The following is a 72,089-nucleotide window of genomic DNA, read 5'->3' as shown; positions in this document are numbered from 1 at the left end:
TAAATTTCAGATAAAATAAACACGATGCATTCATAGCTACAGATTATCCAACTGAAACATTTCTAAGGTTATGCTACGCATTTAATAATTTGCAAAAGTTTAATATGTCAATCTTTTGCTATAATTTGGGTTAGGTTTATGTGAGCATCTATTAGATTATGGGGAATCTATTATCTGTTGTAACTCTGCATAATATTTTCAAGTCTATCATCTTATATTCAAAAACAAAGTTTTTCATCATGCTGAAACATAGCCTTTATCTTTGAAACCATATTCAAAATATAAAATGACTTGGAAATGCTCAGCAGGTCAGGAAGCATCTGTGGAGAGGGAGAAATAGAATTAACCTGTCAGGTCATTAATTTGTTATCTTTACCAGGGAATCAACATTTAGTGATGTCACTAACAGTTTAACCCAAGTTCCTTTCACATCCTGAAAGATAGTAATTATTTTTTAGTTCAAATATTTCTTCAATATGTTTCTGGAATGTATGAACAAACAGCAGAAAAACAAAGGAGACAGTGAGGTCTGCAGATGCTGGAGATCAGAGTCGAGAGTGTGGTGCTCGAAAAGTACAGCAGGTCAGGCAGCATCCGAGGAGCAGGAGAGTCGATGCTCCAGGCCGAAGCCCTTCATTAGGAATGAGGCTGGGAACCTCGGGGGTGGGACTAGGGAGAAGGTAGCTGGGAGTGCAATACTTGGATGGAGGTGGGGGTAAAGGTGATAGGTCAGAGAGGAGGATGGAGCGGATAGGTGGAAAGCAAGATTGACAGGTGGGACAGGTCATGCTGAGCTGGAAGGTTGGAACTGGAGTAAGGTGGGGGGAGGGGAAATGACAAAACTGGTGGTCCACATTGACGCTCTGGGGTTGAAGGATTCTGAGGCGGAAGATAAGGCGTTCTTCCTCCAGGCATTGAGTGGTGAGAGAGTGGCGATGGAGGAGGCCCAGGAGCTGCATGTCCTCAACAGAGTGGGAGGGGGAGTTGAAATGTTCAGCTATGGGCCAGTGCGGTTGGTTGGTACAGGTGTCCCATATATGTTCTCTAAAGTGCTCTGCAAGAAGGCGTCCAGTCTCCCCAATGTAGAGGAGACCGCATTGGGAGCAACGGACACAATAAATGATGTATGGAAGTGCAGGTGAAACTTTGATGGATGTGGAAGGCTCCTTTAGGGCCTGGGATGGAGGTGAGGGGGAGGTGTGGGCGCAGGTTTTGCAATTTCTGCGGTGGCAAAGAAAGGTGCCAGGAGGAGAGGGTGGCTTGTTAGGAGCGTGGACTTGACCAGGTGGTCGCAGATGGAACAGTCTTTGCAGAAAGCAGATAAGGGTGGGGAGGGAAATATACCCCTGGTGGCGGGGTCCATTTGTAGGGCTAGGTTTATGGGAGCATCTATTAGATTATGGGAAATCCATTATCTGTTGTAACTCTGCATAATATTTTCAAGTCTATCATCTGATATTCAAAAACAAACTCTTCCAAAAAAAACTATCAAGCCACTATCTCATTGCTCTGTGCAGGTGTTTTCTGTGCATAAATTAGCTGCTGTTTTTCCCTGTGTTATAACAAGACTATTTTTAACGTGCTTTTAACTGGCTTTAATGTTTAGGAATGACCCGAGGTTCTGAAAACACTATGGAAACGCAAAGTCATTATTTCCTTTTAAAATCGTCAAAATACATTTCCTACATTTTCCTTGTTGCAACCAATGATATGATTTGTGTGTTTCCCTTTTTGCAGAAATGTACTAGACCATCAGCAAAGTAGAGATAACTTTCACGTGTTGGTGACTCCTTGTGTAAATTTTGCTCAGATTTGAATGTATAGATTTCTCCATGATATAATAATTGTTGCTGACATTGCTCAAAAACATTAGAAAGTCTCGTGTTTTTTTTTGTAGAAAAAATGTTTGGTAAAGATTGTCAAGGGCCTTGAAGAATACAAAAAACATTTATTGTTTGTGAATCAATGGATTCAAGACGAAACACAGCAAGTGGATTTACTGCTGGTCAGCACGAAAAACCTGGCTGATTTGCTCATTTTCAAGGTAATTACTGTTTAGAGAGCATGATCTATTATTAAGCCAGTTAGAATAACAAATACGTAACTAGAAATCAGTAGATCAAGACAAATCACATTTCTACAGCAAATTATCTAATGTTTGTAGCTAACATTCATGCAAGAATTGTAATCAGTGTAAATAATAGATAAGAATATCAAAGTTATCATTTGATTCTGTTTGAAATTATACATGGACAAATATATCCTGTAGTTAACAGCTTCATTAATGCATAGCAGATTGGAAATTTGCTCATAAAACGTGCTCTTTGGTCTTAAAAATTCTTACGCGGCTAAATTTGATTAAGCAGTCAAGTAAATAGATATCACATAGGAGATGGGCTCCAAAGTGTTAAATTCAGCAGCCGGCATTCACAAAGACTACTGTCTGGAAAATGGTAGACCTGCTTTTGTGTAAACTTATTTAAATGGACAGAAAAGCAGGCATTGATGGATCACAATTTTCCAGCTAATGCCCCCTCTGTAAATATCATTCCCTGCCAAGAGTGCTCATTTGTAGAATTAGCTGTCAGGTCTCAAAAGTAAATACTTTAAACTGGAAAATCTGTTTTTCCAATTTTGTTTTTGCAAGTAACACAAGTCGAGAATCATTTCTATGGAATTGACCTACTTACTGAATACTACTCCACACTGAAACATGTAGGCAAGCAATCAAAAATAATCCCTTACATAGACAATATTTTTTTCAACTGGTTCATTGTTTTAATCATAGCTAGTAAAAACTTAGGATACTGACTTAAGACAATCATTGAATTCCAAAGGTTTGCCCTCAAACTTTGCAGAGATCCAAAATCTAAGGCTCAGCCTATAGAAAAAAATGCAATCTGTACTTGAATAAATTACAGCAAAGGTTTTAGTACTAGCCTTATTAACATCCTTTGACTGTGTGTCATTATGAGTATTAATAAGCATTAAATAATCAGCAATGTAATTCAAGCCAGCACCATATTCTTAGACTAGCAACTAAATTGATGCTGTTTATCTCTGTTTTCTAGAACAAAGTTCAAGAAAATATTACTCACCAGTACAAAGAGGTTATCAGTCCAGAGGAGCTTCCTAAAAGTGTCTGGGACAAGCAATTGAAGATTCACATGATCCTTAGAAACTTTGCACTCTTCATGGAAAGTACTATTCGAGCCATTCGATTCATGAATTGAATCCCTACAGTTGGTCCATTATGACAGCAATAGTAAAATTGTATGAACGTTTTAGTTCATAGGAGTTTTTGGATGAGATCTGCTTTTATAGTAGATGACAATGTTGTTCGATATTCAGAACCAAAAGTTTTAGTTAAGTTCTGTGAAACTGAAAATCGCAATACAGTTTGTTATTTATAATATTTAAAATTAATACTTATTTATTTACAATGACTGTGAATCTAAAGTTCTTGAAGTATAATGGTATTTGAGCACTTTTGCTCTTAAATGTAACAAATTCATGGATCCTTGTACTGTGATAACTGCTGCTGGTGTCACACTAAAACTTGATATGGCATCCAAAATGAAATCCCTAAGTAGAGTTTTTCTGAATATTTAAAATAAGTTATTATGCAATATTTAAAACTTGTGTGGTTCAAATGAATAATAAAATAATTCAAAGTAAATATATTTTATATGCTTTACACTTGACACTGTGGGAACAACAGAATAAAAGAGATATTTTGATTATCCTTTCCACTTGTCTGCCATTCATTCTACTTTTATATTGCTTATTAAAAATGATAATGTACAAGGAGAATACAAAGTAGTATCAACAACAGAAAGTATTCTGTTAATAACTTAAATGTTTGGAATCAGTGCCTTTTTATGGATTGGTGGGAAACTTATATAAAACATTCTTTTAAGAAATGTACTTTGCCAGTGATTTCATGGTACAATAAGTGAGAATACGCAGTTCATTTCAGCTCAAACTAAGGGACAAAAAGATTTTCTCTCCCTGCTGACAATAATGGTCAGTCATGGTTTACATCAGCCCATTGCACAGGGTTATCCTCAACACAAGACAGAGCGACATTAAATTTGGCAATTTTACACAAATACCAAAGGTTGCTAATGTGGAAAGTTAAAAAAAACCCTCCTGATTCAAGGAGTTTGAAGTTTGAAGACCTGTGAAGCAGAAATTTGTACCTGTGATATAAGAAATTGATGTTGACATTAGGGAATAATAAAGATAAGTTCTGTATTTGTCTAATTCTTAATTGACTTGTTTTAATGAACACAAAGACCTCATTCAAAAAGAAACCAAAGAAGTGGCTTAATATATTGTTGGAGTATCTATTAGCAGTAATGAAGATAATATTGTAAGATCATTAAATCCAAAAAATAATTTTTTATCATATAGCTAAGAATTTAGATTCTCTATATATGAAATACTGATTGTGCAAATATAATAACATGGAAGCAATGGGCAGTACTTTTCCATAGAAGCATCAGCGAGGGCTAACAGCATTCACTTTCATTTATGTGGATTTCAGACAACACAAATTGCAGATTTCACACATGCACAGTTTAATATGGAAATTTGAAGGTTGCCATGCTCGTCCAAAAGCTGAAGAAAATCAATAATGAACACAGCACTGAAATGGCATAATGCTACTATTGCTTGTATATGGTCAAAACACAAAACAAAAAGTTAGAAATTACTATTTAAATATAAGTATTCTTAACAACGTGGCAAGCCTTAATTATAATCAAATACATCTCTGACACTGAAAATCAACTTTTACAAAGGGTGGAGTGTAATACTTCCTGATTTTATTGATGGACGATTAAAAAAAATTTATATTTCATTTCTGTATCTTTATTTCTTGCTATTAATGCATTTTGTCTTCTCTATTTCACTTATAGCCCCCAATTGACATGGAATTCAAACAAAGTTGATGAAGTGTGGTGCTGGAAAAGGCACAGCAGGTCAGGCAGCATCCGAAGAGTGTTTTGGGCAGGACTTCTCTTCAAGACTGGAGAGGGAAAAGGGGATTGAGAGATAAATATGGGGTGTGGGGGATGGGGCTAGGACAAAGGTAAGTGGGATGGCGATAGATGGGCGAAGGTAGGAGGTGATGGTGATATGCTTACAATTCTAGTCCAAAACATTTAGTATAGATGGGCTTTCATGATTAGATAGGAGTTTCTGAACAATCTAGAGTGTGCTAATCGTGACATTAGCAACCAGTTTTAGTTAATCAGTTGATTTCAGAATGTGATTTATTTCTTAACAATGTGCATTCATATGCAGGGACACATTCTCTGCAAATAAAGGTATATGTTCAAATGTTATACCTTTTATGAATACACAGGCACTTGGGAGCCTCATTGCTTTCTCCATGGCAATGGTTCATCCAATTAGATTTGGCCTGCCAACCAATTGTAGCCATTTCTTCTCTTGAAGAACTGCTGTGATTGTTTGAAATTTGGCATTTTAGTGTTCGCCTTGATAAGTGCAAGATTAAACATTTGGGCAACACATCTCGCTTTGCAACAGTACTCAGGTTCATGCAGCAACGCGAATGCGTTTGCCACTAACATGCTGTCCTCAAGCCAGAAAGATGTTCTGTCTTTTGCACAAATGAGTGATGTGGTGTATGAATTTCAATGCCAGTGCGTTGCTGGGTAGTAGACCATACGTCCCGAAGATTGGCAGATCATATCAAACGCCACACTCCCTTTGGCTGTTCACAACAGGCAATGTATTGACTATTCCAAATCAAATGCAAATTTTAAAATATGGGTGTCCAACATTGCATGTGATTCTGTGATTGGTTAACGTTTGCTAATCATGAATATGCAAAAAGATTAGCTGACAACAAATTTAGGATTGTCAGTTTGGCTCAGTGTGGGACACTTGGCCATTCTGGAAGCTCCTTACATTGATACATGGGATTATGCTCTTTGTATACACAAATAACATGCATATGAATTGAATATATTTAAATCAGCAAAAGAAGTGACAGTCATTCACTGGCTCATTTCTCAGAACATCTTGACCAGAGTTAACAAGCCTGGTTTAATATGTAAACAAAGTTTGGCTGTTAACTGTTAGTCATCATCTAACTACTGGATACTCCATGATAACACTTCTATTAATCGGAATCCACTTGTCTATCAACCAGCACCTGACTCTCAAAGTATAAATGTTGTTTGTTCTTTCCTTTGGTATTTCTTGTAAATTATTCTGATGAGCTCAAGACAAAATGCTTTGAGAAAATGATTTCTTTCAGCAGTACTCAAATTCTATACTACCAAACAAGTATTCAGGTTCTGTAAGCTACCCATGAGATGGTTTCTTGAAATTGTGCCACTGGATCTTTAAATTTTACTTAACAAGCAGATAGATCAGTTTCATAATACATCCAGTAGCTGGTAGTTACTCTACTCAGTTTCTGTATCATGTTCATGAAATCTGTATAAATTGTCCACGGCCCCAAATCAGTCTAATTCCTCAAGAGGACCTAATATTAAATTCTGGGTAAATGTTTTTCTGAAAGGAATTGTCACAGTACATTTTTAACTCATTGTTTTCGAAAATTTAGATTGCTCAATGATAAGAATTTTTTTTAAAATGGTGAATACGACTAGAAACCACAGGCTGCATCTATTGCAATGTTTTTTATGCATTTTTGCTTTTTGGAAAGTACTAAGTATTAGCAATAATGCAAAAAATTCTTGATTTTTCAAACCACTACTTACACTATTTAAATATGAATCACTGAGTCAAAGCAATAATACAAACTATCAATTAACATCGGAATTAAGTTTCAGCATGAAATACATCCTTCCTACTTAGAGACGTAGATTGTTCGACAGCATTGGCATAGAAACTGCGGACAGCAACAAAGCTGGGCTCATTGCTGAACGTGTTTCAAATCATAAACTAACAGTGCATTCTCTGAGGCTACAGGATAAATTGACAACATTTGGCAAACCAAAGCCATTAAACACAGTGCAATCCCAGCTAAGAGGCCAGATTGCATAGTACATAAACATCTTAGTTGTGCTCCATAGATGCAAGCTGTGAAATTGCTTTCAGCAAATGATCTCTGTCCTCCAAACCAACAACAAAATGCAAAGTAATATCTAGTTTGCATGTTTATAGTAAATAACTCAATGTCTGGGAGTGTTCACTGGCCCAACATTTGCATCTAGGCCTTCTACTGTCTACCTCCCATACCTTGGAATTCTCTCTCCAACTCCCTTTCCTCCTATAAGACTGCTCATAAAACCAACATTTCTTAGCTTAGTGTCAGTGATTTATCCTCCTTTGGCTCAATGCCCATGCTTGTATTACAGCTGCATGAAATACTTTGGGACTTTCTCCAATTTTAATGGTGCTTCTGAATAATAACAGGGTAGTAATAGTAGGGGATTTTATCTTTCCAAAATTAGACTGGGACTGCCATAGTGTTAAGGGATTGGATGGAGAGGAATTTGGTAAGTGTGTACAAGAAAAGTTTCTTATTTATTATGTGGATATACCTACTAGAGAACGAACAAAACGTGACCTACTCTTGCGAAATAAGGCAGGGCAAGTGACTGGGGTGTTGATGGGGAGCACTTTAGGTCAAGTGATCATAATTCTATTAGTTTTAAAATAGTTATGGAAAAGGATAGACCTGGTCTAAAAGTCAGAGTTCTAAATTAGAGGAAGGCCAATTTTGAGGTATTCAGCAAAAACTTTCGAAAGTTGCTTGGGGGGTGGATGTTCCCAGGTAAAGTGACGGCTGGAAAGTGAAAAGCCTTCAAAAATGAGATAACGAGTGTCCAGAGACAGTATATCCCTGTTACGGTGAAGGGCAAGGTGGGCAGGTATTGGGAATGCTGGATGCCTAGAGAGGTTGAGGTCCTGGTAGAGAAATAGGAGGTGGCATATGTCAGGTATAAACAGCAGGGATTGAGTGAATCCTTAGAGGAGTATAAGGGTAGTAGAAGCATACTTGAGAGAAATCAGGAGGGGAAAAAGGTGAGATGAGATAGCTTTCGCAAATAGGGTTAAAGAGAATCCAAAGGGATTTTACAAATACATTAGGGACAAAAGTGTAACTAGGGAGAGAATAGGGCCCCTCAAAGATTAGCAAGGCTGCTTGTGAGTGGAACTGCAGGCAATGGATGATACTAACCATGCATTTTGCATCAGTGTTTACTGTGGAGAAGGATATGGAAGCTAGAGAACTTTGGGAGATAGATGGTGATGTCTTGAAATGAGGAAATTATTGGAAAAGATCCTCAGGGACAATTTAGAAGCAAATGGACTTATTAGCATTAGACAGCATGGTTTTGTGTAGGAGAGATTATGCCTCACTAGCTTGATCAAGTTTTTTGAGGTGATGAAAATGATTGATGAGGGAAAAGCAGTTGATGATGCCTACATGGACTTCAGTAAGGCCTTTGACAAGGTCCCTCGTGGCAGACTGCAGAAAAGATAAAGTCACATGATGTTGGGGTGAGCTGGTAGGATGGATACTGAACTGGTTTACTCAGAGGAGACAAAAGGTGGTGGTGAAAGGATGTTTTTCAGAATGAAGGGCTGTGACTGTGGTGTTCCACAGGGATCAGTGCTGTTCTAGATCGACATAAATAATTTGGAGGAAAATGTAGCTGGTCTAATTAGTAAGTTTGCAGAAGACCCAAAGATCAATGAAGTTGCTGATAGTGAGGAAGACTGTCAGAGGATATAGCAGGATATAGATCAGTTGGAGGCATGGATAGAAAAAATGGCTGATGGAGTTTAAAAAAGATAAGTGCGGGTGATGCATTTTAGAAGGTTCAATACAGGTGGAAATTATAGTGAAAGGCAGAATCCTTAGGACTATTGATATGCAGAGGGATCTGAGCGTGCAGGTCCACAGATCACTGAAAGTGGCAGCTCAGGTATTTAAGGTAATAAGAAAGGCTTATGGCATGCTTGCCTTCATTGGAAGAGGCATTGATTATAAGGATAGACAAGTTATGCTGCAGCTTTATAGAACTTTAGTCAGACCACACTTGGAATATTGTGTACAGTTCTGGTCACCACACTAACAGAAGGATGTGGCTGCTTTGGAGAGGATGCAGAAAAGGTTTACCAGGATGTTGCCTGGTATGGGGGGTTTTAGCTATGGATAGACTGGGTTTGTTTTCATTGGAATGCAGCAGGTTGAGAGGGCAACCTAATAGAAGTTCATAAGATTGTGAATGGCATAGAGAGAGTGGTAAGTATGAGGCTTTTTCCCAGGGTGGAGGGGTCAATTACTAAGGGACACAGGTTTGAGTTGCATGTGGCGGGGGTGGGGGAGGAGAGTTTAAAAAAGATGTGCGAAGCAAGTTTTTCACACAAAGGGTGGTGAGTGCCTGGAATGTGTTGCCAGAGGAGGTAGTGGAAGCAGACACAACAGCAGCATTCAAGAAGCACCTGGACAAGTACAGTAATAGTAAGGGAATAGAGGGTTATGGGTCCTGTAAGACAGTAATAGTATGTACAGTAAAAATATGACAGTACAGACTTGTGCGTGCTGAAGGGCCTGCTCCTGTGCTATATTGTTCTTTGAAAAGTGTTCATATTACAGACAAGGAAGTATAGGACATCTTAAATCGCAAGGTGGATAAATCCTTGGGACTGGATTTGGTATATTCTAGAACTTTGTGGGAAGCTAGGGAAATGATTTCTGGGCCCATTGCTGAGATATTTGTAACATCAATAGCCACAGGTGACTTGCTGAAAGAAAGCAGGTTGGCTAACATGGTGCCATTATTTATTAAAGTGGTAAGGAAAAGCTAGGGAACTATAGACAGTGAGCAAGTCATTGCAGTGGATTCTGAGGGACAGATTTACACTTATTTGGAAAGGCAAGCACTGATTAGGGATACACAACATGGATTTGTGTGTGGGAAATTGTATCTAACTTAATTGAGTTTTTTGAAGAAATGACAAAGAGGATTCATGAGGGCAGAGCAGTGGATGTTGTCTGTATGGACTTCAACAAAGTGCTCAACAAGGTTTCACATGGTAGACTGATTAACAAGATTAGTTCACATGGAATGCAGGGAGAACTAGCCATTTAGATGCAAAATTGGCCAGAACATAGGAGACAGAGAGTGGCAGTTGATAGTCATTTCAGATTGGAGGCCTATGACCAGCACTGCGTGACAGAGATCGTTGCTGGTCCACTGTTATTTGTCATCTATATAAAATATTTGGATGTGTATATGGGAGGTATGGTTAGCAAATTTGCAGAAGATACCAAACTTGGTGATGCAGTGGACAGCAAAAGTGGCTACCTCCGAGTACAATGGGTCATTGATAACATGGGCCGAGAGGTGACAGATGGGAGTTTAATCTAGATAAACATGAGGTGCTGCATTATGTTAAGACAAATCAGGGCAGGATAAGGGTATTCCTGGGGAGTGTTCCCAAAGGACCTTGGAGTGCAAGTTCATAGTTCCTTGGAAGTGGAGTCCATGGGTAGATAGGGTAGCGAAGGTGGCATTTGGTATGCTTGTCTTTATTGGTCAATGCATTGAGTATAGGATTTTGAATGCCACACTGCGGCTGTACAGGACAGTAGTGAGGCCACTTTTGGAATACTTCCTTCCTATAGCAAGAAAAGCAGAATTGAACGATGGTGCTAAACTTGAAAGGGTTCAGAAAAGATTTACAAGGATTTTGCCAGGGTTGGAGGGTTTGAGCTATAAGGAGAGAATGAATAGGCTGGGGCTATTTTCTGTGGATCGTCAGAGACTAAGGTATGACCTTATAAAGTTTTATAAAATCATGAGGTGTATGGATAGGGTGAACAGCCAAGGTCTTTTCCCCAGGATAGGGTAGTCCAGAACTAGACGGCATAGGTTTAAGACGAGTAGAAAATAGAAAAATACAGCGCTGTACAGGCCCTTTGGCCCTCGATGCTGTGCCGATCCAAGCCCACCTAACCTATACTAGCCCACTATCCTCCATATGCCTATCCAATGCCCGTTTAAATGCCCATAAAGAGGGAGAGTCCACCACTGCTACTGGCAGGGAATTCCATGAACTCACGACTCGCTGAGTAAAGAATCTACCCCTAACATCTGTCCTATACCTACCACCCCTTAATTTAAGGCTATGCCCCCTCGTAATAGCTGACTCCATACATGGAAAAAGGTTCTCATGGTCAACCCTATCTAAACCCCTAATCATCTTGTACACCTCTTTTCTCCAATGAAAACAGCCCCAAGTGCCTCAGCCTTTCCTCATACGATCTTCCTCCCATACCAGGCAACATCCTGATAAACCTCCTCTGCACCCATTCCAGTACCTCCACATCCTTCCTATAGTATGGCGACCAAAACTGCACACAATACTTCAGATGCGGCCGCACCAGAGTCTTATACAACTGCAACATGACCTCAGGACTCCGGAACTCAATTCCTCTACCAATAAAAGCCAGTACGCCATATGCCTTCTTCACAGCACCATTTACGTGGGTGGCAACTTCCAGAGATCTGTGTACATGGACACCAAGATCCCTCTGCGCATCCACACTACCAAGTATCCGACCATTAGCCCAGTACCCCATCTTCTTGTTACTCTTACCAAAGTGAATCACCTCACACTTAACTACATTAAACTCCATTTGCCACCTTTCTGCCCAGCTCTGCAGCTTACCTATATCCTGCTGTAACCTGCCACATCCTTCCTCACTGTCAACAACTCCACCAACTTTCGTATCATCCGCAAACTTGCTCACCCAATCTTCTAGCCCCTCCTCCAGGTCATTTATAAAAATGACAAACAGCAATGGTCCCAAAACAGATCCTTGTGGAACACCGCTAGTAACTGCACTCCAAGATGAACATTTACCATCAACTACTACCCTCTGTCTTCTTCCAGCCAGCCAATTCCTAATCCAAACTTCCAACTCACCCTCAATGCCATACCTCCGTATTTTTTGCAGTAGCCTACCATGGGGAACCTTATCAAACGCCTTACTAAAATCCATATACACCACATGTACCGCTTTACCCTCGTCCACCTCCTTAAAGAATTCACTGAGGTTTGTGAGGCACGACCTGCCCTTCACAAAACCATGCTGACTATCCTTGATCACATTATTCCTATCCAGATGTTCATAAATCCTATCCCTTACCATTCTCTCTAAGACTTTGCCCACAACAGAAGTGAGACTGACCGGCCTATAGTTACTAGGGTTATCCCTACTCCCCTTCTTGAACCTGCTATCCTCCAGTCTTCTGGCACTATTCCTGTAGACAACAAGGACATAAAAATCAAGGCCAATGGCTCTGCAATCTCCTCCCTTGCTTCCTAGGATAAATGCCATCAGGCCCAGGGAACTTATCTATTTTCACCCTTTCCAGAATTTCCAACACGTCTTCCCTACATACCTCAAAGCCGTCCATTCTAATTAATTGTGACTCAATATTCACATCGGCAACAATGTCCTGTTCCTGAGTGAATACTGACGAAAAGTATTCATTCAGTGTCTACCCAATCTCTTCAGCCTCCACACGCAACTTCCCACTACTATCCTTGACTGGACCTATTCCTACCCTAGTCATTCCTCTAGAAAAGGGAAAGATTTAAAAAGGGGGAACCTAAGGGGCAATTTTTTTACTGCGGAGGCTGCTGTGTGTATGGAATGAACTGCCAGAGGAAGTGGAGGAGGCTGGTACAATTACAACATTTTAAAGGTGTCTGGATGGGTAAATGAATAGGAACAGTTTGGAGGAATATGGACCAAAGCTGGCAAATGGAACTAGATCAATCTCTGATATCTGGTCGGCATGGCTGAGTCAGACCGAAGGGTCTATTCCCATGCTGTACATCTGTATGACTAATAATATTTATACTATTTGCAGTCTCTGCCCATTTATGAAATGCCAAGTTTGCCAATTGAGAAAGAAGAATCTCCTGACAAGGTTTTCATTTTTCTCTGGACTCTTGCACATCCCCAGTTTTAATCACTTTACATTTGCCTTTAGGCCACCGGGTACAAAGCTCTCGATTTCCCTCCCTAACTCCTCTGCATTTCTATGAATGTTTTGAAAAACCTTGGTTTTCAGCCAAAGGTTTTGTACATTATCCTTGTATCTTCTTACCTGGCTCAGTGTTAAACATGGTTTAAAAGTATTCCTTTAAAGTCTCTTGGAATGTTTAAGCAGTTTAAGGGCTCTAGTTAAAACCAAGGTGTTGGAATTATGGACATCTCCTAATTATTGTGTATGCCAGCAGTATGGAACAATTAATTGCTATGACTAAAACTCAACATCACCCTTGAAAAGGAGAAGGAGCTACATGGAAACCCAGGGTTTAGCTTGCTGTTGAGCTGCTGGATAACTGATTGGGATGGAGAGTGAAGCATAGAATTATATAATCCCTACAAGTAGGCTATTCAATCTGAGTCCACACCAAACCTCCAGAGTATCCCAAAGAGACCCAGCCCCCTACCCTATCCTTGTAACCCTGCAATTCTCCATGGCTAAACCACCCAGTCTATACAATACTTGGACACAATGGATAACTTAGCATGGCCAAGCCACCTAACTTGCACATCTTTGGAATAGGACAGGAAACTGGAACACCCGGAGGAAACCCATGCAGACACGGTGAGAATGTACAAACTCCACACAGTCGCCAGAGGGTGGAATCGAACCCAGGTCCCAAGCAGAGGGAGCAATGAGTGAAAAGAAGCCAACACATCTCAAAACTGCCATTCCCTCCTTAAATGCTTTTTTCCTTGTGACTGGAACCTGGAAGTCATTGTATAAATGATTTTGAGGGGGGAATACTCAACAATGACACAGAATAACTGTGATGCAAGGATCTCTTATGCCACGCCAGGTAGCTGTGTAGGAGATGGAAAAGAGGAATTTCAAGGCCAGGTGGCCCATTCAACCTCTGCAAATCCTGCAGTGATACCAGATAAACTTGGCAATAAACTCTACCTGCTTTATTTCTGGCAAGAGAGAATGAAATGCACCCAGATTTCTTGGAATAGAGTTTCAGTAACAATGGACAAACTACTGAATTATAAGCTTGTCCATCAATGATCCCATCAGAGACAAAACAACAATCAGTGCCAAAAACTAAAATGGAATGGAATTTCTAACCTGCACCTTGAAACCTCTCTCTACTTGTTGAATGCTATGTAGAAATTATCTGCAAACTTTAATTAAAGAAGTAATTCCAGATTGTGATCTGTTTCTCCCTCTGAAATTCCTTTCCAAATTCTGTGTCCATCTATAGTAGGCAGGGTGTACAAGAATTTGGTCCTAACCCTGATAACATTGATGTAGTTTCCCCAAAAGACGTTTGCTATTAACATTCTTTACATAACAGTATAATATTTTACCCTATATGAGGAAGAAAAACAATATTTTTTAGGCTATCATACACACTTTTTTTTATATAATCAGTAACACAAGAACAATGAGTTTATTGTTGGTTTAATGAAAACTAATCAAATTGACAAATATCCAATTCACATTTCCATTGCAATAGTCAAATCTCAAAGCAAAATTTATAAAGTACATCATGAACTTGAAAATTACAACATTTTCAAGTAAAGTATATCCAGGAATTAGTAGTCAAGTATTAAATCCATTATCTTAACAAAAACTCAATAGTTAGATTCTTCACTATATGCAGGTTTATACAATGTGGCTTCACATTTTAAAAGTGCATTTACTTAGCTTTTAAACCAAGGAAACTTACAAACATGCATACTGCAAATTTTATCTAGCCATTTTTGGATAAGTTTTCTCTCTTGATTATTTCTTCCCTATAAGAAGGTTACATAAACTGAAACACAGTAGCCACAAATGCAGCTAATTTTTTAGGAAAACAAGACAGCCCATAACTACCCTGCTGGAAAATCTATTGCTGTAGATCAGTAAAATAGTGAACTCAGGCATTGCACCTGCCAACTGCAATGGTCTGTTCTTCCCAATTTTCTTCAGAGAGTACTTCCAGTCAAAATGGAAATGTAGAACTTCTGCTGCACTATTTTCATCCCCACAGCAAACTAGAAATCAAAAATGCAGACAATTAAATTGTGAATGCAACTAAATTGTACACAAATAAACAAAGACTGTTCTGATTAAATGACTGTATTGAGGTGCAGTTACGAAGGACTGGATATGCAACCTTGTGTTAACAGTTAGAAGATAATGGATAGGAGATATTTGGAGCAGTGTCAAATAACTAAGCAAATTGACTTACAAAATATAGGAAACAGAGAGCTATTGTAAAGGTACATTTTTGTCCCCCCAAGTTGGAAGGCATAAAGTACAGTTCCACAAAGAGGGGTGCAGGTAAAGTTCTTTCCAATTAACATTAATAATTTGAACTCAGGAACAAGCAATACAATATCAAATAGCAGTACAACAGAAGAATGAAATAAAAGGACATCAGAAAACTTGCAGATGAGACAGTTACACGGTAAATTAACTTTAACAGCTACATGCGAGATGATGCACTTTGGTAAGAAAATTAGGAACGTCAGCTGCATTTTTGCAAATGAGAACGTGAATGAGACTGAAGAGCCAGGAAATCTAAAAGCAAGCAAATTATCTGAATATTGCAGTTCAGCAAAGCATTTAAAAATGAACAGTCCACTTGGATTTAGTTGCAGAGGTGAGAGGTAGGCCAACTGAAAACTAAGACTTTTTTTAATTAGCTAAGAGTATTGAAGTATATGAAACCAAGGCAGGTGAATGCAATTCAGATACAGCTCAGCTGTGATCTAACTAAATGGCAGATCAGGCTTGAGAAACTGAATAGCGTATCATTGAATTCACTGCCACTAGAATGAAGCAATTAGTTTCTATGATTATTTCAGCCCACTGTTTTACTTCAAATAAGCAGGCCATGACTGTTAATTGTACATTTCATCTCTTCGGTAAAAACAAGGACTGCAGATGCTGGAAACCACATTCTAGATTAGAGTGGTGCTGGAAAAGCACAGCAATTCAGGCAGCATCCAAGGAGCAGGAAAATCGACATTTCGGGCAAAAGCCTTTCATCAGGAATAGAGGCAGAGTGCCTGCAGGGTGCAGAGATAAATGAGAGGAGGGTGGGGGTGGGGAGAAAGTAGCAGAGTACTCTATGCTCATTTCATCTGTTCTCCACAGGAGAAACAGCATCAAAACAGCATTCTTCAGAATGAGGTCAGGAGCACAGACCTAGCTGTGAGAAGACAAACCTTAACATCTAGCCCACTCTGTTCAAGTTGTGGGTATAATTGAGAAATCACAGAACAACTGATCAAATAATTGATATTTCTATTTCTCCATCTCAGGGCATTCAATTGCAATCAACATGAAAAGGCCAATGTGCAACCTCAAAACAAAATTATCTATTATGATAAGCAAATACAGCAGTTTTATAAAAATAAAACAAACTCAGATTGTAGTATTTTTCCTTGTCCCTGCATATGTTTGTTTCCTAAAAAAGTGACTGCTTTTCTCCCAAAGTTCTTCATACAAAACTGAAGTCGCCCCATGGAAGTGTCCCTTTGTTTTTATTCTACAGTGGATGCATTTAGTTTCTGCCCTATGGTTCCAGAGGAAGTGCCATGTAGAAAATCACATGTATGAAGCAGGACCCCAGCTATTCACAATATATATGTTAATAATTTAGATGAGGGAACTAAATAGAATCTCTCAACATTTGCAGATGACACAAAGTTGGGTAGGAGGGTGAGCTGTGAGGCGGGTGTAGAGGGGGTATTGCAGTGTGATTTGGACAGGTAGAGTGAATGGGCATATGCATGGCAGGTGCAGTATTTTGCAGATATGAGTGAGGTTATCCAATTTGGTTGGGAAAATAGGATGGGAGACTTATTTGAATGGCTGTAAATTGAGAGAGGGGAATCTTCAATGAGACCTGGTCATCCTAGTAACTGAAAGTAACTGTGCAAATGCAGCAGGCAGTAAAGGCGGCAAACTGCATGTTATGCTTCATAACAGAGGATTCAAGTACAGGAACAAAAGTGTCTTGTTGCAATTATACACTGCATTGGGTAGTGTACAGTTTTGGTCTCCTTATCTTGTTATGAAGGGAGTGCAGCGAACATTTACTTACCAACTTGTATCCTGGGATGACAGGACAAATTTATGCAGAAAAATTGAGTCAGTTAGGATTCACTGAAATTTAGAAGAATGATAGGGGTGGGCGATTTCATAGAAGCCTATAAAATGTTGGGGTGTCCAGACCCAGAAGACAGGTTAGATGCAGAAAAGATATTCCCAATGTCAGGGAGTCCAGACCCGGGGTTACAGTTTAAGGATAAGGGGTAAACCTTTTAGGACAGAGAACGAGAAGAAGTATCTTCACCCAGAATGGTGAGCCTGTGGAATTTGCTACCACAGAAAGTGTTTGAGGAGGTAGATACAGCTCATGGCTAAAGGGAAAAGGGGATATTGGGGGAGGGTGGGATTAGGGTATTGAGTTCAACGATCTGACATGATATATTGAATGATGGAACAGGCTTGAGGGTCAAATAGCCATCTCCTGCTCCTAAATTCTGTGTTTCTGTATAACTGATGGAAGGACTTTGCTCTTGTCTATTATACAGGTGGCTCAAAGTCAAGAGGAACAGATTTAAGTTAGAAATGTCAGAATTATTAAAATGTAGAGCAGGCTGGTTAGTGGAAAGAGGGGTTTCCTAAACTGCCAACACCACTCTGCCTGCCACACAGAATGGTGAGAATGACAGTTGTGAGCTTTAACTTCCTGTAGCAGCATCATTGCAGCCAGAGACAGCTAAATATTGTCTTGGGCACAATATCCTATACAGTAGGTTGAAAAGGAAAAAGAATAAGCAAATCAAAAATATTCCTTTCTCAAATAACTTTATCCACAATGTCAAAACAATCAACCCAAAACTGAAGCCCATGTGATCATACTGCCTACCATCTTAAGCTGAATATATCAACCACGTTCAATGAATTGTTCAACAATTTATTTTAACAAATGGTTAAGAACAGGTATGAAGCTGATGGGTATTGGCTGCAGAATCTTAAGATGCCATAGTTAATTTCATTCAAAATTGCTGGCGTGGCAGATAACTGTGCTACCCCCCAGAGCCCAATAAGTTATTTTCTTTGCAGCTATCATGTGGCTTTTGGACATCCATCAAAAATTTCACATAATTAATACAAATAACATGATATTTATCAATCCTTAATTAAATAGCCATGGATGCTAAATACACCCATAACTCAAAAATTTAACTATTGGAAGATCCCAGGAATTTTCTTTTGCTTACAAATGTTTTGGCTTATATTCTTCAGCAAAATTCCCTAACTGTAAGAGCAAAATAAAAATAGACAATTAAAAATGATAAGATGAACTATTTCTCCTTTCAAGTTTCCCTACTTTGCCCCATCTCTCAATGTAATCTTTTTTGAGATTCACATCAGGCAAGTACTATTTCAAGATTCATTTAACATTAATTTTAAAATTTGCTTTTATGAATTAAATCTCTATTCTTAGAGAATTCTATTTGTTACAAAACAGTAGTCAAGTGGCTAAGTACATGTTCAGAGAAATTTTCAACCAATTAAAATTTCAGGGTAACTGACATACAAATGTACAAAATAGGAGCAGAAATTGACACATCAGCCCCTCAAGCCTGCTCCACCATTCTATAAGTTCATAGTTATCTGTTTGTCTTTCAAATACCACATTCTCATCTATCCCTCAAACTTTGGACCCTTTGCCTCACAAGAATTCATCCTGCTCTGTCTTAAAAATATTTACTGATTCCAACTCATTGCTTTCCAAGGCAAGGAAAAGCAAACACCTCAAACAAAAAACTATCCTCATCTGTCATGATAGAAAGAGATGCCTCTAATTTTGAAACAGTTGCCCCATTTCTGAACTGACCCTTAAGAAACATCCTTATCATACCCGCCTTGTCAACATAAGTCAGGATCTTTTACAACTCAATCAAGTCACCCCTCTCTGTTTTAAATTCCAGTGGAAACAAGCCAACATTGACTAATCTATCGTCATAGATTAAGGCCTCAAATGAATCTAAGCTTCCACTTCCAATGCATTTACATTCTGAGACCAAAACTACACACAGTATTCAAAATGTAGTCTCAGCAATGTCCAGTACAGCTGAAGCATAATAATATATTTACATTTATATTCAGTTTTTCTCAAAATAAAAAACAGAATCCATTAATCTTCCTAATTACTATATAGGAATAGAAATAGGCCATTCAGCCCATTGAGTCTGATCCTCATTTCAGTGAGATCATGGAAGATCTGATAATTCTCAACCCCACTTCTCTGTATTTTCCCCATAACCCTTGATTCCTTTCCTGATTAAAAATCTCACCCTTGAATATACTTAGGAAAAGGTGAGGGCTGCAGATCAAAGTCGATAGTATGGTGCTGGAAAAGCACAGCTGGTCAGGCAGCATCCAATCTCCTCCTCTCTCTACAGATTCTCCTACTCCTTGAATATACTTAACCCAGTCTCTGCAACACTCGGTTGTAAAGAATTCCACAGAATCCCTACCCTCAGATGAAATTCCTCATCTCTTGCCCTTATTTTGAGATTGCGCCTTCTGGTTCTAGACTCTCCCATAATGGGTAACAACCATTCCGCATCCATGCTGTCAAGTCCTATTAATAATCTTGCATGCTTCAATAAAGTCACCTAATTCTTCTGTAGCTTAATGATTAATGCACAATCTACTCAATTTCTCAAGACAGTTCCTCCACACATGGGATCAACCTCAAACCTTCTTTTGACTGCTTCCAATACCAGTAAATATTTCCTTAGATAAGTAGACCAAAACTGTCCACAGTATTCCAGGTCTGGGCTATCTCATGCTTTGGATAGTTTTATTAATATTCCTCCATTTTATATGCTTTGAGATAAAAGGCCAACATTACATCACGTGCTTGATTACAGTACCTGCATACTGTGATTCATGCCACAAGAACACTTAAATATCTTTGCAACTTGACATTCTGTAGTAATTATCAATTTAAATAATATTCTGCTTTTTTTCCTTTATTTGCTCACATTATCGGAGTATTTCAATTCATGACAAGTATTTTGACAGCTTCAACCATTCCACAAGATAGCTCATCAACTACATAAAAGGACAAGTACGGTCAAAACAAGTTTTCTTAATAGCAGTGAGTAGAAGGTTAATTCGGTGTGATAAAGATATACAACATTATCACTTAGGGTTTAAGTTTTGATTTCAACTCTGCGAAGGTAGCCCTTTAAAACAAATCAGAAAGTCAACTGTTATAGCACCCTAAATGTACCATTTTCAAGAAAACTCACAATTCAGTTAAGGATACTTGTGGTGTTAAATGACAAAATGGTTATGCAGTTTGAGTTTACCACAATGGAAAAAACAGATCGGGGCCATTAGTTTAGATTTGATTTCGGTTCAAAATAATCAGGAGATCAGATTGAAAGAGAAATTTCATTAGCATAAACAAGCCATATTTTCTGATTAAGAGAACAATTTTCACACAACAAAAGGGTTTTAGTTTGTGAAGTGTACAAACTGAGAGTTGGTACAGAAGTTTCCAAGTTGATCAGAACTTGTTCAAAAGTGTTCAAGTTGTCTGAATTGAAAGGACATTTCGGCTACCAGAGCCAAAAATAAGTCCTAAAACCATCTCAGCCGTTCAAGAAGAACTGGAAAGAGTCAACTGAGTAAGAAGTTAATTGTGATATTAGCGACATTTGTCTTTAATCATAATACAAATAATACTTCATAAATAGTCAAGGGGGGAGATTATGCAGCAGTCAGAAATTGAGATTTAGTGGTCACATTTAAAGAGGAGAGAAAAAGGAATGAAGTGATTAAACCAATTAACAGAAATAAGAGACATGTTAACAAAACATTAGAGTATAAGGCAGGTTAGGAATTGTGTCCCAAATGAGCGCTCTTTACACAGATGCAAGAAATATAAGGAAAAGATTGAATGATCTACTGCATAAATTCAACTTGGAGGGTATGACAAAAATGAATTCAGAATAGACAAGCATCAGAACAGGAGAGATTTAAATTGGAACATCAACTTTTGTGCTGATGGGAATAAACAGGCCAGCAGAAATCAGATACACAGTGAATTTCTTGAGAATGTGCCATGATAGTTCTAGGATATATTATTGGAGAAACTAATGAGAGGCATTCCACACACAAATTTGGTTTTGTTCATTTTAAATAATAACTTTACAATGTGTGAACATTTACCAAGTAACAAACATAACATCAAATTCAGTATAGTGGTTAACAAGAAGAAACTTAAAACATTCTAAAATTCAAGATTTGGGTGAGGCTGACTTTAATGTAATGAGATGGACTTTATGCACAATAAATTGGGCAAGTCTGTTAATGGGTACAACAATAAATGATCAGTGGGACATGTTCAAAAAAAGAACATTAATAGGATGTAGAATTAGTTCATACACTGAACAACAAGAGCTCTACTTGCAAAAGGCCACACTAAAAGCCAAAGAGGAAGAGGGAAATAAAACTAAAGGTAAACAAAAATAAACAAATCCTGGCAATTGACATCTAATTTGACTATCATGCAGACAAAAAGGACAATATTAATTTCTTTTAAGTGGCAACAGAAACAGATTTTTCTCTTATAAAAAAGACATTGACAAATTTAAATTAAATATAAGAGACTATAATTACTCAAAACTACTCAATAAGCTAGAAAGCCAAAGGGATGATAATGTCAGTAATGCCACTCAACAGCAGTCTCAAGATTAGTGTTGACATGGTGAAGATGCTTCTGCTTCTCAGATAGAATAAACAGAGGGACCATAAATGCAAGGTAATCAGAAATAAATCCCACAGGGAACTTAAATAAACCGACTCTTTACCCAGTGTGGGGAATATGTTACGAGTAGTGGCGAGACAGATGGCAATGAATTTAAGAGGAATTAAGTACTCATGAGGGGAAAAGAAATAGAAGAGTATGTTGCTGCTCAGGTTTGAAGAGGAGAGTTGATAGAAGGCTTATGTGCAGAATAAATTGATCAACTGAGCTGAATAGACTGTTCCTGTGTTGGACATGTGATACATTAGCAGGACATGTGATACATTAGCAGTCTGTAAACAATGACAAATCTGTTACAATTAAGCACTAGATGGAGAAACTAGCTATTATGTCTGTTATAACTTGTAGAGAATCGAGACTAAAGTAATTCCAATCAGCAACTTCGTCCAAACACTCGGTAGGATTGAGAAATCACTGCATGAAGAAGTGCAGATATAAAACAACTTTTTAAATCACTCCAAAAGTAAAATGCATGCAACTACAACATCATGCCACTTTATCAAAAATTTAGGAGTATTCATACATAATGTTACATCTAATTATTTTTGCAGTGCATGGCCAATTCTTTTAAGTACAAAAGCCATTTTAATCTTTTTATAGTTTCACACAGGGAACAACTTAGAGGCTGACTTGTGCTTCACCCACACTGAAAGTTCTGGGTTACTGGAGGCTGTTCAAAGAACAATAAGTACATTAAATTGAGTGACCTTGCCAGTTTCAGATACCTACCTTAGAAGGTTGGGCTCTGGCATGCCTGGGTCGCCACCTCTCCTAAAACCTGCAGGGAAATAAAATAAGTATTTACAACAAATCCAAATAGTCAATGACAAACATGAAATATAATTAAATCTAAGCACAGCAATAAGATAGATTTACTGTCTCCATAATACAGCAGAAACTTCATACTTCTTCAGTCAGAGACTAATGGGCAACAAAAACATGTATTATATACACTGGCAAACAAAATTACAGTAATCAGGTTAGTCTCTATTTGAAGTACATAAGGATTCATGCGCAAACCTTAAACTCCACTGATGCAAAAAGCAAGAAAACCTTTTGATGTCTGAAACACTCATGATTTCAGTCCCATTGATCCCTGATTATATTTTTTATTTTGCAAGAGTGAGCTGTACAGGAGATTATCACTCTGTATCTTCATCCCGAGGCGACACCACATACCTCATGCAATGAGGTCTCTTCTCCACTGGAATTCAAAAGACAGGTGATGTATAAAATTAGCTTGACTAAAGCCAGTGGATACCTATGCAGCAGCATGAAACACTTGTTTTTGAAGAGTGCTACCATTCTGTCAAAGGGGCTACACTGGAGCATGAAAAGTGGAAGAATTCGAGACTGGGGTTATCTAAGAATGTCAGGGTGAAGGCATAGCTAGAATTGTATGGTACCTCTCCAGACATGGTCTAACTTAGTTCAATGCAAATTTACCGTAAGTTCTTCACTTTTCAGTTCTTTCTTAAACCTTAACTTGTTAAAAACATTATCTTGTTAACCTGTGTCACTATTCTTTGTCTTTAATATTTATACTCCCAGATCCCTTTGCTCCTTTACCCCATTTCAATTCTTCTTTCTCGAATATAAAACCTCCATATTTTCTAGCCAAAATGTAAGGCATCACATTAACTCATGCTTACATTTGCCAATGTCAATTGCAAAAATTTCTGAATATCTTTTTGCATTTTGTTACAATTCTCCTCAGTATTGAAAATTCCCTCCAATTCAGTACTATTACAAATTTGGAAAGTGGTTTTGATCCCAAAGACTAAATTGCAACGACAAATTGTGAACAATCGGCCGAATATTGATTGCGAACCATCATTTTCCATCTGATGTGTTGAGTAACTACTCTCTATCTGAAATTAAGTAGCATCCTATGCTACTATTCTCTAACTCTGCATTCTTTAACTTTATTTATTAGTCTATTATGTACTTCAAAGGGCTTTTAAAAATTCGATAAATTACACCTATAGTATTACCCTGCTTACATATGCCATTTCTGCTTGAAATATTTAATGAAATTGGTAAAACACCATTTGCTCTTTGAAAGTTCACTGACTATTTATTATCGTATCAAGATATTCTTCCATTCTCTCCTTTAGTGTGAATTCAACATTTTTGCTCCAGTGTTAAGCTGACGGGTCTATAGTTCACTGGGCATGTTTTATTTTCCTTCTTAAGTACAGTTAACATTTACTATATGCCAGCCTTCTGACACTATAATTTTTTTTCAAACTAATTATTAAAAATGTGCAGTAATGCCTCCGGCATCCGCTAGCTTATTTTTAAATATGTGGATGTATCTCATCCAAACCAGGGAATTCTCTGTCCATATGATCAGTTTATTTAAGATTTCATTGTTCTATTTTAAACAGTTCTCATTTCTAATCTGTCATGTCATGTCAGCCTGTCTTGATCACTAGCAAATAGTGAATCTGAGTCACTATCTAATAGTTTCATCATTTCGTTATTATTATCTGTCACATTATTCCAAGCGACTCTATGCCCATTCTGACTTTATTTTTGTGCCAATAAAATATTTTTCTGTTTGGTTTTATGTTTTTTGATAACTTAATTTCATAGTTCATTTTGAATCCAATTCTTTTTTACCTCTTCTAATCTCTTCATCTTTTCCCGGTCGTATTCTTTCCTGCCGGCCATGTAGTTAGTTTAAGTCTCACTTCGTACCTGACAACTGAGAATTTGATTCTGACACCCCATGTTTAATGCCTAAAAAACTGGTCCACTCTGAGTGACTGAACTGTGATTGGAAAATAGCTTAGTTGTGAAATGTGCTCAACTGCCTTGTATAAAAGCTGTATAAGGTTCAAATAAATCTAAACTGAAAAAAGTAAACACACATTCTACTAGTTCATGTATATTTCAAAAACTGAAGCAAAGAAATTCCATACATGCATTTTGGATGAAATTCTACAGAAGCCAAAAGCGACATAACATCAAAAATGAATGCATACCAACACCAATACATTCTCAATTTTTAAATCATGTAGTACCCTCAAAAATTCATTGCTTTCTTAAAACATTTGAGACTAGATTCCAACATCTGCAGTTTTCTTAAGTAGACAAGGAGGCTGGAAGAACACAGCAAGCCAGGCAGCATCAGGAAGTAGAGAAGTCGACATTTCGGGTATAATCCTTCTTCAGGAAGAAGGGTTATAGCCGAAATATTGACTTCTCCACCTCCTGATGCTGCCTAACTTGCTGTGTTCTCCCAGCCTCCAGCTTGTCTACTACTAAAACATTAGACAGGAAAACCTGTTCACAGGCAGAGGCAAGAGGTCCATTCATTATGTCAGCAAAATATCTTTTATTAAAAAACATCAATCCACTGCCACTTCACAGAAGTGTTACAGCTTTGAAGAAGGTCATACAATTGTATTTGCACTGGCACTTCAAACGAGTGCCACAATTTGGTGCTATTCTCCAGCATTTCCCTATATCATTATACCTTATTCCAATTTAAATAATCATTCAATGCCCTCTCAAACACCTCAATTGAACTGTCTCTCCCATTCTTCCAGGTAGTGCATCCCAAACTCATACTATCCATGTGATTTTTTTTGTCACATCACTGTTGCTTCTTTTAACAAGTCATTTTAAATCGATGTTATTCATTCTTGATCCTTTTAAAAGTGGAACAGTTTTCCCTAATCTACTGTATCAAGCCACCACATGATTTTGAAACTTAATCATCTCTCCAAGAACGATCCAAAATTCTCCAAATTACCCATTATAACTGAAATTTCTCATTCCTAAAACTATTGTTGTAAATCTCTTCAGTGTTCTCTCTCTCTAAAGCATTCATATCCCTTCTAGAATGTGGTGACCACAACTGTACATAATACTCCAGCCGAAGTCTAACAAGTGTCTTTTATAAGTTCAGCATCAGTCCCTTGCTCTTGTACGCTTTGGAGAAAAAAGTGAGGACTGCAGATGCTGGTGATCAGAGCTGAAAAATCGCAGCAGGTCAGGCAGCATCCAAGGAGCAGGAGAATCAACGTTTCGGACATAAGCCCTTCTTCAGGAATGAGGAAGGTTTGCCAAGCAGGCTAAGATAAAAGGTAGGGAGGAGGGACTTGGGGGAGGGGCAATGGGAATGCGATAGGTGGAAGGAGGTTAAGGTGAGGGTGATGGGCCGGGGGGGGCTGGCGGAGAGGTCAGGAAGAAGATTGCAGGTCAAGAAGGCAGTGCTGAGTCTGAGGGTTGGGACTGAGATAAGGTGGGGGGAGGGGAAAATGAGAAAGCTGGAGAAATCTGCATTCATCCCGTGTGGTTGGAGGATTCCTAGGCGGACAGTGAGGCGCTCTTCCTCCAGGTGTCGTGTTATCATGGTCTGGCGATGGAGGAGGCCAAGGACCTGCATGTCCTTGGTGGAGTGGGAGGGGGAGTTAAAGTGTTCAGCCACGGGGCGGTTGGATTGGTTGGTGTGGGTGTCCCAGAGGTGCTCTCTGAAACTATCTGCAAGTAGGCGGCCTGTCTCCCCAACGTAGAGGAGGCCACATTGGGTGAAGCGGATGCAGTAAATGATGTGTATGGAGGTGCAGGTGAATTTGTGACAGATATGGAAGGATCCCTTGGGGCCTTAGAGGGAAGTGAGGGGGGAGGTGTGGGCGCAAGTTTTGCATTTCTTGCGGTTGCAGGGGAAGGTACCGCGAGTGGAGGTTGGGTTGGTGGGGGGTGTGGACCTGATGAGGGAGTTGCGGAGGGAGTGGTCTTTCTGGAATGCTGATAGGGGAGGGGAGGGAAATGTATTCTTGGTGGTGGGGTCTGTTTGGAGGTGGCGGGAATGACGAAGGATGATAAGGTGTATCTGGAAGTTGGTGGGGTGGTAAGGACCAGTGGGGTTCTGTCCTGGTGGCGATTGGAGGGGCGGGGTTCAAGGGCAGAGGAGTGGGAAGTGGAGGAGATGCGATGGAGAGCATCGTCAAACATATCTTGAGGAGAAATTGCGGCATTTGAAGGAGGCCATCTGGGTTGTTCGGTATTGGAATTGGTTCTCCTGTGAGCACATGCGGCAGATTCACCAATACCGAACAACCCAGAGGGCCTCCTCCTTCAAAGACCGCAATTTCCCCTCAGACGTGGTTGACGATGCTCTCCACCGCATCTCCTCCACTTCCCGCTCCTCTCCCCTTGAACCCCGCCCTTCCAATCACAACCAGGACAGAACGCCACTGGTCCTCACCTACCACCCCACCAACCTCCAGATACATCGTATCAACCTTCGTCATTTCTGCCACCTCCAAACAGACCCCACCATCAAGGATATATTTCCCTCCCCTCCCCTATCAGCATTCCGGGAAGATCACTCCCTCTGCGACTCCCTCGTCAGGTCCACATCCCCCACCAACCCAACCTCTACTCCCGGCACAGTCCCCTGCAACCGCAAGAAATGCAAAACTTGCGCCCACACCTCCCCCCTCACTTCCCTCCAAGGCCCCAAGGGATCCTTCCATATCCGTCACAAATTCACCTGCTCCACCACACACCATTTACTGCATCCGCTGCACCCGATGTGGCCTCCTCTATGTTGGGGAGACAGGCCGCCTACTTGCGGATCGTTTCAGAGAACACCTCTGGGACACCCGCACCAACCAACCCAACCGCCCCGTGGCTGAACACTTTAACTCCCCCTCCCACTCCACCAAGGACATGTAGGCCCATGGCCTCCTCCATCGCCAGACCATGGCAACACGACGCCTGGAGGAAGAGCGCCTCACTGTCCGCCTAGGAACCCTCCAACCACAAGGGATGAATGCAGATTTCTCCAGCTTCATTTCCGCTCCCCCCACCTTATCTCAGTCCCAACCCTCGGACTCAGCACCACCTTCTTGACCTGCAATCTTTTTCCCGACCTCTGCGCCCCCACCCCCTCATCTTAAACTCCTTCCACCTATCACATTCCCAACGCCCCTCCCCTAAGTCCCTGCTCCCTACCTTTTATCTTAGCCTGCTTGGCACACCTTGCTCATTCCTGAAAAAGGGCTTATGCCCGAAACGTCGATTCTCTTGCTCCTTGGATGCTGTCTGACCTGCTGCGCTTTTCCAACAACACATTTTTCAGCTCTGTACTCTTTGCCCCAATAATAAAACCCAGGAGACTATATGCTTTACTTACTGCTCTCTCCATCTATCATGCCACATCAGTGCACAAAGACACAGGTCCCTCTCCTCCTAGATCTTATAACATAAAAGCAGAAGTTGCCACTTGTCACTAGTCAGTGACCAAACTCAGCTTCTAATTAATAGGTATCGCTTGTGACACATATGGATCAGAAGGCCCAGGTTTTAGTTCCACTTGCTCCAGAGGTGTGCCATAACATATCTGCATACGTTGATTAAAAATATATCTAACTAGTTAATAGGGCTATCGTGCAGTTGTAGTGTCCCTGCTTCTGGGTCATAAGGTCCAGGTTCAAACCCCACCTGCCTTGGAGGTGTACCATAACACCCAAACAGACTGATTAAAATCACTAACTAGTTAACACAAACTAATGTTTCATGAATTTATTCATTTACAGGAAATACCAATGACTGTAAAGCCAGAAACTTGCCAAATTATTTACAATAGCACAGAGGACATTTTCTGTAATCAGTAATCTTATAAGAATCTTGTACAGTACACTGTACAATCGAATGTTTTACATTACAAGCTAATAATTCCATTATTCAATTCATCAAGATAACTCAACAGAAAAAGAAAGAATTCAGTGCTCACAACTTATGTGTAAGACAGAATATTGTTTCAGGACACACAGATTGAATGAAAGATAAAGTTATTGGAGTACATTCTTTACTGCAGTTATGAAAGACCGGTTAAAACACTGCTTTCACTACAGATGAGCAGTCTGTACTACATTAGCTTCAAGGTTTGCAGATAGTTCTATACACTCTTACAGATACACAGATCTGCTCTCCAACATTAACTTCTCCTGTACGTTGAGAGCAGGCAGGAATTTTGACAATCTCAAAACATTTAAATTAACGACATAAATTTATCAGGTGCCAAAGAAACTTTCTAAAATTATTTTTGATACAACACAATAATAATCCAGGCACTTTCCAACCCAAACAGGACAGGACTGCCTCCCAAAGGATGTTTCACATGGATCTGCATGAGAGATTTTCTCTGTCGAGTTATACTGCTGCACTTGAGCAGATACAAAAAAAACACCAAGAGACAACTACATCATTAAATATCATCAGAAAAATATCAAAAATAATACACAACATAAAATTGCATATTGCCATTAACAAATGGGATCAGGCAGTAGGAGTCTTCACTGTGGTCCCAATTCCAAAATGAGTCACCAATTAATTTCTAAAAGACATGCAAATTACAAAAAATTCAAATAAGGACTAAACATAATTCACGTGTGGTTTTTAACAACATTATTAATAGAATAAAGCTGTTTTAAATAACAGTGAAGGAATTTATAAAAAGCTCCCAAATCTGTTTTGTTCCTGTTTTTAAAACTGCTGAGTAAGGAGTGGTAGGTTTTTTTTAAGAGAATGTCCCATGACATGAAGAAGATCACTTCCATGATGGGTCTTGGAATTTACCCAAGAGAGTGACAGCAGCCAACATTTCATTTTTCCCCCACAAATCACAATGTCATATATCTGTAAGAAGCTACTTCAAGGCACCAAGCATTATTGGGACTTGAAGACAGAAGCATGTGTGTAGATAACCACTTCTTTACAGTTATGGACATGATATAGCAATGCAGACTTAAAATTAATATTTTACTATAAATATTGTTTTATCAATTAACGACTGTTGGGCTGTAAATTGAGCATTTTACTACTATTGCTGTTGCTTTATTCAAGGACTCCGAGATAATTACAAGCCTAAAGAGTGTTTCTTTCCCATTATGCATCAACTTGAGTAGAACAACAAATGCTGGAGACCAACAGTGTTATCCATCCAAATGCAAGGAAGAGCTGACCAATTTTTAAGCAAAAGGTGGGAATGAGATACTGAAACATTTTTTAAAAAAGGTTTATCATTTAGAACAGGAGAAAAAAATCTTCGTTCAAAAGCTTGTGGTTCTTTGGAATTCTCTATCCCAGGGGTTTGTGGATGCAGAGTTAAATGTATTGAAGACAAGGAATTAAGCTCAAGAAATGAAATTAATTACCTCTGTTCCTTAATTTCTTATGTCTATATGAAGCTGGTCTTAGAAATATGAAAACAAATTGTTTATTAATTCATTTACAGGATGAGAGCACCACTGGCAAGGCCAGCATTTATTGTCCATCCCTTATTAAGAGTCAACCACATAACTGTGTATCTACAGTCACATATAGGCCAGGCCAGGCCAGGCCAGACCAGACAAAAATGGCAGCTTCTTTCCCTAAAGGATGTTTGTGAACCTGATGGATTTTTCCAACAATTGACAATGGATTCATGGACATCATTAGATTCTTAATTCGAGATTTTTATCGAATTCAAGTTCCACCATCTATTTCACCTTCTGGAATGGCAGGATTTGAATCCAGGTCCCCAGGACATAGCCCTCTGTATTAATAGTCCAGTAATAATACCACAAGGCTATCACCTCTCCATAAATTTATGGCACAGAGGTCATTTGGCCTATGTTGAGAAAATTTTGGATTCTGTGGACTTAAGTTTTTTTGGCTAGTGTGCAACATGCAGCCTTTTCAAAGGCGAACTGATAAACCCTCTTAACTCACCATGAAAATATACAATCAAAGTAGTCAAACTTTTTTTAAAAATACTTCACCTATTGCTTCCTCCATTTTTAAAAGAAAACTATGCAAACATTAGTCCAGCAGAGAATGTGAAAATAATAGTCAGAACCTCTGCTATTTCCCATTTTGGAGGGTCACTGAACCTGAAATATTAACTCTAATTTCTGTCCACAGCAGCTGCCAGATTGACTGAGTTTTTCCAGCAATTTCGGTTTTTGTTTCTGATTTCCAGCATTCGCCGTTCTTTTTGCTTTTTTAATCTGCTATTTCCTCGCTTCTTCACAGTTCATTCACACTTGAAAAGTTATCACTTTCTCAGACCTTAATACGTCCCGCCCAATAGGCTGATAACTTCCATATCTCACTTGTCTTTCTCAATTACATATATGCACTATTTCCCTCTCTTGTGAAAGCATGTGCAAAATATTCATCTAATGGCCATGCTCTTGTCTTCCACCTTCGAATATAACATACCTTGTAGGGGTAAGTTGAGACCAGATCTTGCCTTTGGCATCCTCCTAGTCTTAAAATCGTCATCGAATATCTTTTGGTGTTCCTTAATTCTACTTGTCAATATTTTGCCATGCACACTCATTAGTTTCCCAATGTCCTTTTTAATATCATGCTGCATTTATACTCCTCTTGACTTTCTGCTGCATTAAAATCTCAATATATGAAACCATCTTCAGCATTTTTAACCCTTATTGCTACAGTTCCAGTCACCACACTACCAGAAGGATGTGGATGCTTTGGTGAGGATACAGAAAAGATTTTAGCTATGAAGAAAGGTTGGATAGTCTGGGCTGGTTTACACTGGAACAATGGAGGTTATGGAGCGAACTGATCGAAGATTGCGCACGGCATAAATAGAGTGGAAAGTATAAAGCTTTTTTCCCAGGGTGGAGGGTTCAATTACTCGGGGAGACAGGTTCAAGGTGGTGGTGGTGGTTGGGGGAAGGTTGAAAAAGAGCAGTGCGAGGCAAGTTTTTCACACAAAGGGTAGCGAGTGCCTGGAACACATTGCCAGAGCAAGTAGTGGAAGCAGACACAATAGCAGCGTTCAAGAAGCACCGGGACGAATGCCTGACTAAGAACGGAACAGAGGGATACGGTTCCTGTAAGTGAAGACAGTTTTAATATGGAAGAACAAAATGTGGCGACAGAGGCTTGGAGGGCCAAATGGCCTATTGCTGAGCTATATTGTTCTTTTCCACTGCTAGTGCTTTGAAACAAAGTTGATAACCCACAGAGTTTCAAAAGATTCATTAGAGCCATGCATTTTTCTTCCTGTTTGTCAAGTTATGAACATTGACAAGAAGAAGTACAGCACAGCCAGGTACAGGATAATGTCCTCTTTAGTGTGTTTAAAACAAATCAGAATAAGTGCACTGGGGTAAACCCTTCAAGGGGAGTGTGACTAAGAGTACCATGTTCAGTTTTGGGCATCAGAACTTAGAAAAACCCCAAAATTATAAAAGAATTTGTTAGAAATTAACCGCTTCCTCTTAGGATCCTGCAAGAATTGGTGCTGGGCCTACTGCTGTTTACAAATGTAGACACAGAATGTAATTTACAATGTAGACACAGAATCAAACAATCTGTACATTTACCAAACTAGAGTGATGGGGTAATGGTCAATACAGAGGTTGGCAACAACAAATTACAAAACAATCACAACAAACTTGAAATAAACAGGCATTTAATTGGTAAAAAGAACTTCAGCATGGGGTATCACAGTGTGGTACAAAATAATAAGCTTGTCATTTCTTATTGGAATGTTAAGAATGCAAGTGGGGAGAGAAACAAATAGATTGAGAGCGGAGAGAATCAGAGGAAAAAAATACATAAACAGATAACCAAATCTGCTCAGAATAAGATGGTAGATCAAGATAGATATCACAAAAGCAAACAAAATACTGAAGTTAATTTTCAGATCGACAGCACTGAAAAGTAGATAAATTATCTAAACTTTTACGCTTCTTGGAGTACTGTGTAAAATAGGATGCAAACAAAAATTAAAAAGCAAAACTGCAAGTTATACCTGTTGGGGAAGGGTGAACTGACTGGGTTTGGTTGAGGTAAGCAGCACAGACATATTTAAGCAGAAGCTAGATAAGCAGTTGGCGAGAAAGAAATAGCAGGTCATGCTGGTCAAGTTAAATGAGGAAGGATGGGGGAAAGCTCAAGCTAAGCACAAATGCTCCAATTTACTAATTGTGCTGAATGGCCTGTTTCAATGCATCACTGTCAGAGATTTATCACCACTCCTTTGTAGTCACTAGATTAAAATCCTTGTATTCTCAAAAAGCAGTATAGACTGCAGTTGAGAAAGGTTGTCCCCCATTCATGTCTCCAGGGCCGAAATATTTCATAATGCAAAGAAAGGCAGAGGGACAGGTGGTGTGGAGGAAGCAGGGAGGATACAGAAGTACTTAGACATACTAGGTGAGTGGGCAAAGAAGTGGCAGACAAAATACAATGTTGTAAAGTGTGAGGTCATGCACGTTTGTAGGAAGAGTAAAAGCATATACTATTTTATAAACAGGGAAAGGCTTCAGACATCTGAAGTGCAAAGGGACTTGGCAGCCCCAGTTCAGGAGTCTCTTAAGGTTAGCATGCAGGTTCAGTTGGTGGTGAGGAAGTCAAGTACAACATTTGCATTCATTTCAAGATAGTTAGAATATAGAGCAGAGATGCACTGCTGAAGCTTTATAAGGCTCTGGTCAGACTGTATTTGGAACAGTGAGAGTGGTTTTGGTCTCAGTATCTAAGGAAAGGTGTGCTGGTATTGGAGGGATTCTGGAGGACATTTGCAAGAATGATCCCGGGTGAAGGGTTTGTTAAATGAGGAGCAGTTGAAGACTCCATGTCCGTACTTGATGGAGTTTAGAAGGATGGGGGGGATCAGATTGAAACATACAGAATTCTGAGAAACCTGGATAATGTGGACGTGAAGATGATGTTTCCACTAGGAGGAGCGACTAGGATCCGAGGTAACATCCTTGGAGTGAAGCGACGATTCTTTAGAACTGAGATGAGGAGGGATTTCTTCAGCCAGAGAGTGGTTAATCTGTGGAACTCATTGCCAAAGAGGACAGTGGAGGCCAAGTCATTGAGTGTATTTAAGACAGAAATAGATAGGTTCTTGACTGTCAAGGGGATCAAGGGTTACAAGGAAAAGGCCGGAGAATGGGGCTGAGAAACATTTCAGCCATGATTTAATGATGGAGCAGACTTAATGGATTGAATGCCCACACCTCCTCCCTCACCTCTATCCAAGGCCCTAAAGGAGCCTTCCACATCCATCAAAGTTTCACCTGCACATCCACCAATATCATTTATTGTATCCGTTGCTCCCGATGCGGTCTCCTCTACATTGGGGAGACTGGGCGCCTCCTAGCAGAGTGCTTTAGGGAACATCTCTGAGACACCCGCACCAATCAACCAAACCGCCCCGTGGCCCAACATTTCAACTCCCCCTCCCACTCTGCTGAGGACATGGAGGTCCTGGGCCTCCTTCACCGCCGCTCCCTCACCACCAGACGCCTGGAGGAAGAACGCCTCATCTTCCACCTCGGAACACTTCAACCCCAGGGCATCAATGTGGACTTCAACAGCTCCCTCATTTCCCCTTCCCCCACCTCATCCGAGTTTCAAACTTCCAGCTCAGTAACTGTCTCCTTGACTTGTCCGACCTGCCTATCTTCTTTCCCACCTATCCACTCCACCCTCTCCTCCTTGACCTATCACCTTCATCTCCTCCCCCACTCACCCATTGTACTCCATGCTACTCTCTCCCCACCCTCCTCTAGCTTATCTCTCCACGCTTCAGGCTCACTGCCTTTATTCCTGATGAAGGGCTTTTGCCCGAAACGTCGATTTCGCTGCTCGTTGGATGCTGCCTGAACTGCTGTGCTCTTTCAGCACCACTAATCCAGTATTTGGTTTTCAGCATCTGCAGTCATTGTTTTTACCTTAATGGATTGAATGGCCTAATTCTGCTCCTATACCTTATTATCAAAGATGGGCAATAAAGGCTGGCTTTAATGAGAATGTGTATAGGGCAGAGGCAGAGAAAGAGTTAAGTTCTGAGTTTTGTGAAAAAAGAGGCTCAGTGAGCATGACAGATCAGGTCATAACTTAGTTAACAATGGGGTGCTGGAGGCAAGGGAAATGGGTTAACAAGGTGGAAAAGCAGTCATTACGTAGAACCATTTAACAAGATGAAGTAGCATTCAGTATGTAAGGTCAGTTTTACAAGGTGAAAAGTATTCATTATGTGAAGCCAGTTATTCATTTTGTACTGGGGCTAATGTCCCCGACAAGGGGGGAGGGGGGGAAAAAAGAGTGCAGGAGGAGATTGAGGTCCCAGTCCTTTGCATGGTACTGGGGTTCAAGTCCCCTGGGGTGGACTTGTTTGATGTTCATGTCCTCTGTGCGGTAGTGGGTTTCAAGTCCTCCACACTATGCTGAGGTTCAAGCTCTATGCTTAAGTGAGGTTTGAGCTTTCTGTGCTTAAGTGGAGTTCGGGTTTTCTGTGTTTAAGTGGGATTCAAGCCCCCCTGAGAAGTAAAATGAGAAGGGGGAGGGTTAAAGTCCCCTAGTGTCAAAATTTGAGGCTCTGCGAGCCTTTGTTCTGGGGGGCGGGGGGACGGAGAGAAAGAATGTAGCACGGATTGTGGCGCCGGCACCATCTGGTCCACAGCAAGGCTTTCTCTTGTTATAAGCGTAATTTCATTGAGAGATTGCAAAACAAAAATGAGAAACAGCGAAATTAATGTTGTGCTAATACTTGGGTTGAAAAAGGAAAGTTTCAATGTAAGCTGTGCCATGTTGAGCGTGTTGTTTAAAAATTTTATTTTGTTAAAATACTGGTTCAGAAAATCCCTTCAAGTAACTGTTTTGCCTTGTTTGAATCAGCATCTCAATTCAATGTGTTTTCTGGGTTATGTAATGGGGCAGATTTTGTTTTTACATTGAAATTGTACAACATTATGTCCTTTTTAAAATCATCCAACTTGTAACCTTAAAACAAATTGAGTGAGTGCCTTGAGCCCCTGATTCGTGTCAAAGTCTACAATGCCTGTTATTAAAAAAAAAGGTAAGGTCAGTCGTCATGCTTTAGCCAGATGAGTGTATTGTATTAAAATATCTTTGCTGCAGCTGTGTCTTTAATGCAGAGAGTGTTTAGAAAAAGAGCACATTTTTAGCTTGATGTTTAGTTAAGATTTTCTAGAGAATATCAGAACTTAAGGCTGAGCTGTTTACATTGTTAACTATTGTTAAGACCTCATTAGCCCCCCCTCATATTGCAAATTCAAAAAAATGCTGATCTCTACCAAAATTGCCACTGTAATTTTGACTGTTTTATTTGGGAAGTTTCATTTGGAGAACATATTTTAAAATATTCTGCATTTGTTTCCCACAAATATTTGAGATTTAAATCTGAACTGAAACTGCCTCTTCAATTGCTAAAGCACAGGAAACATTTTGATGTTTTCTTGCTGTTCCAAACTTTTGAAATACTTTTCCATACAGCTTTCACATTAGCCAAGTATCAATTTATTAAAAGGAAAATAATCTTTGATTAACCTGAACGAGGTATCCAAGGGTTTAATTTTAGGACCATTGATTATTGTTTATAATTGACTGAATTGTTTAGACAGTACAATTTAGAAGTTTATGGATGGTATGGAAGCTGATGTCATAAATAGTGAAAAGAGTAATTGACTTCAAGATAGAGTCATAGAGTCAGAGAGATGTACAGCATGGAAAAAGACCCTTCGGTCCAACCCTTCCATGCCGACCAAATATCCCAACCCAATCTAGCCCCACCTGCCAGCACTCGGCCCATATCCCTCGAAACCCTTCCTTTTCATATACCCATTCAAATGCCTTTTAAATGTTGCAATTGTACCAGCCTCCACCACTTCCTAATTAGGGCGGCACAGTGGTTAGCACTGCTGCCTCACAGCGCCAGAGACCCGGGTTCAATTCCCGCCTCAGGCGACTGACTGTGTGGAGTTTGCACATTCTCCCCGTGTCTGCGTGGGTTTCCTCCGGGTGCTCTGGTTTCCTCACCCAGTCCAAAGACGTACAGGTTTGGTGAATTGGCCATGCTAAATTGCCCGTGGTGTTAGGTAAGGGGTAGATGTAGATGTAGGGGTATGGGTGGGTTGCGCTTTGGCGGGGCAGTGTGGACTTGTTGGGCCGAAGGGCCTGTTTCCACACTGTAAGTAATCTAATCTAATCTAAATGTAATCTAATCTAATCTAATCTAATGTTGAAATTGGCAGACACAAACTAAATGTGTGACTGTCTCCAGACTGAAAACCCCTTGGCAAGGAAGGAATGAGAGGGGAAATACAAAGATGCTTTCAGCAGCTAACATCTTCTCTAGAGCTTCTCCATTCACAGGTAAAGCACACCTTCGAATCACTGCCCACCCCTCCACAGCCTAATCTAACTGATTCAATCAGCTCCCCAGTCATGAACAAGAAAAGTGAAGAAGCTAACAACAGTGAAGAGGAGGTCTGTACGCTTTTTGTCAGTGGCCTTCCTGCAGACATTAAACCATGTAAGCCTTACCTTGTCTTTTGATCATTTAAGGGATATGAAGGTTCACTGATCAAGCTAACATCATAAGGGCCAGTTGGCTTTGTTACATTTAATCAGCAGAGCGGGAGCAGAAGCAGCAAAGAATGCTGCATTCATCTAGTCTGCTGTTGCATGCTCAGTTTCGCTGGTATCCTCCATCTGAAGCATCTCTGCAAGGATGGAAGCCTCATCAGTTTCGTGAAGCATTTAACTGCCCTTATCCAAGAATCCGGATTTCTCCGTGGAGTGGTGTGCAAGGACAGAATGGATCTTATCATCAGGTTGGACTTTGGAGAACTGGCTCGGTTCCACTTGATTTGGAGGGGATGGAGTGGCAACTAAGGACTGTGGATTTAAGAACTTTTTTTCTCCACATGGGAGGATTCTTCACACTCTAATTACTGTAATGGACTGGTAATTTTTGTTGTTATAATCATTGCATGTTGTGTATCAATAGCTTGTGGCTATCAGTGTCTTATGAAAGCTGGTAGTATCATCTCGATGGTTATCATGAAATGACAAAAAGAGGGACTGAGAATGTGAATAGGATATAAGCAGGCAGGGAAAGAGTTAAGTTGTAAGTTTTGAGAAACAAAATGTTCAGCTGAGCATGACTCAGATCAGATAACGTACAGTTAACAATGGGGTGCTGGAGGCGAGAGTAATGGGTTAACGAGGTGGAAAAGCAGTCATTACGTAGAGCCATTTAACAAGATGAGGTAGTATGTGATATCAATTCAACAAGGTGAAAAGTATTCACTATGTGAAGCCAGTTATTCATTGTGTTAACAGCAAATGGCTTAATCTTTATTATTGACACTCACTGAGCGTAACAGTCACCCAATCAATATGTATGTTCCCTTATCTGGATGGTCCTCCCTGTAAAATGACTACATAATTCATTGAGAAACTGCTGTTGCAGACAAGATCGTGAACTCATGTCTCTGTACACATGGGCAATCATTCTCTCTCCGTCTAGAGTCCAGAACAAAGATGAAGGAGTTAAAACTACACTGTCTCCAAGCATTTTGCTTCAACTGAAGGAGGAACAGGATGACATTAAGGCCTGCAATTCTCGCTGTCTCACTGGTCATCTTGCTCCAGACCACTGACTGTCTCTCTGTCGCTCACCACTCTGCTCTTTTATAGGAGGGATGCAACACAGAGTCTGCAGTAACAATGCCAACAAGGGAAACAGTCAGGGAGTGTGCCAATGGTTGCCAAATATTCAAAGGGAAAACAATAACAGCATCAGTGACACCATGCCTACCAGTAGGAGTACTGATATCTTTCAGAATCACAACAATGGTCAATAACAAACTTTCAGTTTCAGTGTGATGACAGAGGAGATAGTGGAATATGAAAGACTTGCATCCAAGCACATGTCAAATTCTGATTCTCAGAAACTGCACGAGTAGACCAGATGACACTCTCAGAATATCTCACTTCCCCAATTGGAACAGGCTGAGCCTCAGTCAGTACTAAATTACAGTCCATGTGCAAATGGATCAATTACAAAGATGCCAAATGCTGGGAGCCCACGTGTAACTCAGATCGTGATTAAAGTTTACTGTCTCAGAATTCAAAGTAAAATCTTTTGTCACATACTACTCCTAAACAATTTTATCAGTATACATTTTGGTTACTTACATATGCTCTCAATCATTTCCGAAGATGAAGTTCCTCATGTACTTCAGGCATCCAAAAACCACAGATTACAAAACAATGGCACAAATAAGCAAGAATGGAGGGCTTTCCAATGAGACACTATTACTCACACAAGATACTCCAGTAACTAGGCCAAAGCGCCGAAATAATCTAATTGTAACTCTATAAATATTTTAAAAACATTTCATTACCTCAGAATCAGATGATCGTCAATAGAACCACTTTGTTGCCCCATTAAAAATCCCAAAACTAACCTACTGCCCAGCAATTCTAGGAATTAGAATAAAGGAAATTGTTTTGAATGTTCTTTTCACATTTGTATCCATTTTATAAGAGAAAAAGAAAGGAACTGCGACGAAAAACAGAATTAGTTTACAAAACCAATAAAAAGCCAAATAAATTCCAGCCCAAGTATAATTTCTAGCCAAATAAAATTTTATTGTGAAAGGTAAAGACAAGAACTTAACAACTAGGAGCAGTCACGGAGACATATAGCATGGAAACAGAACATTCGGTCTAACTGGTCCAAACAGAACCCCAAACTAACCTAGTCCCATCTGCCTGTGTTTGACCCATATTCCCCCAAACATTTCTTATTCATGTACTTATCCCAAATGTCTTTTAAACTTTGTAACTGTACCTGCATCCACCAGTTCCTCTGGAAGTTCATTCCACACACATACCACTGTGTAAAAAAAAATTGCCTCATCTTTTTTTAAATGTTTCTCTTCTCACCTTAAAAATATGTCGCCTATTCTTGAAATTCATTACCCTTCAGAAGAGACACCTGCCATTCACCTTATCTATGCCCCTCATGATTGTATAAACCTCTATAAAGATTATCCCTCTATCTCTTACACTTCAGTTAAAAAAAGTCCCAGCCTCTCCCACCCTCTCCTTATAACTCAAATCTTCCATTCCCAGCAACAGTCTGGTAAATCTCTTCTGAGCCCTCCCCAGTTTTAGATCTTTTCTATAACAAGGCAACTAGAACTAGGCATAGTATCCAGAAGCGGCCTTACCAACATCCTGTACAACCTCAAATAACATCCCCACTCCTACACTCAAAGGTCTGAGCAATGAAGGCAAGCCCTTCAAGCCTGCTGTGCCATTTAACACAATCATAATTCATCTTATTTCAGCTTCAACTCCACTTTCCAGCTCACTCTCCATTACCCTTCAACTCATTAGTAATTAAATATCTGACTCCTTGTTAAATTTAGCCCATGTCCTAGCATTCACCACATGCTGTGGTAGTGAATTCTACAGATTCATGACCCTTTGAGAGAAGTAATTTCTCCACTGTTTTAAATCTGCCACCCTTTAACCAAACAGATTGGTCAAATGGGCAGATCAATAGCAGGTGGAATTTAACCTCAATAAATATGAGATGATGCACTTTGGAAGAAGAAATGGGACAAGGGAGCAATCAATGAATGGCAAGGCACTAGGAAGCTCAGAAGAGATCTTGAGGTGCTTGCCTAGATCCCTGAAGGTTACAGAACAGGTTAATAGTGTAGTTAAGGACACATAAGGGATACTTGTTTTTATCAGTTGTGGCACAGATTATAAGAGCAGGGAGGTCATGTCTAAGCTGTACAGAACATTGGTTAGGTCATAGCTGGAGTACGGTGTACAGTTCTAGTCACCACATTATAGGAAGGATGTGATTGCACTGGAGGGAACAGAGGAGATTTACCAGGATGTTGCCTGGGATGAAGCATTTCAGCTAAGAGAGGCTGGATAAGCTCGATTTTTTTGGAGCAGAGAAGGTAGAAGGGAGGGCCAGCTAGAAATGTAGGAGATTATCATAACTCTCAGCTTTCAGTTGGTTTGAAATAGTTCACTCAGTACTTTCTCCCTAGTGATAATGATTGTTCCAAGTTCCTCCCTTGCTATAACCTCTGCATTACCTGTTAACATTGGGATGGTACTAATGTCCTCCATGTGAAAATCGAAGCAAAATATTTTAGTTGGGAGCAATTATATCCTTAAACAATTGCCACTGCTCATCAATTGTCCTACTACTTAATCTTCGCACCAAGTCCATTAGGGCTAGATCTGGCCTCTTGCCTGTGTAACTGTTTTAGTTTAAGTTCAGAATGGTAATGATGACCTCCAGTTTCTCATCCTCCAAATGAATCTGAAATTCTAGCACAATATGATCACTCTTTTCTGGAGAATCCTTTACCATGAAAGGAGTTAATCCCACCTCATTACATAGTACCAAATACACAATAGCCTGCTCCTTGGTCGGTTCCTGAACATATTGCGCCAAGAAATAATCTCTAACACAGTCAACGAACTCTCCTTGCTCATTTGAATAAGCTAGTCTATATACATTTCAAAATCACTTATGAGTATTGCTGTACCTTCCTTACAAGCCCTAAGTGTTTCCTGGTTTATATGATGACTCACTGCAGGAGTACAGTTTGGGGACCAACAGATTACTTCCACCAGGGATTTCTTTCCCTTGCTATTTCTTACTTCTAACCAGACTGATTCTACCTCTTGATCTCCAATGTGGTATCATTTCTTACTGATCTTTTGGTTTACTACAAAAGCTACACCACTCCTTTTTCTTCCTGGCTATTTTTCCAAAACACTGAATACACTTTGATATTCAATTTCCAAACCTGGTCTCCCTGCAACCACCTCAGTCATAACCAAACTAAACCAATTTGTCTCCAATTGCATTAACTGATTAGTTTTATTCAAAATGCTTCATGCATACGCATATACATACAAAGCCTTCATGTTTATTTTATTATCAAATTTCCCAACATTCTGTGCCTTCCTTTTCTTTTCTGGTAGCAATCAGACATCACTAATCTCCACCCCCACCTTCTCGTTTAAACTTTGATATTCTTATTTTCCAAGCAACTGAACCCCTCCCCATCCCCCTTCTATCCTCATTTTATTGTTTGCATACAAATGTAAAGTTGTTAAAAGACTATGCAAACAAATAGTAAATGATCATGTTTGTACTGATTGGCATACTTATTTTCCTTCGTTTATTCTCATTCGTTTGGCCGAACTGGTCCTCACCCTTAACGATTTCTCCTTTGAATCCTCCCACTTCCTCCAGACCAAAGGCGTAGCCATGGGCACACGTATGGGCCCCAGCTATGCCTGTCTCTTTATTGGCTATGTAGAACAGTTGATCTTCCGTAATTACACCGGCACCACTCCCCACCTCTTCCTCCGCTACATTGATGACTGCATTGGCGCCACCTCGTGCTCCCGCGAGGAGGTTGAGCAATTCATCAACTTCACCAACACATTCCACCCTGACCTTAAATTTACCTGGACTATCTCTGACACCTCGCTCCCCTTCCTGGACCTCTCCATCTCCATTAGTGACGATCGACTTGACACTGACATTTTTTACAAACCCACTGACTCCCATACCTACCTGGATTACACCTCTTCCCACCCTATCTCTTGCAAAAATGTCATCCCGTATTCCCAATTTCTCCACCTCCGCCGTATCTGCTCCCAGGAGGACCAGTTCCACCATAGGACACACCAGATGGCCTCCTTCTTTAGAGACCGCAATTTCCCTTCCCACATGGTTAAAGATGCCCTCCAACGCATCTCGTCCACATCCCGCACCTCCGCCCTCAGATCCCACCCCTCCAACCGTAACAAGGACAGAACGCCCCTGGTGCTCACCTTCCACCCTACAAACCTTCGCATCAACCAAATCATCCACCGACATTTCCGCCACCTCCAAAAAGACCTCACCACCAGGGATATATTTCCCTCCCCACCCCTTTCCGCCTTCCGCAAAGACCGTTCCCTCCGTGACTACCTGGTCAGGTCCACACCCCCCTACGACCCACCCTCCCATTCTGGCACTTTCCCCTGCCACCGCAGGAACTGTAAAACCTGTGCCCACACCTCCTCCCTCACCTCTATCCAAGGCCCGAAAGGAGCCTTCCACATCCATCAAAGTTTCACCTGCACATCCACCAATATCATTTATTGTATCCGTTGCTCCCGATGTGGTCTCCTCTACATTGGGGAGACTGGGCACCTCTTAGCAGAGTGCTTTAGGGAACATCTCTGAGACACCCGCACCAATCAACCAAACCACCCCGTGGCCCAACATTTCAACTCCCCCTCCCACTCTGCCGAGGACATGGAGGTCCTGGGCCTCCTTCACCGCCGCTCCCTCACCACCAGACGCCTGGAGGAAGAACGCCTCATCTTCCGCCTCGGAACACTTCAACCCCAGGGCATCAATGTGGACTTCAACAGCTTCCTCATTTCCCCTTCCCCCACCTCATCCTAGTTTCAAACTTCCAGCTCAGTTACTGTCTCCTTGACTTGTCCGACCTGCCTATCTTCTTTTCCACCTATCCACTCCACCCTCTCCTCCTTGACCTATCACCTTCATCTCCTCCCCCACTCACCCATTGTACTCCATGCTACTCTCTCCCCATCCCCACCCTCCTCTAGCTTATCTCTCCATGCTTCAGGCTCACTGCCTTTATTCCTGATGAAGGGCTTTTGCCCGAAACGTTGATTTCGCTGCTCGTTGGATGCTGCCTGAACTGCTGTGCTCTTCCAACACCACTAATCCAGTATATACTTATTTTCCTGTCTACAACAACACCTTTTGACTCCCTTGTCATTCGACTACCTAACTCAGTCTTAAAAAGATTCAATGGCACAGCCTCCACTGCTCTCTGTGGAAGAGGAATTCAGATTAATAATCCTCAGAAGAAAATTCTCATTCTCAATTTAAATAGGAGAAATCTTATTTTAAAATTATTAATTCTAGTATCTCTCATAAGGAGAACCACCCTTTTGAGCATCTGCGCTGTCAACTCCCTTCAAAACCTTACATGCTTCAATAAGATCACCTCACATTCTAAACTCCAACTTGTACAGGCCAGAACTGTCCAACCTTCTTTGTCGAGTGAATCTCTCTGAACTGCTTCTTATGCAACTACTGTATTCCCTTCATTAAGTAAGGAGGCCAAAACACTATAGTAATCTGTGCAATTGCTGCAAAACTACCACAATTGTATACTCCATTCTCTTTGCAATAAATGATATTTCATTTGCAATCTCATTTTTATGTATGGTACTGAATTTTGCACTGAAATTTAATGTTATTTGGAGAACAAAAATGGTACAGCATTGTCTATAATGGATAGTGAGATTGGGGAAGCAACTGTATATCTCTAAAATCATAATGGCTTAGTCTGAACCAAGAAGTGTGAGTTTAGAATAGTGAATTCAAGGTCAAATTAGGAATTGAAAGCAAAATAAAAAGAAACTAACTTGAGAAAGAAAATATATGGAAAGAAATAAAATTGTTTAAATTGTTGTCTTGGAGATCCCAAGAAATAAGACTCCACACATATATAAATGATAATTTTCAGTGTCAGAGAAATTAGTTGGCAGTAATTAAAATATATCACAATACTAAAACTTCAATTGCAACAAAATGGGTGAGCCCATTTTTTTGACATGGTACATTGGGAATTGATCATGCTAGTACAATAACTTCATTCTATTCCAGGTGTTTCAATGCTATAAGATATCAATATAGCACAACTTTCAGAGAAGGAAGCTACCTTGGGATAACAACATCACAATTTCCAAACTTAGTGAAAACTGAACACCAGTTTATGGTTAACAGTTGAGCGCCATGATATTATTTCAACAGCAAATTTCAGCTCAATATAGTGCCATATTTTCCCCATGGCAAAATGTATGTTAATTTGAAGCACATGTTGTACCTGGGACCATGTAGTCTGTTGTACTGGATCTTGTTCAGCTACGTATATAGACAACTAAGACATTAGTTTCCAATATGCATTCCTACTTCATCTGAAAGGAAGTTTGTAGACAAAGGCAAATCAAGTGTGTACTTGTTAAATGTGCATTCCATCCCCACACTTTCCCCACCCATATAGTGCAATAAAATCCTCTATTTCCCCATCGAAGAAAGTAAAAACATTTCTTATTACTTAGCAACAGAAGTCTTAATCTGTTAAAGCATTAACGATTACAGCATAATGAATTCACAAGTCTTCTTTAAAGTAAATTAAAATCTAAGGTACTCCACAAACATGTGATCAGACTAAAATGAACAGCCAAACGGGATGGTTCAGGTCAAATGACAGAGGAAACTGGAGAGGCAATGGATCAGGAAGGGAACTCCATAGTTAAGGACCATGATAGCTAAATGCATCACCACTGAATGAATGAAAAAAAGAAGACAGGATATATTAAAGGCCAGAGTAGAGAGGCAGGAGACTGGAAGAATACAGCAAGCCGGGTAGCATCATATTTAAAAGGCCAGAGTGGCAGGAAGGTGAAGGCATTGTCTGTAAGTTAGAGAGACAGTCGAGGGAAAAGGTGATAAAAATTTCCAAATGCAAGAATTGGAAAATGGACGCATGGAGAGAGTCAAGGCTAATTTTGGTTTGATAATAAAGCGAATGGGGCAATTCAAGATAACGCGTGGACAGAAGGGGGCTGAGTAAGCTGAAGTTTGAAGGACATGAAATATAAAGGCAGTCAGTGGGAAGTACCAAAAAGAAGGAACGGATAAGAGTTTCAGTAAAGAGGTGTTAAAGCAGGAATGATGGAAAAATAGGTGATGAAGGACATGGGACGGTCATTTAACTGAGGTCTAACACAATGCCGCCGTCCAGAACTCCCTGATCGTAGGCACAGCAGTGAGGCTCGCGGTGCCTGAACTCCGGGATAGGCCCCTCACCTTCGACCCGGGGTCTCCCGCTACATCACACCCAACCCCTTCCCCCATCGCCCAGACTGACCCAGGTACAGGATGGTCGGGATGAATCCCCAACGGATGACGAACTGTCCGCAGCGGAATACCTGCTGCAGCCGCTGTTTGGTTTCTTTACTCATTTTGACCATCCTTGCCGGGATTTCTGTGCACGCTGCCGGCAGCAGGAAGCGCTTCAACGGAAAGGCGATCGCAAACGGAAATGGTCCGCCGATCACAGCGCCGCCTGCCGGCTGGGAGGAGGAGAAGACGTTTCCGTTTCCGCTTCCCCCACCCGTCGGTCACAGCGCCGCCTGTCGCCTGGGAGGAGGCGAAGACGTTTCCACTGCCACCCGTCGGTCACAGCGCCGCCTGTCGCCTGGGAGGAGGAGAAGACGTTTCCGCGCCCACTCGTCGGTCACAGCGCCGCCTGTCGTCTGGGAGGAGGAAACACTTCCACTTGTATTCGTGGGTCACAGCGCCCTGGCACTGGAGCGCCGCCTATTGGGGAATCCGATTGTAAATTGGATAAGCCCTGAGGGTTTAACTCAGAATTTGGGGAGAGTTGGATGTCATACAGCAAACCTGGAAGTTAATGTTAGTGGTTAGGATAGTTATGGAGTCCATATCAGAAGTTGCAGTCATTGGCAAAGTGTGCTCAGATGAACACAAAATGCTGGCTTAAGAGAAAATAGCTACAATTGTCCCCTACCAGCTCCTGTTCACATCACTGAAGGTATGAGGCAAAACTGAGAATTCTTCCATGAGCAATTGCATAATTATGCGACAGCAACTCATTTGTTGGACAAACCAGAACATGATGTGGAGGTCGGAGTCGAGAGTGTGTTGCTGGGAAAGCACAGCAGGTCAGGCAGCATCCGATGAGCAGGAGAATCGACATTTCGGGCATAAGCCCATCATCAGTAACTGATGGACCAGCTCAGAGATCACGTAATACCAGGTTATAGTCCAACACGTTTATTTGAAATCACAAGTGGAGCGCTGCTCATTCGTCAGGTGAAGTGAAGAAAAGCACACAGGCATAGAATTTATAAATCACACAACACCAAGTGAGAGTTCAACAGATTTATTTGGAACTACTAGCTTTCAGAGCACCGCTCCTTCATCAGGTAACTAGTGGCAGGAACATAAGACACAGAATTTATAGCAAAAGATCACAGTGTCATGCAATTAAACCGACATATTGAACAAACCTAGATTGTTGTTAAGTCTGTCATCTTTTAGAATGGTTGTGGGTTTCAGTTCATTAACATGTATATCCCAGGACTTCCTTTAAGTCACATTCTCGAGGTAACTTAAGGTTTTATTTAAAAAAAAGTGACATCTCAACTCAGATAATGTATTAAAAAGTGTGAGGTTAGAGTCTGTCTGTATCCAAATCTTGAGTCAGACTGGTTCTACTTCCAAAGTAGGAATTGATAAAATGTTATATGGATTGTCTGCCTGCAGGTTGTTTGTTTTTGAGCAAAAATAGAATGTATCTGTAAATACAATTCTGCAAATGCAAATTCACCCCATAGATATTTGTGTGTGTGCGCGCACGCACACACGCATGTGAGAGAGCGAGAGACAGCAATGGACACCTGAAGGTGCTGAAGGATGCCCTCATATGGATAGGATGCGATGCTCAACTCATTGATTGCCAGTTCCGCCGTGTCACATGAGAAACCATCATGACCTCCTCAGGAGACTGTGTTCATTCATCCAGACATGGGATGCAATGGATAGGATACCCTTCGTTGTCCAGTACTTGCCGGGAGCAGAGAAACTATACCATGGTCTTCTCAGCCTGCAACACATTATTGATGAGAATGAGCACCTTGCCAACACCTTCATTACGCCCCACTTCTCGCCTTTAAACAACCACCAAACTTTAAACAGTCCATTGCTCACATTAAACTGCGCATCCTTCAGGACAACATCGCCAAAACACCATACAACCCTGTCACGGCAACCACTGCAAGACGTGTCAGAGTGTCGACATATATACCATCCACCATGTACACAGTGGGTACCCCATGTGACTCGGCCCACATTGTCTATCTCATACGCTGCAGGCTAGGATGCTCTAAGGCATGGTACATTGGCAAGATCAAGCAGATGCTATGACAACAGGTGTATGAACACCACGCAACAATTGCCAAACAGGGATGTTCCCTCCCAGTCAGGGAACGCTTTCAGTGGTCAGGGACATTCGACCTCAGATCTTTGGGTGACCATCCTCCGTGGACTTTAGGATACGTAACAACTCAGAGTGGCCGAGCAGAGACTGATAGCTAAGTTCAGTACCCATGAGGGTGGCCTCAACCGGGACTTTGGGTTCCTGTTACACTACAGGTGACCTCGCCACACTATACACTCTCACGCACACATACACACACACTCACGCAGACCCTCTCATACACATGCTCTCTCTCAGACACACACACATATAGCCTCTCACAGGCTTATACTCCGTTACACTCATGCACACACTCTACCAAACATGCACACGTGCAAACACACACACTCTCATGTGCACTTACATGTACATACACTGTCTCTCTCTCTCTCTCTCTCTCTCTCTCCCCCGCCCCCCCCGCATGCACACACGCAAGTCTATGATGTGAATTTGCATTTGCAGAAACTATCTATTTTTGCTCAAAAAATACACACCTGCAGGCAGTCAATGTCGGCAGTCAATCCATGTAACATTTTATAAATTCCTACTTTGGAAATAGACTGACTCAAGATTAGGATACAGACAGATTCTAGCCTTAGCCTTGCACCTTTAATACATTATCTGATCTGAGATGTCACCTTTTTTAATAAAACCTTAAGTTATCTCGAGAATGTGACTTAAAAGTTGTTCTGGGATTTACATGTTAATGAACCGAAACCTGCAACCCATTCTAAAAGATGAAAGACTTAACAGCAATCTAGGTTTGTTCAACATATTGCTTTAATTGCATGACACTGTGATCTTTTGCTATAAATTCTGTGTCTTATGGCCCTGCCCCACTAGTTACCTGATGAAGGAGCAGCGCTGTGAAAGCTAGTGCTTCCAAATAAACCTGTTGGACTATAACCTGGTGTTGTGTGATTTTTAACTTTGTCCACCCCAGTCCAACCCGACACCTCCACATCATAGAATTCATAGGCAGAGAGATCAAACGATCACGTAGTACAAATGGTGTGAGTGAAGTGTCAACAGCTGAATAGTAATGCCCTATAATCAGATTAATTGAGGCAGAGAGATAATTACAAAAACTTAAAAATAAGGCAGTGCTGGAGACAAACCAAATGACTGCAATAAATGATAGGTATAAGAGTCATATGCAGAGGGTCTAACCAAAGTAACAAGTAATCCAAAACTATACAAACTAATTAAATGGGGAGATCATAACAAGTTATAAAGGTGATGGTGTCAGAACAGGACAGTAAGGTAGATTTACAAATACAGAATAGTACGGTGAGGCTACATGTAGTGCAACATGAACCCAAGATCATGGTTGAGACCGTCTTCATGGATACAAAACTTGGCTATCAGTTTCTGCTCAGTGATTCTGCATTGTTGTGTATCTCGAAGGCCACTGTGGAGGATGCTTAACCGAAGACCGGAGGCTGAATGTCCTTGACTGCTGAAATGTTTCCCCACTGGGAGGGAACAATCCTGTCTGGCAACTGTTGCATGATCTCCATTCATCCATTACTGTAGCATCTGCATGTTCTCGACGACATACCAGGCCTTGGGACATCCTTGCCTGAAGCGTATGGAGGTAGACAACATTAGCTGACTTTATAGGTCATTGGATTACAGGTCATCCTTTCACTTACTATTCAGCTGTTGACACTTCACTCACACCATCTGATACTTTTGATCATCTGCAGAGACTTTAACTATTCTACCCATTGACACGACACTCCACTCACACCATTTGTGTGATCCCTTGACCTGTTTGCCTATTGATCTCTCAATTCTGTGATGAAGAGGTGCCGGTGTTAGACTGGGGTGTACAAAGTTAAAAATCACACAACACCAAGTTATAGTCCAACAGGTTTATTTGGAAGTATTAGTTTTCAGAGCATTTCTTCTTTATCAGGTGGCTGCTGCTCCGAATGCCAGTACTTCCAGATAAATCTGTTGGACTATAACCTGGTGTTGTGTGATTTGTAAATTCTGTGCCTGTGTGCTTTTTTTCACTTCACTTGACGAATGAGCAGTGCTCCAAAAACCTAAGCAAATAGAAGTGCTATTCTTTTATCATTAGGAGATCCAGCAGAGAGAGAGCAAGCTAATGTTTCGAGTCTGGATGACTCTTCACCAGAGCTGAAGTGGAGTATGGAAAAGGCAGCATTTATGCTGTAATTGAGGGGAGGTGTGGTGGTGGTGGGTTGTAGAGTACTGGTAAAAAGATGTTGATAGTTCAGATTAATGATTGGAATGAGAGAGTGGCAGAACAATGGTGTGTATAATTGCCAGATGTGAAAGAAAAGATAATTTCACTGGGACAGGAGGAGGGGAGAGAGGCATGCTGACAGAGAATGTAACAAATAAAGCTAAAAGGGAAGAAATGGATTTCAGCATCTGCAGTAATTTGTTTCTACACTTTTATCATTCTTGGGCAGAGACTGTTTCAAGATACATTACACCCTCAGTCTGTCTGAAGAGCAATAAAAAAATGCAGAACAGAAATTTTAAAGGCTTTACAGGCATGCTTTGAGCTTGAAGTGAAAGTTACATATGATTGTTTCCTAGTAATGACTACAGACCAAAGTGTAAACAAGTGGTGGACTCTCCCTCTTTATGGTCATTCAAGCGGGCATTGGATAAGCATATGGAGGTTCTTGGGCTAGTGTAGGTTAGGTAGGCTTCAGTCGGCGCAATACCGAGGGCCGAAGGGCCTGTACTGCGCTGTATTTTTCTATGTTCTATGTTCTAAGTCTGTTGATTAATACGTAATGTAATTAACTCAGCTTGCAGAGACGTGTGAATCTACAAAAGAGCTGATTAGAGACAGAATTTTATTAAGAATAAAGGATCCAAAAGTGAAAAAAAATCTGAGAGAAGATGAACTTACACCCAGGACAGCAATTGAACTATGCAGATGTTCCAAGGTTCCAAGATAGTGCAAATTCATGGCAGAACAAACTAGATTTTGCATTATAATGTTAGAAAATCCAGGCACAATCACAGGCAAAGGACACAATGCAAACACTTCAGAAGACATCATGAAAAGATAATTCATGTTCAGCAAGAGGAAGTAGTGTTCTCACTGCAAAAAGCTGAATCATTTTGCACACAAGTATATGACAGAAAAGCAGCATAACAAGCAGTTACAGATGGTCACTGGAGGTAGCAGCTGAATATGATGAATCACTATACATTATACAATAGGTTAGTTCTGTTGAATCAATAATAAAGACATGGTTTGTCATTGTTGAAATGGGTGTACAGAAGAAAAACATCAGACTAACATAGAGATGTAGATTTTCTGCTGGCTATCAGTTGTTATTGCCAGCACAGGCAAGAGTTACACATAGCAGTCCTGCAGATTCCCCATAATAGCTCATTCTGAAAGGATTTGTCAGGGAATTGAATTTTCCACTGGGCAATTCCTCTAGGCCTGGAACCCCTTGAAAAAGCATCCATTTAAATTGAAGACTTCAGAGGTTCCAATGAAATTAAGTATAATAGTCACTCGAGAGAAGATTGATGCTTAAATATATAAATGAAACAAATAACTGTAGATGCTGGAGATCTGAAACAAAAAAAATGCTGGTAAAACTCAGCCGGGTTGGCAGCATTTGAGGGGAGAAAGTTATGTTAATGTTTTGAGTTTCTGATTCTCCTTCTGAACCCTGGACTCAAAACATTATTTCTTGCCCAAGTGTGCTGGCTGAATTTCGCCAGCAATTCCTGTTTTTGACTCTCAAATATGTAGTCTATCTCCTGAGTAATTATTAAATTAACTCCCCCCTGTATTTACTTCACAGAAACCTAACTACACCACTCCAGATCTCTTACATAGCCCGACTCTGAGATGACACCCCAGCCCAGAGAATAAGCACCCAGAAAACAGGCCCTGCATCTAACATCGATATCTAGGGTTCAGAACCAACAACTCCCCAGGTGAGACCTCCGAACACCACCCTCCCAGCACTCCACTCCATTGCAACCATTCAACTCAAATCTGTACCATCATCACCACCATGAGATTGTACCACCTCCAGACCTGGCCACCATTCTCCAGCTCCACATCATCCCGCATTCTAGTCCCGACCTGACCTTCTGCTGCTGCATCCAAAATCCCAGATCCAATGTCTAAATGTCAGAATATCAGAATTGACTGCTGTGAAAAGGGCTGGTGTTTGCCTTCTCCTGACAGCTCTTTGCTACAAAAGAACGGCACGGTGGCAAAGTGGTTAGCACTGCTGCCTCACAGCGCCAGAGACCCGGGTTCATTTCCCGCCTCAGGTGACTAACTGGGTGGAGTTTGCACGTCCTCCCCGTGTCTGCGTGGGTTTCCTCCGGGTGCTCCGGTTTCCTCCCACAGTCCAAAGATGTGCAGGTTAGGTGAATTGGCCATCCTAAATTGCCCGGAGTGTTAGGTAAGGGGTAAATGTAGGGGTATGGGTGGGTTGCGCTTCGGCGGGGCGGTGTGGACTTGTTGGGCCGAAGGGCCTGTTTCCACACTGTAAGTAATCTAATCTAATCTAATCTAAAAAAAAACTGTTGGAATGGGAGTACAGGTTTACATTTCTGAGAGAGCCCAAAGTGGGAATCTCCTCTCAGAAATATGCAGCTCTCTTCTTTCTCAAAAAAAAAGGAGGCCGAAGAGCGGCAGTGTGTGTGAGATTCCTACTCCCACAAAATCTGGCCCAAAAAAGTCAGTTTGGTAACATCATGATCTTCATAGACTTGTGCAAAGCAGTTGAAAATGGCAACTTAATAATGAAGCTATTGGCAGCAAGGAAAAGGCTGTAAGGTGTCACAGTACTCATTCTGAGGGGACTGATTACTCAATGGGGCTATGGCAACAACATAAATGGAAATCTAGAGTGTGTTAGGACTGCTCATGACTGAGCAGCACAAAATGGCCGATGACTGCCCCTGACAAGCTTTGCTGATAGAAGTTAGCGTCTGTGGGAAAATCCTGCCTCATGTAGTCTCAGCAAGTAAAACAATAATTGGTCTGCCTGAAATATGATAGAATGTACAGCTGCAATTGTCAACAACAGATTAGAACATTTCATAATTAGTTGTTTTCCTTGAATAATTTACAATATTAAGAAAAGGTTCAAGTTAGAGGCTCTTGAGATACTCACTGAGACAGATTTTAAATTAGTTAAGAATCCACATATATACATCAATCACTAAAAACATTAGACGAAAAGATTCAAGTAAAATTATGAGAGAAAACCATTATCAGATAGTAAGAGCAGCCCCCATATCATCAGGGAGAAATGAATCATAGTTACAGAGACTAGCAGAAATTGGAATATGGAGTGAATGAACATATAATAAGATACCAAAGGATAAAGATAAGGGTGTCTCAGGAATATAGTAAGAAATTAATTGTTCACAACTCATTAGCTAAGGAATGCTAACAGTAGGTAGAAACATGAAAATTTACCTATAACTAACTTTATAATAGAACTAATATTATGAATTTTATAACAGTTAGTAAGAACTAATTTTTTTAAAAATCTAGGTTATAATCCAGCTGTTTTATTTGGAAGTACTGATAAAGTAAATGTGACACCTACACACATCAACCACAAGACCCAGAAGTCAACACCAACCTAGTGATAGAAATAGTGCAACAATGGCTGTCATAGCAACAACAAGTGACTCAGGAACCGGCAAAACAATATTACTCAGATAAACAGCTAATGACAACAACACACGCACTGTTATGGACCAAAACAACCCCCTCGAAATATATTAAGAAGATAGCCTAGACCTTAACTTTTTCTTACTTTAGAAGGTGAGTACAAGGTGCTATATCCTGGATACAGTTTGATTGGTCAAACGACCAGGCTTGAAGCAGAACACACTTTATTCTAACACTAGTTAGAATACAGACAAAATAAGAAATAAGAAAAAGCTTAATTGTAACTCTATGGAAATACTTAACAATATAAATATATGTTAATAACTACTGATTAGCTGTTCCAAAATAGTAGCATCTCATAAACACAACCTTGGCAGAGGCAAATTCAGTAAAATCAATTGTCTCATATGCAATTCTAGCAGTGGAAAAGACCTCCAGCTTTGAGCCATAATAGAGAGAGAAATAACAGCTTCCCCACACAGCTTCAAAATCCCAGCAACTACTGAAAATTAAGCTAAAATCCTGGTTCTGTGGGTGCTTGGCCCCATCCCTTCATTCTGCTTCTATTGTTCAAACATTAAAAAAAACCTCGAGGCCTCACAAGCTGCTTACCTTATTGGCTTGGAACAGACTGTTCATACCTCTGTCTCAACCTCTCCACAAAAAAAATCAGGACAACATACGCCTCTTAAAGCCATACCATCATCACTACACATACCACAAACATACCAGGATGATTTAAGGGCCTAATGTGACCACATTGAAGGTTCATCACAATTTTCCCCAGGAGGCCAGGACTTTCCTATGGAAAGAAACAATAGCGTCTAAAGTTTTGAAGAATGAGAAATCATGTAATTGAAATCTACAAGATATTTAAAGGAACAGACAGGTAGATGCAAAAAGCTTCCCCATCTGTGGAGTGTAGAACCAAGGGGCACAATTTAAAGATAAGGGTGTGAGATGAGGAGAATTTTTTTTTACTCAAAGAGTGCTCTACCACAGGAAGCTGTAGAAGCTCAGCCTTTGTATATGTTCAATTTAGGAATTAATAGATTTCTGATTATTCATGCTTTACAGGGTTATGGAGACGAGTAAAAGGAATTTGGTCAGTGTGGACTTGTTGGGCCAAATGGCCTGTTTCCACAGTGTAGAGATTCTATGAATTGAAATGTTTAGTTGGCCACAATTGTCTTGAGTTGAAGGGAGACTGATGGGATGAATGGCCTACAGCTATTCCTATGTTCTTAAGGACCATGTCTGCAATGCATATGTTGAGACTGATGGAAATTAGGAACAGCTTAGGCATGAGAATGGTCGTGAATATAGCTGATAAGTTGGGAACTCAAAGTATATGATAAAAAGCAGTACAACAATTTGTTATATTGATCAACTATTTAGTAAAATTCTTGCCCAATTCTTTCTCTTTTGTTTTATGTAAAAGTGGGGTGTATAGATTGAAATGCAATCACACATCTATTCCAGTCTTCTATGTTCATGTGATCTCTGCAATGAGGCACACGCCAAGTAGAGAGACATCTTAAGCTGCACTACAAGGAAGTGTTGAACACTCCCCATCTTGGAATACTGCAGTAATTTTCCAACCTGACATGCTAGGCACTTAGGACTATAAGATGTAGGAATAGAAGTAGACCATTCAACCATCGAGTCCACTCCAGCTTCAATGAGATCATGGCTAATCTGACAATCTTCAACTTTCAGAAAGTACCTCCCACAGAGGCCAAATTGGCTCCAGAATCCCAACCAGCTGCAAGCAAAATCCTGCAGCAGAAACCTTTCAAAATTGTGAGGTAGAGGAATGAGTAAATAGGGAGAAAATGTTTCCACTTCTAAAAGGATTGAGAATGAAAGGGCATAAGACTTAAAGTAATTAGTGAAAAGAAGCAAGAAGTGTTATGGAGGAAAGGCATCATTTGCACAGCAAGCAGTTAGAATCTGGAATGTATGGCTGCCAGCTTTTGAAGATAGGTTCAATTTGAGGCACTCTTGAGGTGGTGTTTTTGGAAAGTGGGTTGAGTTACAGGGAGAAGGCAGCTGAATGACAGCAGGTAAGATATTTATTCGAAGAGTCAGTGTAGATATGATAGTGTTTCTCTGTGCTGTGACAATTCTGTGATTGAAAAGTAGCTAACATAAAACTTTAAAATTGAGTTTACTTCTGTCACTGGTTACAAATAACAGAAATAGAATAAGATGGCAATAGATGACAGCAAAAGGAAGATGCATGAAAATGTTGCAGTTTTCTCCCTTGAAGAAACAGACATTTAATTGCTTTATTGCTGGTACTGTTGTTAGTTCCCTTTGGTGATTGTTCTCTAATGTTATCTTTGCTTTCAGGGTCATGAAGGCCTCTGGGATATGTAAGGTTGCCACTGATGAACCCAGATAGCTAAAGCATTGCTTCCAGCTATCTACAGTGTCTTTGACAAAACTGACTATAGAATGAGATTCAACATATCTACACTTGGCTCAACCTTAGTGCATGGGTGTCACGACCCAACATTATATGAGGCTAACTATGTTGTATTTCCACTTTTTATTCCTCTTTAAATAAGAGTACCTCCAAACTAAAAACATAAAATCGGGCAACCATTATTTTGTGCTGTTAGCTATACGGCCTATAAAATACCTTCTGAATGTTGTGTTGATGTGCAAAAGATAGGTAATGACCCTTTGGACTGTAGGAATGCCAGAAATTGTGAGAAATTATCTTGCACATTTATTTTGCTGCGTTAGTCAGTAACAAAAAGTAAAGAAGACCTACTGAATTATGCAAATTGTAATCTTCATCACCAGCTTTGGGCAGTACACTGACACTGCAAACATCGACAGTGCTAGCTGAGGCAGAGGCAAAATATTACAGCACCTATTATACATGTAAAATCTGGATGCCGTCCATAAGTGTCCCTGAAAGAGATAGCCCAGCCTCCACGTGAAACCTCAACTGCCTGAGGCAGATTTCTTTTGCCATTAGCACATTTCTCATGCTAACCACAGGTATTTCCTATGTAGCAGAGCAATGAGACTCGATAGTGACAGAAGTCACCTGACATTATTGGCAGCCTTTTCCACATGCTATTTCTCCTTTGCCAAATACAGTATAATGAATGCAGCTGGCATAGTGCACGAAGAAGTAGTGTGGGAAAAAACAGTGAAACCATTTCACCTTTCAAATGTAGACTGCCAGGTAATGATATTACATTTTCATTGTAAGTTGAGATAGGCAATATTGAATTGACAAACTTACTGCAAAATAGTGGGTGAATTGCATATAATGGGCAATCAGATCATTATCAGCCATTTTTTGCTATCACCAGGAATTGAAATAACCCCCACTTTTCTTCCTCAAGCTTCTCCAGTAACAAGTTATCCTATGTGAATGAGACAAAATATATTCCACCGTAGGTTTTTTGCTGCTGTGATATGGAGCACTCCCAACTGACAAATCCAACATATCAATTGCCTCGTGCACAAATGGAAGAAATTAGTACTCATGTTTCAGTTTTCCAAAAGTGATGGTATTACAAACTCTATGGGGTCAGTTTCCTCATTTTGAATTAAGTGCTTTTTTTGAATGAGATTCACAGCACCCTTTCTAACGCAATCTTCCACTCTTCATTGAATAGCTAACAGGATGAGTAATAGACATAAATGGACCATTTTCTGCTTGGCAAGATGTAACAATTATTATGTCACAGAGATCAGTGCTAGGGCCTCAAATTTCTAGAATTCATGTAAATGATTTGGATGAAGGACCATAGAGTAGAGTAGCTAAATTTGCTGATGGCACAAAAATAGGTAGAAAACTAAGTTGTGAGGAAGATACAGGAGGCCACATTGCAACATAGATAGGTTAAGGAAGTGGGCAAAGATTTGGCAAATGGAGTATATTGTGGGAAAATGTGCAATTGCTCATTTTGGTGGGAAGAATAAAATGGAAGCATATTATCTCAATGGTGTGTGCTGGTAGAGCTCTAAGATGCAGCAAAATACATTTCTCATCCTTGAATTGCAAAAGATTATTATTCAAGTAGGGTCGTCGAGATGTACAGCACAGAAACAGACCCTTCGGTCCAACTCGTCCATGTCGACCAGATATCCCAACCCAATCTAGTCCCACCTGCCAGCACCTGGCCCATATCCCTCCAAACCCTTCCTATTCATATACCTTTTAACTGTTGCAATTGTACCAGCCTCCACCACTTCCTCTGGCAGCTCATTCCATACATGTACCACCCTCTGCATGAAAAGGTTGCCCCTCTCTTTTATGTCTTTCCCCTCTCACCCTAAACCTATGCCCTCTAGTTCTGGACTCCCCGACCCCAGGGAAAAGACTTTGCCTATTTATCCTATCCATGCCCCTCATAATTTTGTAAACCTCTATAAGGTCACCCCTCAGCCTCCGACACTCCAGGGAAAACAGCCCCAGCCTGTTCAGCTTCTCCCTGTAACTCAAATCCTCCAACCCTGGCAACATCCTTGTAAATCTTTTCTGAACCCTTTCAAGTTTCACAACATCTTTCCGATAGGAAGGAGACCAGAATTGCATGCAATATTCCAACAGTGGCCTAACCAATGTCCCATGCAGCTGCAACATGACCTCCCAACTCCTGTACTCAATACTATGACCAATAAAGGAAAGCATACCAAACACCTTCTTCACTATCCTATCTACCTGCAACTCCACTTTCAAGGAGCTATGAACCTGCACTCCAAGGTCCCTTTGTTCAGCAACATTCCCTAGGACCCTACCATTCAGTGTACAAGTCTTGCTAAGATTTGCTTAGCACCTCACATTTATCTGAATTAAACTCCATCTGCCATTTCTCAGCCCATTGGCCCATCTAGTCCCGATCCTGTTGTAATCTGAGGTAACCCTCTTCGCTGTCCACTACACCTCCAATTTTGGTGTCATCCACAAACTTACCAACTTTACCTCTTATGTTCACATCCAAAGTACATTAAGTAATTAGGAAATCTAATAGAATGTTATTTTGTACCAAGAGAAAAGTTTAATATAGAAGTATGCAGATTATGCTACAATCATATAAGGCACTGGTGAGACCTGACTTGCATCACTGTATATAGTGGTCTCTTTATTAGAAGGAGGAATGTAAATGTTTTGCAGCAAGTTTAGAAAAGGCTTACCAGACTAACACCTGGCATGGGCAGATTGTCTAATAAGGAAAGGTTGGACAGACTCGGCTTGTATCTGCTAGAGTTTTATAAGAGTAAGTAGTGCCTGGATTGAACCATATTAAGATTCTTAGGGGTGGCTAGAGGGAGGATGTGAAAAACATTTCCTCTTGTGGATGAATCTAGAATGATAGATTATGGTTTAAAAATATGGTGTTTCCTATTGAAGACAGAAAATCAGTTTGTTTCTTCTCAAGGGTAAGAAACCTTTGGCACTGAAAAGGTAGGAGAAGTTGAGTATTTTTGATCAATGGGTTCTTCTAATCAAGCAGTGTATTCTTTTGTGGTAATCAAGAATGTAGAGTTGAGATAAGAATCACATTAGACACTGTCTTATTAAATGGCTGGACAGACTGACTCAATAGCCAATTGTGCTGCTAACTAATAGTTATCATGTATATACCATTGCATATTTGCATATGAAATCTATGCACCAATTTCTATGCATGATGAAAAAATAGAATAACTGCCCAAGAAGTGGAGACTTAGACACCACCTGAACTACGAACTTTGAAAAAGTAAGTGTGGTCCAGGGCTAGAGAAGGTGGGTGAAAGGGAGAAATTTGGCATTAGAATGACAGAGTTTGATGACATAATTATTTTGGTAGGAATAAAAGCAAAATGGACTATTATTTAAATAGTGAAAAATTGCAGCATGCTGCAGTGCAGAGGAACCTAAATGGCCTGGTGCATAAATCATAAAAAAGTTGATTTGGAGGTACAGCCTTAATAAGGCAAATGAAATGTTCTCCTTCATTGCTAGAGGGATGGAGTTTTAAAATAGGAATGTTATGCTGCAGCTGTATAGGGTGTTGGTGACACCATATCTGGAGCACTGTGTAAAGATTTGGTCTCCTTACTTGAGAAAGGAGGGACTGGTATTAGAGGAAGTTCAGTAGGTCGATTCCAGAATTGAGAGGGTTGCCTTATGAGGACAGATTAAGTAGACTGGTACAATACTCACTACACTTTAGAAGAATGAGGCAGGATCTTATAGAAACATAAAATTATGAAGGGAATAGATAAAATAGAAGCAGGGAGGTTATTTCCACTGGCGGGTGAAATTAGAACTAGGAGGCATAGCCACAATATAAGGGGGAGCAGATTTACGATTGAGTTGAGGATGAACGTCTTCACCCAAAGGGTTGTGAATCTATGGAATTCCCAGCCCAGTGCAACTGTTGAGGCTACCTCATTGATGTTTCTTCAGGCAAAGATGGCTAGATGTTTGAACAATAAAGGTATTAAGGGTTATGGTGAGTGGGTAGGTAAGCGGAGCTGAGTCCACAAAAAGATCAGCCATGATCCTATTGAATAGCAGAGCAGGCTCAATGGCTCAGATGGCTGACTCCTGCTCCTATTTCTTATGTTCAGAAATGCAACTTATCACAAGGTCAAACCTTCACAAGGAGTCGGTGATTATGGATTGAAGGGGTGGAAAAATAAGCGACTCTCGAAGCAGGAGGCCTTTCCACCCCTCGCTGTAACCAGTTGTAAGGTGCAAGTGGTAGAGGACTGGAAGGTCATCAGCCCATTATTTGGGCAAAGATGCTACTTGGGAGAAGGAAAACAGGATGAAAAACAGAAAAATACTTCTCTCCAAGAAAAAAAACAAGCACTAAATGCTTAATAAACAGTTGTTTCACTGTAAACCCACCAACATTTGCAGATATAATACCAGAGAGGCGTAAACTGAAGAAGACAAAGAGCTCGAATAAGTTACAGCTGGAAGACTGGTGGAGAGCAAAGTGAATAGATGAATAATCTGACAGTAATGACTGATTTATATTGGTATTAGGGGGAGATAGGAATGCAATCAATTCACATCTGGGTTTGGAGCAGACTGGTTTGTTTGTGAAACATTACTACGTGGAGACTTCGTTTTGGTACTCATATCCAAGGTTGTGCCAGGTGCAAAAACTGAAAACACACAAGGTAACAATCAGCCAAAATGCAGGCAGCTAGATGTGACTGCAGTAGATATTTAGCCATAACATTTTCATGACAAAGTGAATAAAACTGTTCCCTTTGTCCACCTATGGTAGAAATGCCCTTGAGGAGCCGAAGGAGCGAGCCACTTGTGCCTTACGTGTCGGCATAACTGTATTGATACAGTCAAATCCTAAAACAGTGGTGTACAGAAGCACTAAGTTCATTCCAGCTAGAAAGACAGATTGATGATAGTGAACATTCCAACCATTTCTGATGATATACAGCATCTACAGTATGATATCCATTATATAGTAGTATAAATGTCCAGAAAGCTTTGTTAAGCAGGCATTCTGGTCCATACTGGTTGAAAAGGTTGGGGTCACTTTGGATCCAAGTACATCCGTACTTTGAGTATAGCTGCTGAGTATCTATGAACAACATATTATCAAACAATCTGATATACTGTTCAATGATCAAATTTTACATTACTACATCGTACAAAATGTTGTTTTTCTCAAATATTTTTACAAACTAAACATTCTTAATACAATTAAATAGAAAATTCATAAATATTTGTTTGAATAATTTTATTCATAACAGAACACACTACTTGACAAGGAAATTTAGTATGACCCAAAATGCAATGAATGTTATTTTGTGTTTAACATAAGTTCTCTTCCAACTTCTCAGTCCTGAGTCATTGTGCAGAGTGTGAAAATGAACCAAACAAACCAAAATAGTTCCAAGTTTAACCCTTCAATATTTCTGGACTAAGGAGGGACAGAGATCCAAGATGGCAGTGACTCAGCAAGTCTGAATCTATACTGCTTCTCCCAAGACTTGGGCAAAGTGGGCCACCCGCGTCTACCACACTTACCAAATCATTTAAAATAGTTTTTACTTAATTTAATTAGTTGCTCAGTACTAAATTTAAACAGTCTAGTCTCCTGTAAAAATGACTAGGCGGAAAGGAAGGAACCCCTCCCCCACCCTCCCCAGCTGCAGCAGAGGCGTCCGCAGCTACCCTGGGAGACTTACCTACGATGGTGAACCTCGCAGAAATAATTTCCAAATTTGACGCGAAGATCGACGCCTTCATCGAAGAGTCCTGGAGCAGATGGAATTCACTCTCGGTCACGCTACAAAAGCACGACCGAGACATCAAGGAAATCGAGTGCCGAGTCTGAGGGGCGGAGCTAAAGGCCGCAATCTCCGAGACTATAGCAGAATCGGCCGTGGATCGGGTCCGGACTCTCGAACAGCAAGTCCGGACCTTAGAGAATCACATTGACGACCTCGATTTGCTGGCCCTTCCCGAACGGGAAGAGGAAGGCCAGCTTACAGTGCTCCTCAAGCAGTAGCTTCCACAGGTTTTAAATCTGGAGGCTGGATCAGGCCAGGTAAAGATGGAATGGGCCTACCGGGTTGCAATATGCGGGCCCGACTCAAACCAGTGCCCCCGCCCGGTCCTGTTCGGCTGCAGAGCTACAAGGAGACACAGATGCTCTTGGAAGCTTCCAGAAATCTTGGGAAAGATCCCCAAGCCATGGTTTATAAAGGATCCAAGATTATATTATTCCAGGACTTTTCCCCAGCTTTGGTCCAAAAGAGGAAGGCATTTGATGAAGCAAAGAAGCATTTAAGGGACTTAAACATTCAGTACTCCTTGTGCTACCCAGCTACGCTACCTACGCTTCAGCCATGAAGGGTCCGTGTATAACTTCGGATCCCAGAGAAGGCCAAGCAATTTTTGGACTCTCTTAGATAAATTGTAAAAGTTAATTGATGTTGTTTTGCCCTCGCCCCCCATCCTGGTTTACCCACTTTTTTTTCCTTTCATTACCTTACTGTTTAATATTTTCTCCGGGGGTGGGGGGGGGGGGTGGTGGGGAGAGGGGTTTATTTATTTATTCTTCACTTAGCGATTTTCTCCCGCCCCTTTGAGACTTTAATTTTATAGTTATACATGTTCATACGTGGTATTAACATTACCAAATATATCCAGGTGTTGGTGTGGGTGGGAAGAGGGGAAGTGGGGGGTAGGGTACTTATTGTTAATTCTAGCTCAGTAGTATATTTGAATGGCACTAGATGGGAGAGGTTATGATGGGCTTTTGGAAAGGAAGTGATGCCCCCTGGGAACAAGGGGGAAAATCTCCATTTAAATTAGTTCTTTTTTATTTAGAAATAGTTTTTTATTATATTGATCTGAGTGTTTTAAAGAGCCTTTATTTTTGTGAATTTTATATGCTCTGTGCTTGGGATGTTTTGGATAGGGTTTCTTCTCCTGAGGGGTCTCAGACTTGGTGATTATGGTTAATCAGTTGATTAAATGGTGCATCTGGAATGTCACGGGGAATAATTCACCAGTCAAAAGGAAGAAAATATTATCAAACCTCAAGAAAGAAAGGCTTGATATAGCTCTCCTATAGGCGACACATTTATTGGATAAGGAACACTTGAAATTACGACAGGGAAGAGATTATTTTCCATTCTCTCTTTCTGTGCAAGGAAAAAATATTTTGGTAAACTGGGTGGCTGAGGGCCCTCATGGACTTTCGAATTGGCACAGAATAATTATGGAATATACTCCCCTGGACTTCCTCACAAATATGGTGCACCAAAAAACCCAAATTATTCCATAAAATATGGCAGCTCTTCTTGAATTACACAAATACAGATATTTCGGTCATCCTAACAAGGGCTTTTATTTAATTGAGAGGGTGAGCCTGGTTGGTCCAGGACCCCTAGGGAGAGGAATCCCACACGAATATGGGTTTTCTTACGATCTGATGTTAACACATTCCGAGCATGTATATCACTACTCAATTTCTGTGTTATCTGTCGGTTTTCTTTCTCTTGAATAATGTAAGAGATTTAATCATACACTCTGGTTAGTTGTAGGTTGGATGAGTAGTTAGTTGAGTTTGTTTTTTTTCTCGGTATCTCTTTTTTCTGTTTGATAGATTTTGGTTTTAATTATTTATTTAAGAGTTAATTGTATATCAATGTTTATACTTGGGTTTTTTTTAGTTTTCTTTTGTAAATGTGTAAAAACATGTTAAATATTCAATAAAAATATCTATATAAAAAAAGGAGGGACAATTCAGGCAGTGCAGCATATCATATGCAGAAGTCAACTTTATGGCACCCAATATGGACTCTGAACATGTGCCAAATGCCTTGTAATTTCTACAACAGATTGCGAAGAATGCATATACTGTTTAAAAAAAGTGATTCTGATTGATGAAGAAATATTAAACTTTTTTTTTGTAGTGCTTTTCACATCTTCATGATTTCCCAGAGCACATCAGTCACTGAATGACTTCTGAAGTGTAGTCACTATTGTCTTGCAGTAGCAAGGTCAAATGAATAGAAAATGAAATAAATAACTTTTGATCTTTTATGCTTACAATCTCTCTTGTTCTTTCAAAATAGTTAAACTGGTCTTCATACCATTCTGGTCCAGTCTTAAATATGACAGTAGAGACCATTCTGTAAACTCTTGACAAATAAATTCAACGATGAAACTAAGGCCCAGCAAAGAATGAAGACATGACCAATTATATTTGATGCTGAAGACATGATCTGGCCCACAGTCATTGTAGCTAGGACAATGACAATTTGGATTATTCTATATATCTAGAATAAATCACATTGTCAAAATAAATGAACTGTTTACATTCTGAGCTGTAATGGGAAATCCTCTCAAGACCGGAGTGATTTGTAACAGGATTTCCACAATTCAATCCTCATTTCAAAATTCATGATTATTCAATATGTGTTGATTAGAACTTGAAACATTTTAAAAGAGCAAAAGTAAAGCTTGGAGTTAATATCCAGCAGCATAATGGTCTGGATTTTGCTTTGTGGTTTTTGCCATTCATCTAATGTACAATTACCTTGAGTTTCTTTGCAGACTTGTCAGTGAGTAATTTCCACTAATCTGATGTATGTTTCAGTCAGAAATTAATGAACTGGGCAAGCAACAGCAAGACTCTTCAACTAATCATATTGCAGTAACCATACATAACAAAACAGACTGCAAACTAGAAGGTAAAAATAGGAAATATGTTTAAGTTGTATACAAATGAAATAAAGATTAGGAAATATAGATGGAAATAAGGAAGAGTGACAAATGGCAAACAGAAAAATTGAAAAATAAACATACAGCATTATTTGAGGAAATTAAATACCTCACAGTTACAATTATTTTTCCTGGCTCAGAAAGAGTTGTTGCACTAATGCTCAGTCATCATGCCATTAAAAACCCACTTACTGCTAACCACACTAGTCATAATGTTTTCAGTCATCTTTAAAGCAGAACTATTGGGTATTCATAAGTTTAATATAAACATATGACTTATAGTAAACTATTCATTATAATGGTTTTACTGCAGAGTCAAGTGATTAGGACTGTAACAACACACTCTGAGGAGGGATGGTTATATTTGACAGAAATATTTCCATTTCCAAAATTAACTGTGGATTTGCAGATACCAGATGTTGGTCTATGATGCATTCTGTAAGAACGATTGCTACTGGTAACTTTATTATTAAATCAACACAGTCAGGGCCATTATTTTAATGACTAATCACAAGCACAGTTTATTACAACTAAGAAAGCTAAATTCAAAGAAAACAATGATTTAGGGGAGAAGATCTCCCCCCTCTCCCAGAACAGATGAAAAGGACATCACAAGTAAGTAGGTAGAGAGTTACAAGCAAGAGTGTATCAAGAAGTGATCAGATAATTCCTTCTCTGTCATCAAGCCAATGGGAGTGTTGATGCCACGCAAATTGGAAAGATTGATAGAGTGGATGTGTATATGCATAGGAAAGTTTATACAGAGGACAAAATTAGGAAAGTACGCAGGGAAAGTTAACCTGAGATGGAATTTGAAATTGCTGACAAGAGGTTAAAAAGGAAAGGAGTAGTAATAACTCAGTAGAAATCCCAGAAGGGAGATCTGGGACAAAGCACAAGGACTATGAAGAGGAGGCAAAAATATGTGGAATAGGGTGAATTGCTCAGAGAAGAATAAGGTACTGTACTGGGGAACAGATGGAGAGGAGACCCAAGTGTATCGTTCAGCAGATGTAGAAGTATAACCAGTCAGGAAAAGTCAGTAAGAGGTGTAATGTTATCCTTCAGAGCTAGGATAACTGTAGTTTTCTATAATAGGTCAAGGTCCTGTTTCCCAATCTAACAGACATTCTAGAGGCCAATGCAGGTAGTAGCAGGACATTAATTACTGATCTGTGGCACATTTAAAAGAAAAAGCAGAAAATAGAATGTTTAGGAAGGAATGAGAGATTATTCCACAACAGTAATGGTAATGGTTGTCCAGAAGGTCAGTAAGATAGGAAGATACTGCAGTTGGAGTTACTGTGCTTCAGGTAATAGCAAAAGTTTCCAGGATGACCTAATTAGGGAAGGCTGAGAGATGTGCATATTTATTAGCTTATTCATAGGGATTCAACCCATTAAAATTCAGATATAGTGTGCAAGCTTTAATAGTACTCATTTACACAGAATATTACAAAAAAAAGGAACGTGATCTTACATGAACGAAATCCAGAGGCATTATCAATGTTGAAATTTATTTAAGAGTATTTGGCAACAGAATATTATTTATTTTCCATCATTTTATAAAACAAAACAAATTTCATAATAACATGATTTCAATTTCAAGAAAAAACACAAATTATTTTTAAAAATTCATTCATAATACATCTTCTGCACAATGGGCTTCATTATGTACATACATTATTAGCCAGTCAGACCAATACCTGTAGTGAATGTGGGGAAGGATTGTAATTATCACCAGCTATGTATTTTGCATAACCAAACTTTATATGAAAGAAATAGAAGGTTATTAAGATTCAACTCAGGAGACAAGCCATTAATTATCTGCTTTCAATAGTTCCAGCTGCAGTTAGGTAAATGGATTCAGCATTTTTATCCCCTTAGAGAGATGGTAAAGACAGCTCTAGTCACAATCAAACTTAAGGCAGAAGATGATAGATTTTAGCACTATTAATGTATATGTCCTAATTAGTTAGTGCATTGTTACATCAACTTAAATATTTTTATTTAGCATCTATAGTTAGGTAAATACAAGCTGAATGCAAAGAAATAAGCAGTGAATTTGAAATATAGAGCTAAATTGATCTGAATGAATAGTCTCTTCAGAGCAGCTTGCAAGTATTCAAACTCCTTGTCCTTTCAAACAGTTATGCTGCTGAGGAAATGTCAATTCAATATTCCACACTGAAAGTTTAAATTTCCCATGCATTTTACAAAGGGAACAGCTGAGACCCAGTTACATTTTTTAAAAAATTAGCATTATTGTAGCTTGACCCATTCAACATAATTTTAATTCTAACCCTAAAGACTAACTTAAAACAACAATGCAGAGATTTTGGAGGCCTTATTGCCTATATTAAACCATTCTAATCCTGCCAGGTTAATGGAGAAGGCTTGTAGCAGTCTTAAAGTTCCACAACATTCCTATCCCTGCCCAAGTCCATCCATTATTGGAACAGGAATAGGATATTCAGCCCTTGATCCTGTTATAATCAATCAATTAAGTCATGGTTGATCTGCAGCTAAAACCCAATGCAGCCAGCTTTTACCCAAGAAAAATCAAGACTTTCGGTCTTAAAAGTTTCAATTGATACAACTTGTGGTTCCATATATCTCTTTTCTGACAATGGATCTTCTTGAATTTCCATCTGAAAAGCCCAACTCATGGATCGCCATTGCACCCAGACCCCCACTCACTCTATAAGTCACTGCAAGAGAAAAGAATGCACACAACTCCAGAGAGGGGTGAAGAACCATGGTTGAACCAGCAGCTATAACCACCCTTACCAAATGGAAGACGACATCCTGGAGATAAGCAGACTGGCCGACACATATATTGTCAGTGTTGGAGACTTAGGAGCATTGCACAAACCCGGTGACAGCATTAGATGATGCATTGCCATTTAGCAGTTAACACTAACTCAAGTTGAACTGATGCTACAGTAAATGAAATATTTCAGCATGCACTATTTGGAGTCTATACCATCTTCAGTGTTAGTTGTAGAGTACGAATTTACCTCCCCAAAAGGACCTGAAGGGATGGCAGAAAGTCTGCTAATGGAGGAGACCCAGCACTCTAATATGACTCCTGCACATCCTCCACTAGCCCAGATACACAGCTTGACAGGTACAGGAATGAGGGCAACTGGATTACCATATTTCAAGGTCTGTATTACATCTGAGCATGAGTTGGTGGTGGAGGCAGGAATAGCAGAGGAGGGTTGCCTTCTCTGATCAGTTAAATGTAGATGCTAATCTAAAGAAAGGCAACAGCTGGAAATAGGTGAGGCCCTGCCATCATTTTCTGGAGCAGTACACACCCTTGAGACAGAGAGAGACTGGAAGAGTTTATCTCTGGCACAAATGATATGATTTCATAGAAAATTGGACTCTGTTCATTGCCCTGCAGAGTGGCCACTGTGTGGAGAATCAGAGACACAGGTCAACCCAGCGCATGCTGGCTTTGACTGATGGCCTGCTCACCCTGTTAGTTTGACTGTGATGGTGAAAAACATTGCCTTCACCATTCAGCACCTCACTGAAATGGACCAAAATACTTTCAGCTCTTGGATAGCAAGAAGTGCAAGTGGACCATGAAAGTAAAGACAGAAAAAGAACATATGGCACCTGGACTCTTCCCAGAGACCTCCCACTTTTCATCTGTTGCCAATCCACACCTCTCAAGCATTACCTCACAGGCTGTCTCCTGATGATCATAGAAATAACTGAAGCAGTTTTTGCCAGGACTGGCACAGCCCCAAGACCTGCACCACAGAAATGTCAGTAGTCAGAGCAGGGGAACGAACAGTCTGACTCCTTTTGTGCTGCAGTTGCAATGTTACGGTAATAGGAGGTAGATGTTTTTAAAAAGTATTTATATAAGAGGATTTGCTTAGGTGTGCCTTCCAATGTTAATAGATGTTTGGCAGTACAGAACCTGTGTTTAGCTGAAAATAAAAGAGACATTTTGTCAAAGCTTTTTATCTTGCACTCATCAGAAAAGTTCACGAGAATACCAATTCAGATTACCACGAGAATAGCAGAAGTAGTCATGCATAGACTGGAATACACAACCGTCCCCTTAATCCAACAAAAGCTGCGGATATGATGTGTGGACAATATGTTTGTCATCATCAAAAGCACTAAGTTTGAGGAAACACACCGACTTCTCAACATTTTCACTGGTATTAATTTTACCAGAGAAAAAGAAAACAACCACCAACCCCCATTTTTGGATGTAATGGTGGAAAGAATGACCAATGGTGAATTCCAAACCAAGGTATACAGGAAGGCAACCCACACTGACCAAATCCTTAATTTCAACAACAACCATCACACAGAGTTGTGTCAGAACACTATTCAAATGAACAATAGCATACTGCAGCACTCCAAAACTATGCAAAAAAGAACACCTCAGCAAAAGTTTTTGCAAACAATGGATAGCCAATCAACCTTGTCCACCAATGCTTACACAACAGACAACATCATGAAGACACAGTATAGCTGAATACACTTATATTGAGAACATCTTGGAAGAAGTGACAGCAAGATTCCTATGATCATTTGGGATCATGGGTAATACACAAACCCACAGCCACAGTACTCCAACTGCTGTTCAGGACGAAAGACCCATACCTGTAACATACAGAACCAACATAATATATAAAAGTTCCATACAGTGACTCCCACAAACATTACATTGGACAGACTGGAAGAAAACTAGACACCAGAATATAGGAACAACTGGCAGTAAAACAACACAAGCAATTCTCACTCATTAATTCAACTGGGATATGTAACCACCTTCGGATAAGCTAACCAAAGGCACACACAGGAATATCCAGAGGCCTGGTTCTCAACCCGAATGCTATCAACTGTCATGTAGAAATAGATTCTTTGTAGGAGCCAATGCAGACAGGACCAGAAATGACACAACCTGCCATAATAGACCAAGTTAGATAAATAATGAGTGGAGTAGTACAACAATGTTTCATGGAAGGCTTACTGATGATGTTACCTAGTTGGGTGATGAAACGTCTGCATACAAACCAACTAGCCTAGCAGGCAAACCAACAATCGAATACCAATTCAGTGGGAAAGTCAATACTTATACTACAGGAGAGCAGAGAGCATTGATTAGTTCGCAAGTTGGCTCTGATTAGAGGGTTTGCCATGGACAATGTACCCATTAATGCTGATTGACAGTTAAACTACCGAGTAACATCTCTGCCACTGGTTCTGATGAGTGCAAGACAAAAAGTTTTCACAAAATATGTCTTTTTCAACATTAATAGCGTTAGATTAACGTCTATTGTAATAAAATCAAACATAATTTTGAACCATCTATTCTCCTGACCTCTACTTAGTTCCAACACCCATTCACCATGCCCTTCAATAGTCTCTAGATGAACCACCGTCATTAGTTTTCCTTTATTACTGAAGAAAGCCATTTCTTGTGTGTATGGAGTCATCTGTTGTGCATTCTAAACTGGCTGTGGAGGTGAATTGCAGTCCTGTATACTTTCCACAGTGAAGGCAAGGATGAATTGTCTGATTTTGTTGAGACTACCCAGTCTCTCTAACTTGTTTTTTGAGCCACCTGGATTCTTTTCTGCTCAAAGAGTGTAACAACTACTTGACATCAGTCCGCTGTTGGTTTTTTCTGGGGCATTGTTCTCCTGATCTGTGATGGTCATGCCACATTTTTTGAGATTCACCTTATACAATCCTTCATCTCAATTTACTTCACAGGCAGTGTTCAGCTTTAGAGACTTTATCACCAGACAATCATACTGCACGCTGACTCCATCAACAGCTGTAAAACCGATTCCAATGATTTTCTATCATCAGCCGTGTCAAAACAAATCACCCAGAATCTGCAGATGGCAGTAGAATGCATCTTCTCTCCTAGAAGTTAACTCCATCTCACATTTGGCAGTGGTATCTCATAGGATTAGGAAGCCATTTCTCCGCTGACCACAGAAAATCAATTGTCATTCCTGTCTCACTCCTCTTTTTTCCAAAAGCCTGAGGCCCCTGTACTTTGACAGTGCAGCAGTAATGGCTCGTGACTTTCAGCAAGTTCCCTGATTCTTATTCCCATAGCAACTAAACAAGGCTTGTTATTGAGCAGGAGTAAATGAGGACTGCAGATGCTGGAGATCAGAGTCGAAAAGTGTGGCACTGGAAAAGCACAGCAGGTCAGGTAGCATCTGAGGAGCAGGAGAATCAACATTTTGGGCACCATTCCAAAGAGCTCACATTTATTCCTTTAATTCCCTAATCCAAAATTAAAAATACTATTATGGAACAGACCAAACACTCTCAAAATATATTAAAAAGATAGCCTTGATGCAAATATTTTCTTATTTTAAAGTAAGTTTAGGCATTGCATTCCCAATACATTAAAAATAAAAAGAAATTGGCTTAACTGTAACGCTGTCTAAATGCTTAAAAAAATATATATATTAACTACTACTAATTAACTGTTCCAATATAGTAATATCCCATAAACATACCCTTGGCAAAGGCAAATTTAGTAGATTGTCTCACAGACAATTCTAGCAACAGAAAGAAAACTCCAGCTTTTAGCTGTAACAGAGAGATGAATAAGAGATTTCATATCCAGCTTCAAGGCCCCAGCAACTGCAGAAAGCTAAAACTAAAAATTCTGATTCTGCAAGAACTTGATCCTACCCATTCATGGTGCTTCTATTGTTCCAATATTGAAAAAAGCAAACCCCAAGGCCTCACAAGCAGTTTACTTTATTGGTTTTGAGGAGATGCTCAGCATCTCTGTCTTAATTTTTATTCATAAAAAAAGGACAAAATACACCCCATAGCCATCGTATCATCACATCTCCTCCCTTTAAAAAATGAATCATCAATATTCAAAGATGGCTTCATTTTAAAAACTTGCATTATTAGTACACTACAATGCATATACATTACATTGATGCTAACCATTAAAACATTCACTACTACAGTTCACCTCAGTCTGTTTTGTTCCCACTACAAAACACCTCCATCTTCCTTTATTAACGTGTTGGCAATTATGCTCTTTCATCCTGCCATACGTATCATTTTCATATTCAAACTGAAATAATAGCTCTATCCAAACAGTCTGGAATTTTTATCCTTAAACTTCTCCAAAAAACTTTAAGAAATTATGTATGCAATTGTCTCAGACACTTTACTGGCAATATAAATGTTTAAAAGTTGCAACACCCACACCAAATTAAAGATCTCCTTCTCAATTGTGGAACATTTCTGTTGATAACTGTCCTATTTTCTGGAAAATACCCAATAGGTCTTTCTATCTTCACATTGCCGTACTTTTACAAGGAGACACCAATACCTGCAT

The 72,089-nt window shown here is 40.1% G+C and overlaps 1 protein-coding gene across 1 annotated transcript; it reads right to left on the bottom strand.

Annotated features, from left to right (window-relative positions):
* Positions 1 to 14,472: 14,472 nt before the first annotated feature.
* Positions 14,473 to 45,878, bottom strand: tomm7 (translocase of outer mitochondrial membrane 7 homolog (yeast)). The gene is made up of 3 exons (XM_072575315.1): positions 45,702 to 45,878; positions 22,612 to 22,660; positions 14,473 to 15,067 (listed from the first exon to the last, which is right to left on the bottom strand). The coding sequence occupies exons 1-3, from the start codon at positions 45,802 to 45,804 to the stop codon at positions 15,052 to 15,054; spliced, it is 168 nt and encodes a 55-aa protein (XP_072431416.1). The 5' UTR covers positions 45,805 to 45,878; the 3' UTR covers positions 14,473 to 15,051.
* Between the last annotated feature and the right edge of the window lie 26,211 nt (positions 45,879 to 72,089).

The sequence above is a fragment of the Chiloscyllium punctatum genome, chromosome 8, assembly GCF_047496795.1.
Source record: "Chiloscyllium punctatum isolate Juve2018m chromosome 8, sChiPun1.3, whole genome shotgun sequence".
Classification (NCBI taxonomy): Eukaryota; Metazoa; Chordata; class Chondrichthyes; order Orectolobiformes; family Hemiscylliidae; genus Chiloscyllium; species Chiloscyllium punctatum.
Note: the sequence above shows the minus strand (reverse complement) of the source record. Positions and strands in the feature narration are given on the sequence as shown.

Bases quoted from the DNA above. Each gene is read 5' to 3' on its own strand.
- tomm7 (XM_072575315.1), bottom strand. From the start codon at position 45,804: ATGGTCAAAATGAGTAAAGAAACCAAACAGCGGCTGCAGCAGGTATTC. The intron at 22,661-45,701 runs GTCAGTCTGGGC...ATTTCCCTGCAG, and splicing joins CCCGACCATCCTGTACCTGG to GTTTTAGGAGAGGTGGCGAC.